The 72089-nt window shown below is 36.8% G+C and overlaps 1 protein-coding gene and 1 long non-coding RNA gene across 2 annotated transcripts; both read left to right on the top strand.

Annotated features, from left to right (window-relative positions):
• The first annotated feature begins 26792 nt into the window (after positions 1–26792).
• On the top strand, positions 26793–31770 carry LOC140166071 (uncharacterized). The gene is made up of 3 exons (XR_011860810.1): positions 26793–27336; positions 28324–28442; positions 30066–31770. It is a non-coding gene; the product is annotated as an uncharacterized lncRNA (long non-coding RNA).
• A 3078-nt stretch (positions 31771–34848) lies between these two features.
• LOC140166070 (uncharacterized) lies at positions 34849–56149 on the top strand. The gene is given in 11 exon segments (XM_072189450.1): positions 34849–34972; positions 39419–39568; positions 41356–41467; positions 42726–42890; positions 43814–43993; positions 45850–45923; positions 47019–47082; positions 47085–47215; positions 50509–50736; positions 52018–52161; positions 55387–56149. Coding segments are annotated over 11 exon segments (1458 nt in total). The 5' UTR covers positions 34849–34888; the 3' UTR covers positions 55513–56149.
• Positions 56150–72089: the final 15940 nt, after the last annotated feature.

Below are 72089 nucleotides of genomic sequence, written 5' to 3'. Positions count from 1 at the left end.
CGACCTTATAGCAAAATTCACCTTCATTTTTTTCCGTGCTTCACCCGCAAATGTCATAGTAAAATCGAAAACAAAATATGCCCGACTCTCTCTAAATTGTTATGCTTCTGCCGCAATCTTATACGTAAATATAATGCCTTCCTTACAGTGAGTTTGGGGCCCTCCAAATTTGGCCGGGCCCATGCAGGGCCCCCAAAAAGGCAAATCCGGCCCTAAGGTGCATAGGCGTAGATCCGGGGGTGTGGGGATGGGGATGCTTGCTTGCTTGCTTATTTCGGGTGGTTTTCCCGAACCACGACAGAACTCCATATCCTCCTGTCCTGCATTGCCGTTCCCAGGTCAGATGCTTCCAGTCCAGTGTCTTGCTTGAGTACATCTACATGGGGATGGGGATAAATCCCCCTTTTGCACCATATTTTAACAGTTTAGTTTCAAAATGGCAACATTTTTCGCGCGCTTCGCGCGCATTTGTGTCATAAACTTAATTTCAGGGGTGTCTATTCTTCCAGAAAATTGAAATTATTCCCTCACCCTACCGCGCTGTGTCACATCAGCCCCAGATTCTTCCCCAACTGAGATCCCAAAAAATGGACCCAAAAGGGAAAATTTTAGGCTGGTTGCTATCTATATGTATTTAATTTCTTGTTACCTCCCTTCTCTGCCTGAATATAGGTGTGTTGTCAGACCCAGAAACTTCTTGTTAGGCTAAGTTGTTCTATTCTGTCTTCCCTAAAATCATCAAATTCTTTCCTAGATGGTACAGTCTGGACACTGAACCATTGCATCTAAGGACTAATGGTTCAAAGGGAAGACAGGCTGGCAAACACCTCTGTAGAGGCTCTTTATTATTTTCAGAGCTAGCTGTGATTTATTATTTACAGTGGTTTGAGAGTTCAGCTTTATTGTTTTGATTTTCAGCTTTTTTTTTGTACCAGTACACTTACTCTGTACAAAAGTATTAGGATCTTCCCAAATTGCAGCTTTTTGCTAACTGTTTTCAGCATTTTCAGCTCTTTTATATATTATGTGGTGACTCACATGCCTTTGATTTATAAAGCCTTAGAATTAAAATTTTTCTGTAGCAGAGTTCGGAGATTGCCACTGAACTATTGCATCTAGGCCTAGGGAAGGATAATCAAGGATTTGGATCTGAAGTTGAGGTTTAAAAGGGAAGATAAACTTGGACAATAGAGCTATTAACTGCCTTCCCTTAAGAATCCCAAATGCTTCCCTAGATAGGCAGATGTCCAAAGTAAAAAGAAAATGGATTTTGTATGAAATATGCAAAGCAGAGCTCCCTTAATAATCTTTGTGTGCATTATTACCTATAGATAGTATGACCACTAGTCAAGCTATTGCCCAGGCAGGGAAGAATTACTGACCCAACTTTTCCCTGTTTTATGCTAAAGTCCATTGTTTCCCTCAAAATAATTTTTTTTGGGACGGGAATGGGTAAAGCCAAGGGACCACTACATGTGTGCTAAATTGCTAATGCTATGTAGTATGTACACATTATAATTCTTCCCTAAATGACACTTGATGAATTCACCTACCCTGTATAGCAGTCACTGCCAGCCAGTGACCATCTATTTCATTCCAAAAATAGCCATGAAACATAATAATACATGTTCCAGTTATACATTTCCTCCCAAATTAGTTAATTTTATTTTTAATCTTCCTTGAATCCTGTTGACTTTCTTCTGTTTTTCCCCTCATTTTTTTTTTTCTTTTTCTAAGTGCAAAATTCTTCCCCAAAGGGGTAAAATTATTCCCTCCCCTTTGGGGGCGATTAACGGAAGAATAAACGCCCCTGCAAGTTAATTTGTCGCCAAAAAGTCTGGAATTTAAGACTTTTTTCCAACCCCATCACCAACGTATTGGCTTCGTATTTCTTGAAGTCAGATTATGACCATTAATCTGGGATTTTGCTTTTCTTGACTATCAAGCAAAAAACAGAAAAGGAAATATTCCTTGTTCTTTAGTACCGTTTAAACACTCACAAATCTGATAAACACTCGAATTGGGTATAGAATAGTGTGAAATTGCAAAATTTTGCACGCTTCGCGTGAAATTTACCGCAATAATATAGGCCTACATCCGAACTAATGATCACTAACAAATTTTGTTCTTACTCTCCTCCCGACAAAAATTCAGGTACGTTCCTGATTTCAACTCTTTACCATTGGGGCCCCAGGATATTTTGCTGACAGGGCCCTTTTCCTTAAATCCGCCTCTGGCTTTAATATGATATATAAAATGATACAGTTTGATGGCAAATTTGAATTCACCAAAACCAATATGATTTCTGTATAACAGCAGATTAAGAGGGAATATTGTTTTTGAGTAGGTTATGAACTTCACAGATTTTTGAAGGTACAGTCTTGTGAACAAATTATCTATTTTCAATGTTAGTGACACCAGCTTTCTTGATTAACCGGTTAAAATAAACTGCGGTTATTTAACTGGTTAATTAACAGTAAGATTGGTTAATTATGGTTGAAAAATAAATCTTGGAATTCAATAAGCATCATACTGAAGAACATTGTGCAAGTATTTGGGTTATGGGGTGTGACACCCCCCCCCCCCCCCCACACACACACACAATTTTTGTCAGCAAACACCATGTGATTGTTCGGCAAATGTAGTGAAAGCTATGCGATTGCACGAGTGTTACAAAATTGTGCTGCTACGAAATAGGCCTATTGTTAATGTTATAGTAGTTACCGTATTCATTCCATTAACCGCCCATGCCCAAGCACCCACCCAGTTACTTTATAACAAGCAAATTGTGATATTAGTTTATGATCGAACTACCGGGTACAAGCAAATCTTAAACATGGTTGGAAACATACACTGATGATAATGGATGAATATTTTGCCCTTTTTTACGTATTGTAGGCCTAAACAATGTAAAAATAAGCGCACACAAAAATGACTTTGTCAAGCGCCCTGGGCGGTAAATGGAACGAATACGGTACTAATTTTAAAGAATTTGTTGAAAAATTTGACCTGGCTAAAAATGTTTTTTCAATTCACACATTATTTTTTCGGGTGACTTTTAGGTTGAGCATAGTCATTGATGATGTAACATTTTCTGAAAGTTACTTATATTAATTATGCACATTTTCCATGTTACAAATAAACACTTGCGGGCGAGGCTTGTGGTTCAAAACCGCCTTGTCTTTTGAATGTGCTAACATCAAACAAAACTGTTTTTTAATTTGCGTCTCAGATGCTTATACCTCACGGTTCTACCCTTCTAAAGATAGAATAATGAAGAGAGGAGCCCAGCCTGACAGAAGTTCACAGAACTAAGCTTGGATAAAAGATGACATCATGTTTTCCCATTAAATATTGATTTGAATCCAGCCATTTTTATATGTCGAATCCGCATTGAAATAGAACTGCAGAGCTTCAACAATGTGATAATGCACTACACTTCAGATGAGTTCAGATAAGTATTCTGTTTGAAATTTGAAAATGATTAAAATGTATTTGACTGTTGAGTTGCATAGTGTAATTAGTGTTACAAACGTTTCATATACTGTGTTATGTTGCAATTTAATTGGCATTGCAAGAGTTTTGCATGCTGTCTGGAGTAATGTAGTGTTGATTTATAGTTGTTTTGCATGATGTTACAAATGTTTTGCATGTAGTGTTGAATAATAGTTGTTTTGCATGATGTTACAAATGTTTTGTATGTAGTGTTGAATTATAGTTCTTTTGCATGATGTTACACATGCCGGGTACACATGTTTTGCATGTAGTGTTGAATTATAGTTCTTTTGCATGATACAAATGTTTTGCATGTAGTGTTGAATTATAGTTCTTTTGCATGAAGTTACAAATGTTTTGCATGAAGTGTAGAATTATATAGTTCTTTTGCATGATGTTACAAATGTTTTACGTGTTAAATTAGTTCTTTTGCATGATGTTACAAATGTTTTGCATGTAGTTTTGAATTATAGTTCTTTTGCATGATGTTACAAATGTTTTGCACGTAGTGTTGAATTATAGTTCTTTTGCATGATGTTACAAATCTTTTGCATGCAGTGTTGAATTATAGTTCTTTTGCATGATGTTACAAATCTATTGCATGTAGTGTTGAATTACAATGTATAGTTCTTTTGCATGATGTTACAAATGTTTTGCATGCAGTTTTAAATTATAGTTCTCTTGCATGATGTTACAAATATTTTGCATGTAGTCTTGAGTTGCAGTTCGCATGCATGATGTTACAAATGTTTTGTCTTGCATGATGTTACAAATGTTTTGTATGATGTGTTGAGTTACAGTTCTCTTGCATGATGTTACAAATGTTTTGCATGTAGTGTTGAGTTACAGTTCTCTTGCATGATGTTACAAATGTTTTGCATGTAGTGTTGTGTTACAGTTCTCTTGCATGATGTTACAAATGTTTAGTATGATGTGTTGAGTTACAGTTCTCTTGCATGATGTTACAAATGTTTTGCATGTAGTGTTGAGTTACAGTTCTCTTGCATGATGTTACAAATGTTTTGTATGATGTGTTGAGTTACAGTTCTTTTGCATGATGTTACAAATGTTTTGCATGTAGTGTTGAATTATATTTCTTTTGCATGATGTTACAAATGTTTTACGTGTTAAATTAGTTCTTTTGCATGATGTTGCAAATGTTTTTGCATGTAGTTTTGAATTATAGTTCTTTTGCATGATGTTACAAATGTTTTGCATGTAGTGTTGAATTATAGTTCTTTTGCATGAATCAGCATGATGTTACAAATGTTTTGCATGTGTTGAATTATAGTTCTTTTGCATGATGTTACAAATCTTTTGCATGCAGTGTTGAATTATAGTTCTTTTGCATGATGTTACAAATCTATTGCATGTAGTGTTGAATTACAATGTATAGTTCTTTTGCACGATGTTACAAATGTTTTGCATGCAGTTTTAAATTATAGTTCTCTTCCATGATGTTAAAATATTTTGCATGTCAGTGTTGAGTTACAGTTCTCTTGCATGATGTTACAAATGTTTTGTATGTGTTGAGTTACAGTTCTCTTGCATGATGTTACAAATGTTTTGCATGTAGTGTTGAGTTACAGTTCTCTTGCATGATGTTACAAATGTTTTGTATGATGTGTTGAGTTACAGTTCTTTTGCATGATGTTACAAATGTTTTGCATGTAGTGTTGAATTATATTTCTTTTGCATGATGTTACAAATGTTTTACGTGTTAAATTAGTTCTTTTGCATGATGTTGCAAATGTTTTGCATGTAGTTTTGAATTATAGTTCTTTTGCATGATGTTACAAATGTTTTGCATGTAGTGTTGAATTAGTTCTTTTGCATGAATCAGCATGATGTTACAAATGTTTTGCATGTGTTGAATCATAGTTATTTTGCATGATGTTACAAATCTTTTGCATGCAGTGTTGAATTATAGTTCTTTTGCATGATGTTACAAATCTATTGCATGTAGTGTTGAATTACAATGTATAGTTCTCTTCCATGATGTTAAAATATTTTCATGTAGTGTTGAGTTGCAGTTCGCATGCATGTTACAAATGTTTTCTCTTGCATGATGTTACAAATGTTTTGTATGATGTGTTGAGTTACAGTTCTCTTGCATGATGTTACAAATGTTTTGCATGTAGTGTTGAGTTACAGTTCTCTTGCATAATGTTACAAATGTTTTGTATGATGTGTTGAGTTACAGTTCTCTTGCATGATGTTACAAATGTTTTGCATGTAGTGTTGAGTTACAGTTCTCTTGCATGATGTTACAAATGTTTTGCATGTAGTGTTGAGTTACAGTTCTCTTGCATGATACAAATGTTTTGCATGTAGTGTTGAGTTACAGTTCTCTTGCATGATGTTACAAATGTTTTGCATGTAGTGTTGAATTACAGTTATCTTGCATGATGTTACAAATGTTTTACATGCAGTGTTGAGTTGCAGTTCTCTTGCATGATGTTAAGAATGTTTGCATGTAGTGTTGAGTTACAGTTTTCTTGCATGATGTTACAAATGTTTTGCATGCAGTGTTGAGTTACATTTCTCTGGCATGATGGTACAAATGTTTGCATGCAGTGTTGAGTTACAGTTCTCTTGCATGATGTTACAAATGTTTTGCATGCAATAACAGTACATGTTGAACTAGAGTTTGTCCCAAGTAGAATAGTGCCACAAGACAAAATAAATTATTAACTAGATTACTTGCATTAGAGCATGTTGATCCACATGGTTGTCCCAAGTGGAACAGTGCCACAGGGCAAAATATAGTAACAGTACATGTTGAACCAGTGTTTGTCCCAAGTGGAATAGTGCCACAGGACAAAATGTATTATTATATAGATTACTTTGATTAGTGCATGTTGAACCCCATAGTTGTCCCAAGTGGAACAGTGCCACAGGACAAACTGTAATAACAGTACCGTACATGTCGAACCATGCAGTGTTTGTCCCAAGTGGAATAGTCCCACAGGACAAAATGTATTATTCAAAACTAGATTACTTTGATTAGTGCATGTTGAACCCCATATTTGTCCCAAGCGGAACAGTGCCACAGGACAAAATGCAATAACAGTACATGTTGAACAAGTGTTTGTCCCAAGTGGAATAGTGCCCCAGGCCAAAATGTATTATTATCTAGATTTATACTTTGATTAGTGCATGTTGAACCCCATAGTTGTCCCAAGTGGAACAGTGCCACAGGACAAAATGTAATAACAGTACATGTTGAACTAGTGTTTGTCCCAAGCGGAACAGTGCCACAGGACAAAATGCAATAACAGTACATGTTGAACAAGTGTTTGTCCCAAGTGGAATAGTGCCCCAGGCCAAAATGTATTATTATCTAGATTTATACTTTGATTAGTGCATGTTGAACCCCATAGTTGTCCCAAGTGGAACAGTGCCACAGGACAAAATGTAATAACAGTACATGTTGAACTAGTGTTTGTCCCAAGTGGAAGAGTGCCACAGGACAAAATGTAATAACAGTACATGTTGAACTAGTGTTTGTCCCAAGTGGAAGAGTGCCACAGGACAAAATGTAATAACAGTACATGTTGAACTAGTGTTTGTCCCAAGTGGAATAGTGCCACAGGACAAAATGTATTATTATATAGATTACTTTGATTAGTGCATGTTGAACCCCATAGTTGTCCCAAGTGGAACAGTGCCACAGGACAAAATATAGTAACAGTACATGTTGAATCAGTGTTTGTCCCAAGTGGAATAGTGCCACAGGACAAAATGTATTATTATATAGATTACTTTGATTAGTGCATGTTGAACCCCATAGTTGTCCCAACTGGAACAGTGCCACAGGACAAAATGTAATAACAGTACATGTTGAACCAGTGTTTGTCCCAAGTGGAATAGTGTCCCAGGACAAAATGTATTATTATCTAGATTACTTTGATTAGTGCATGTTGAACCCTACAGTTTTCCCAAGTGGAACAGTGCCACAGGACAAACTGTAATAACAGTACATGTTGAACCATGCAGTGTTTGTCCCAAGTGGAATAGTCCCACAGGACAAAATGTATTATTCAAAACTAGATTACTTTGATTAGTGCATGTTGAACCCCATAGTTGTCCCAAGTGGAACAGTGCCACAGGACAAAATGCAATAACAGTACATGTTAAACAAGTGTTTGTCCCAAGTGGAATAGTGCCCCAGGCCAAAATGTATTATTATCTAGATTTATACTTTGATTAGTGCATGTTGAACCCCATAGTTGTCCCAAGTGGAACAGTGCCACAGGACAAAATGTAATAACAGTACATGTTGAACTAGTGTTTGTCCCAAGTGGAACAGTGCCACAGGACAAAATGTAATAACAGCACATGTTGAACTAGTGTTTGTCCCAAGTGGAATAGTGCCACAGGACAAAATGTATTATTATCTAGATTACTTTGATTAGTGCATGTTGAGCCCCATAGTTGTCCCAAGTGGAAGAGTGCCACAGGACAAAATGTATTAACAGCACATGTTAAACCAGTGTTTGTCCCAAGTGGAACAGTGCCACAGGACAAAATGTATTATTATCTAGATTACTTTGATTAGTGCATGTTGAGCCCCATAGTTGTCCCAAGTGGAACAGTAAGTACCACAGGACAAAATGTATTATTATATAGATTACTTTGATTAGTGCATGTTGAGCCCCATAGTTGTCCCAAGTGGAACAATGCCACAGGACAAAATGTAATAACAGCACATGTTGAGCCAGTGTTTGTCCCAAGTGGAATAGTGCCACAGGACAAAATGTATTATTATCTAGATTACTTTGATCAGTGCATGTTGAGCCCCATGGTTGTCCCAAGTGGAACAGTGCCACAGGACAAAATGGAATAACAGTACATGTTGAACTAGTGTTTGTCCCAAGTGGAATAGTGCCACAGGACAAATGTATTATTAACTAGGTTACTTTGATTAGTGTATGTTGAGCCCCATAGTTATCCCAAGTGGAAGTGTGCCACAGGACAAAATGTATTATTATCTAGATTACTTTGATTAGTGCATGTTGAGCCCCATAGTTGTCCCAAGTGGAAGGTGCCACAGGACAAAATGTAATAACAGCACATGTTGATCCAGTGTTTGTCCCAAGTGGAATAGTGCCACATTACAAAATGTATTATTATCTAGATTACTTTGATTAGTGCATGTTGAGCCCCATGGTTGTCCCAAGTGGAATAGTGCCACAGGACAAAATGTAATAACAGTACATGCTGAACTAGTGTTTGTCCCAAGTGGAATAGTGCCACAGGACAAAATGTATTATTATCTAGATTACTTTGATTAGTGCATGTTGAGCCCCATATTTGTTCCAAGTGGAACAGTGCCACAGGACAAAATGTAATAACAGCACATGTTGATCCAGTGTTTGTCCCAAGTGGAATAGTGCCACAGGACAAAATGTATTATTATCTAGATTACTTTGATTAGTGCATGTTGAGCCCCATGGATGTCCCAAGTGGAACAGTGCGACAGGACAAAATGGAAAAATAGTACATGTTGCACCAGTGTTGGTCCCAAGTGGAAGTGTGCCACAGGACAAAATGTAATAACAGTACATGTTGAACTACTGTTTGTCCCAAGTGGAATACTGCCACAGGACAAAATGTATTATTAACTAGATTATTTTGATTAGTGTATGTTGAGCCCCATAGTTGTCCCAAGTGGAACAGTGCCACAGGACAAAATGGAATAATGGTACATGTTGCACCAGTGTTGGTCCCAAGTGGAACAGTGCCACAGGACAAAATGTAATAACAGTACATGTTGAACTAGTTTTTGTCCCAAGTGGAATAGTGCCACAGGACAAAATGTATTATTATCTGATTACTTTGAATAGTGCATGTTGAGCCCCATGGTTGTCCCAAGTGAAACAGTGCCACAGGACAAAATGGAATAATAGTACATGTTGCACCAGTGTTGGTCCCAAGTGGAACAGTGCCACAAGACAAAATGTAACAACAGTACATGTTGAACCATGCAGTGTTTGTCCCAAGTGGAATAGTCCCACATGACAAAGTGTATTATTAACTAGATTACTTTGATTAGTGTATGTTGAACCCCTTGGTTGTCCCAAGTGGAACAGTGCCACAGGACAAAATGTATTATTAACTAGAATATTTTGATGAAGACAAATACATGGTGAGCTTAAATATTTGTTCCAACTGAAACAGTGTTATAGGGTTATTGTATTAGCTAAAATATATTGATTAGGAAAAATAGTACAATGAACCAATGTTTGTCCCAAGTAGAACAGTGCCACAGGGCAGAATGTATCGACATGAATACTAATTAAAAGAATAGTGCATTCTGCATCTTGCCATGAAATTTGTCCCAAGTGGGACAGGGCCATGGCAAAATGTATTTAAAAGTCCTAATTGATTAGGATTACTATGTACAATGTTGAACCGTTGTTTGTCTTAAGTGGAATTTGGAACAGTGCCATGGCGAAAATGTATTAGTTATGGTACTATTGTTAGAAATATTGTATAGATAGTACATGTTGAAGCGATATTTGTCTCAAGTGGAAAAGTGCCACAGGACAAATGTATATCAGAATGTGAATAGGAATTTACAGATGGTTGTCCTGATCGACAGCCTCACCCCCCCCCTCACTTTTTTTTTTTATCAAAGTGGAGATTTTGGCATCAGAAGAGAGCTCATATTTTTTTCATAATCCCAGTGAAATTTTAGCCCAAATTATGTTCTGTTTTGATGTTATGAATGAAAAAGTGATAGCCTCATCCTCAGTGAGTGCAGTTTATACCGATCTATGGGTGAAACATGTTTTACTTCTAATTTAAAACGGCTAGTGCAAATTGCATCAAAACTTGGGAATTTTATTATTTCCGTACCGGCCTCAATGTCAGGTACAATACGAAAAAATCTGGCAACCTGCCATTAAGGGATCCAAAATGAGCGTTTATTGCGTTTCGACAGTATTTTTTTGTGGGACATGAGAGCACCTCAGACCTATCGAATTGCATTCTGAATACGAAGCATGTCTTTCTGATATCAAATAATTTTCATTTTTTGAAAATCACAATATAATACAAATTTTATGACAAATTATAAAAATTTGATATTTTTCAAATTTTTGATATATAACAGTCCTCAAAAAGTAAATTATATAAATCTAATGATATATTCTTAAAGTGTATGTAGCTGGGAGGAAAAGCCGACGGTCAATTGAAAATTTTGACATTTCATATTGAAGATATAGATTTTTTTCCCAAAAAGACCTAATTTTTTTTGGTGTTTTGGGAAAAAAATCCATATCTTCAATACGAAAAGGTCAAAATTTTCAATTGATAAATCGCATTTCATCCACCTACATACTACGTTAAGTATAAATCATCAGATTTATAAAGTTTACCAGTACTGTTAAATATCAAAAATATCAATTTTTAATGATTTGCCATAAAATGTGTATTAAATTGCGAATTTCAAAAACCAAAATTATTTGATATCAGAATGACATTCTTCGTATTCAGAATGCAACCGATATGTCTGATGTGCTCTAATGTCTAAAATAAATACTGTCCAAACGTTCATACCCCAGCCCTTAAGTTGTATAATTTCATGATCTCAATTTGATCTGTTAATCTACTGATGTTTATAGACTTATGAATTGGATTTTGCTTTTAATCTATTCTTGCAGCAATGCAGTTGATACTATCAGTGACTGCTGGAACTATGCATATCATGATGAATTTGTCAAATCTGATGCCAACAGGCATTCAGCCTCATATAAAGGTAAGAATTAGAAGCACATGGTACATTTGGTAGTTATAGTAATACTAGTTAACATGATATAACATTATAAAAGCAATTAGGGAATGTTCACAAACACTTGTTTGGGGCCTGATGCAAAAAAAAATTATCGCAAAATTTGTGCAGGCCCCCCCCTTTCAAACCTCCCTTTTTGACATGAAAATTATGGGTCAGCCCCATAGAAAAGCATATAAACTCATTTTTCCTGGGAAAATTTGTGGTCATTTTTCAGGCCCCCACCCTAGGAGGGTCAAAACTGTAAAGGTCCCCCCTTTTTGCATCAGGCCTCCCTAACAAGTGTTTGTGAACAGTCCCTTACTGGGTTCCTATGTGTACCATCCAAATAGCACTAGGAGTAGGATGTAAACGTATACATTGTTTTTTGGTTTAATGGCTTAAAGGAGTATTTTGTGATCCTAGCATCCTCTTTATATGACATTTTCAGCAGATATCAACCAAAAAAGCTAAAACCCAAAATTTCAGTTGATTCCGATTTTGCATTTGTGCGTTTCTGTATGATTATGTGTATTACACTGCTCCATAGACAATGTGTTGTAATTTCATTCTGGTATACCAGAACAAACTTCAACTTTCAGGATATCTAATTTGCTAACGAATTAATCTACAAGAAATTTTTGATTTTATTTTTTTTATGTAGTTCAATTACCATCAGGCATTTTATGCAGCTCATGATGTCAACTACCTATGGTAAAAGTGCTTTGACACCCCCACCTCCAACTTGTACCAAACACCCCAAATTAGTTTTGACCATCACTTGGCTTAATGGATTCATATACATATGAAATTGTATCCATAAAAACTGCAGCACTGCCGTCGACTTTGAATTTGAATTTTGTGATATACCAATAGATACCAAATGTATGCAAGAGAAGGCATGTGCAGCTACAAAAATGTGTTATTTTAATAACATTCCTGTTAGATTTCTTATTATGGCACCACGTCCAAGCATGAATTTACTTCTTTTTTTTTTTTTTTGCCTGTATGCATGGAATGTGTTGCATTTTAGATGCAATATACCCTCCCGAGATGAGTTTGTTCAAATCACAGTGCATGATTTTGAATAATAGACTGTGGATCGGTAATCATGGTAAAATAGCATATTGCTCCCATATAACTAAAAATGTTTTTTTCTACTTCTTGAGGGTTGGAGTGATTCCCATGGATTGGAACTAAAGCAGCCACCAGAGAACAAAATTTGAAAGGAACTGGAAGCCACTACCTGATAAGAACAAATAGACTCACACAGTTTTAAAGAAAGCATTTTTGAAGAAAAAAGTCATCTCAAAACCCCATTGAATTAAAGATGGACAGTTTAAATGGAATTTTGGTACTTTTGGTGTTTATTTATGTCTTGTTAATGTTTCTAGCCAAAAAAAAAAAGTTTGTTTCCTGTAACACGTCCATTAGGTTTTATTTTGCACATTAGAATTTTTTTTTTTTTCCTTACAAAGAAAAAAAATTCTGAAAAAAAATCGCAAAGAATAATATAAAACACTACTGGAGTAAACATTTACATGTCACACAACAAACGAGCATAGTGAAAATATGCTGGAGAAAATATCACATTTTTTTAAGCCTTTTTAAATCTACAGGTTGAAAAGGGATCATAAATATTCTTGAATATGAAAAAATATGATATTTTGTGTGTCGGAGAGACCCACAGTAAATTCCCATTCCAATTTGAAGACTGGATTATAAAAATAATTTCAAAACGCATTTCGCATGTGACTTTTTTGACCTGCTACAGGAAACAAACGTCTTTTTTTGCCTTACCCAAATATAAGATTTTTTTCTTCAAGAAGAATCTTGTGACATCACATGTTTACAGGAGTTTTTCGATACCCATCTTGATAAACTTTTGTTGAAGTTGTGATATTATAGGTAGCTTGTGGCACCTGTAATCAATATTATTTTGTAAATTAAATCTAATACTGGAACCAAATTGAAGGTTTGATGTCACATCAGATGCCTGATGATGTCAGATGGTTTCGAATGCAATGTAGTGAGTTGCAAAGTTTTAGTTCCAGTATTAGATTGACCTGTAATCAAGTTTGATAACAATTTGGGTATTATTTGCTTTAAAACCAAAAGTAATTTTAAATAAAAATTCCTTTAAAAAAGGAATGGGCGCCCAACTGTTTGGATACTTTTTTTTTCTCTTTAAAACAATAATGTAATATTAGCATAGAAAGAAGTCCATTAATTTTGTATTATAAACAAAGAATATACGCACAACATTTTATCCCGAACATATCAGAAAACAATAATAAAATCAAATCCAAGCAAATTGTGGTTTTATTTCTAAGCTGGGCATACTTTTAAGCAAAACAGTTGCGAAGTAAATCTAGCAAGACCGAAATTAGACGCTCTTTGCAAAGTCAAGCCAAACAAGAGAAATGTGTCTGATTGGGGAAGGTGTTCTGACAATCCAAATATAACTTAGTCCACCTCAAATGACCTGTAACAATTTGTGATTGACATTACTTAATTCACCTAGGATGACTTTGATCTGACATTCAACTTTTTCGTTCTTACACCAATCATATCCATAACAATTTAACTCTTACAACTTCCTGTCAACTCTCTAATTTAAAACTCTAAATTTCTCTGTTTGCCTTTTCTGTCTACAGTTTGTTACAATTATTATGATAAGCAAACATTGCTGGGTAGATAACAGGATTTAGTTATTTACTTAATCCAATCATGGAGGTAGTATAGCTACAACCTTGGCGAAAAATGTTGCCACACCTGAGCGTTAATTGGTTAACATCCTTCCCCGCTCCCCTATTGCAATGTTGATTTGGACAAAATCGTCATCATTTCTACATTACAGTCTCCCAACATTGGAAAATGGGGGGTGGGGAAGGGGCAAGTGTAATCTGAATGTGCATTTGCAACTATTATACAAAATAGTACGGAACTACTAGTATCCCATATTTAGCTTCAATTGCGTGCTTTTAACACCAGAATGTGTGCTGGTGTGGCAACGAATTTCCGCCAGAGTTGTAGTAGGCTTACTACCTCCATGATCCAATCATGGCAATAACGTCAATTTTGGTCTTCAGTGTTTTAAAATACAACAATGTAGAACATATATAATTAATATGCCGTGTTGTTTGCATACAGTTTTCCGCCCAATTGTGCCACCATATTGCAACTTTGGCAATAACCGCTATATAGATTCTATGGTAATTAGCAAACAAAAGCCATCAGTAGAGTCCTCGTTAATTGATCTAATCACTATGGACCACAATAGTCTCATCCCAATGGCATAGTCCAATAACCTCAATTACATAATCATAGTGCAAAATTTGACCTCAAGTTGCAGAGTATGAGTTTGTGTACCCAAATTTTCAAAGGATGAAAGTAGGCCTACAAATGTATTAGGGCTTAAGAACTGTTCCCATGATAGATGAGCATGTTGTGGATCCTAGTGTATGGTCAAATGTCACCGTCTATCGAGTTTCTAAGGCACACGGTAAACTGGTTGAACCCATACAAAGGTCAGGATTTATTTGGTGTTTTTATAAATCCTAATTTTGTATTTTAAACAAAGAATATACGCTCACCATTTTATCCTGTGCATATCAGAAAACAATAATAAAATAAAATCCAAGCAAATTGTGGTTTTATTTCTGAGCTGGGCATAATTTTAGCAAAACAATTGCGAAGTCAATCTAGCAAGAGTGAAATTAGAAGCTTTTCACAAAGAATCACAAAGTCATGCCTATATTTTGGCGCCAAAAAAATTAACTGTGCTTCATGTCTTTTTACCATTATCTTTTGAGCCCAAAACCGCGGGGGTCACTCCCATTGTGGCCTGTACACCATCCGCGATAATGAAAACGCGTAAAAAGGGTAGTTTTTCGTGGGTAGGCACGATATGTGCGTAACGTGTTTAGGGTGTCAAAAAACATGAAATATTGGAAAAAAGGGTAGCAAAATTGCAATTGCTAATACGCGGAAATGAAATTTAGGGTATGAAATCTGATGCAAGGAAGAAAACCTGTGTTTAGGGTGTGAAAGCACTTGTTTAGGGTATCGTTTTAGCCAAGGGTTAAATCCTTGTTTAGGGTGCTTTTCAAAAGTTGATTATCGCGGATGGTGTACAGGCCCCAATGGGAGTGACCCCCCGCCCAAAACAAGGAAACGCATTCTATTTTTATTTAAATCCTGTGTAGTATATTTACAAAATACTGAACATGTGATGCAGGTCAGTCTGTTCCCTGGAATACAAAAGCTTGTGTAGTTTATTCTGCAGAGAATAAGATATGAGGGTCTGTCAGTATTTAATGAGTAAGTCAGGTAGAACTTGCTTGTGAGTTAGTTAATTTGGGTGTGCCTAAAATGTTTTGCTTTATGATGGCTGTATCGGCTCCGGTGTCATGCACAGAATTACTTGAAAATGATACACTGTATTGATGAGTAAACCTTGATTGCTTAAGGTTTTCCCAAAAAAATAGCAGTTTTGTTTGTCATCTCAAAATCCCAATGAATTACATGTACTACAGGGAAGTGTTTTTGGCACTTTGCCAATTTCTCAAAATAGCCAAACCTTTGAAAACAAAGATTTTATTAGAACTAGCAGTTGTATATAAAAGTTCAAGTTTCATTTTGCTGCCAATATATCACAGAATAATGCAAACCAAGTAAGAATATATTTAAAAGAACTGATGGTACTTTTTCATGTTATCTGTATTTTTTGTAGAAACAATTAATTACTAAAATTCTAGGATTTTATTAGCCAATAGGGAAGGTGCTATGGTTACCAAACTTTCAGGGGTTTTAAAGATGAATATCTATTCCCTCGCCAGCTTTTTCCAATTCAGTGTTTCTATGTTAAGCTACAGTGTTTCTAACATTCCCTAAAATACAAGCTGGAAAAAAGTAAACCTTTCATCCAAAAATCATGGTGAGAGAATTTAGGTATTAAGCTTAATTTTGGTAACCATAGCACCTTCCCTGTTGCCCTGTCATTTTTGACGTCTCAACATGTTAGGCATCAATTTTAAGCAAGAAAATTTTAAGTCATGCAACTTAACTATAAAGGAGAGAACAATTTTATATACTGGACTAAACGTTTATTTCACTTAAAAAACAGAAAATATAGCTACAGTGGAAACTCTTAATACGAAATTTGTGGGACCACAAAATTTAGTTTGTCTTATCAGGATTTTGTCTTATCCATCACATATTACATAGGAATTCAGTGCCAGGGACCTGAAAATCAAGCTTGTCTTATCAGGTTTTTTGCATTATTAGAGCTTGTATTAATGAGTTTCCACTGTATTTTACGAACTGTTTTTAAGAGAAAACTTCTGCCATTATGGACGGTTCACAAACACTTGTAAGGAGGGCCTGATGCAAACAAATGTTAAAAAAAATTTTACGGGCCCCCCTTTACAGACCTCGAAAATTTTGACATGAAAATTATCGGTCAACCTCATAGAAACTCAATTTTTCCAGAAAAATTGTGGTCATTTTTTCAGGCCCCCCCCTTAGGAGGCTCAAACTTTTCAGCCCCCTCCCTTTTGTTTTGCATCAGGCCCCACTAACAAGTGTTTGTGAACGGTCCCTTATTATTTGATCTGAAATCGAACTGGAGGTAACGACCAGCATGCATGGTATGATCATGGAAGTAAGAGCGCCTTTTATCTAAAGACTGCACAAAAAAGTAATGCAGCTGTTATAAACACACCTACCGGTATAGCTTCAGAACTATAATTATTGTTTTCACAATATCTTGACATAGAAAGAAGGACAATTTATGCGCATTTTGATACCTCAATAACCTCATTTGTCCAACGTCGTTCAATACAACACAGTAGTGCTTTTAAAGAAAAATACCCAAATTTAAAAGTTTACAGCGATCAATGGTTATTACGCAAGCATTGTGGCACATAAAACGCTCCATTATCTTCGCACAGACTTAAACTCATTACAAATAGCTGCAACTTTTAAATTCAGATATTTTTCTTTAAAAAAACTGCTGTGTTGTTGATATTGGAGGAATGGGGTATCAAAATGTGCATAAATAAATCATCCTTTATATCAGTGTTGAAACATTGTAAAAACAGGTAAGCTATAGGCATTTTATAACAGCCTGTGTTACTTTTTGTGCAGTCTTTATAAGGCCTAAAAATTGTTTGATTGGGGTAACATAAAAATTAGGGTCGTCGGTATTTTATTTTTTTACACACATCTTCTAATGCTGTAAATTGCTTTTTTTTTTTTTCCTTTTATTGTCCAACGTCGTTTTTTGTGTTTTTTTAAAAATATTTTGGACATCCGAAAAATTTGGCCAAAATATTAGATCTTCGTTATTTGGCCAAATTTCGACCTAAAAACAACTTATGTATAGTTTAAAGCCTTAATGTACGATTTCCTTACAATTTTAAATTTTTTATTCTATATTCAAAATGCTGAAATAATACTAGTAATAATTGTCGGGAAGGGTTTCCGTCTATTTTGAGCTGAAATAACACAGTAAAGTGAAAGAAACCCTAGTGGTTATTTTGGCCGTTTAACATGCAGTTCTATAGGACGACATAAATTTATAATTTCTTGAATTATGACTTTTTCTTCATTTTTTCTTCAACTTCAAGGTGTAGAAGGGAACCCTAATGTCATAAAAAAAGAGTTAAGGGATCTAAAATGAGCGTTTATTGAGTTTCGACAGTATTTTTTGTGGGACATGTGAGCACCTCAGACCTATCGAATTGCATTCTGAATACGAAGCATGTCTTTCTGATATCAAATAATTTTCATTTTTTGAAAATCACAATATAATACATATTTTATGACAAATTATAAAAATTGATATTTTTCAAATTTTTGATATATAACAGTCCTCGAAGTAAATTATATAAATGTAATGATATATTCTTAAAGTGTATGTAGCAGGGAGGAAAAGCCGACGGTCAATTGAAATTTTTGACCTTTCATATTAAAGATATGGATTTTTTTCCCAAAAAGACCTAATTTTTTTGGTGTTTTGGGGAAAAAAAGTCCATATCTTCAATACGCAAGGTCAAAATTTTCAATTGATCGTCGGCTTTTCATCCCACCCATGCGCGTATTTTGGGGGGGCTTTGGGGGCGCCAGCCCCCGGGGTCAAAGTAGGGGGCGGCGGAAGAAGAAGGGGCGGCAAAACGAATTAGCAAAAATGTTGCTTTTAGGGCGCTAGCGCTTGAAATCTTTTTTTTTTTTTTTTTTTTTTTTTTTTTTTGCTCTTCACTTTTTCAAACGACCGTGAAAAAAATTGGGTCAACCTTTTCGGGATGTTAAGGAAGGGGCGGCAAAATTGTTTCTTCTTCAGCCCCCCGGGGTTGGGGCGGCCACGGTACGCAACTGCCACCTACATACACTTTGAGTATAAATCAGCAGATTTATAAAGTTTACGTCAAGTACTGTTAAATATCAATTTTAATGATTTGCCATAAAATGTGTATTAAATTGCGAATTTCAAAAATCAAAATTATTTGATATCAGAATGACATTCTTCGTATTCAGAATGCAATTCGATATGTCTGATGTGCTCTAATGTCCCAAAATAACTACTGTCCAAACGTTCATACCCCAGCCCTTAATTAGAAATATAATTGGTTTTGTTTGGAAGCAGTGGTTTAAAAACACTGAAAAGTACCCAAAGTTACCCCATTTTACGGGTACCAGTTTTACGATGTGCTCGTATTAAATGTCAGCAATTCCATAAAGAATTAGTCACATTTACAAGGAACATTTACATGATCTTTTTGCATGAATGCTTGAAAGGGACAACATTTATATACATAGGTTTTAAAGAATGTGATTTTCCAAAAATATCGGGTCTATGTATATTAAGCTACAATTTCATGTAAATCTGGTCAACCAGACATTGATGTTGCAACTCAACATGTTGTGATGCACGTGACCTTCCAGTACGGTACATTAAGATCACTTTCTTCACACGTGAAGAAAGAGAAGTTACCAGTACACAAGATACCAGTAACTCCTGATAAAAACGTCTTGCGAAAGATTTGCCCGGACCATCCACTCCTGTTGAAGGTTGTTCAGCCCTCACCCACATACCTTTCACACCTTGCTCAAATCATTAATGCTTTAAATGTATTTTGAATCCCATGGCTTTTAAGATGTTCCCAAACCATATTTAAGTATTCCTCTCAAGGATTCAGAAAAAGTTAGGTTTTACCTATCTGCGACAACAGATTCGAGTTCAGCATACCCAAATTAAGAAATATATGCTGCAGGGTTGCCAAATTTTACGCAAACTTGCCGATAGGAACAGGATTTTCCCAAAATAGAACGTCTTATTAGGCGAGAGATTTTGGATAATATTCATTACAATTTTACCAGTGGTAAAAGTTGGAATCAGTTGGAAGTTTTAGTCCTAAAATTAAGGTTAAACTAATTAATTATGCAAATTAGTGATTTTTCCTTGGCGACATGTGGGAACCGATGTTCCTACCTTAAGCAGGCATGAGAATTGAATTTTTGGCAATATCTTTTAATTTCAGCCCGTTTTTGGCCTTTTTAGCCTAATTTCACATACTTATTCAGGTTTTTTTCATGCATGATCATTCTCATGCCTGCTTAAGTTAGGAAACCGGGGAGGGGGCACAACGAAAAATTTTGGTGGGTATGCTCCCCCGGAATTTTGAGGTGGTGGGTCTTTGGGAGCTGACAGCGTACCGATAAAAAGGGGTCTCTTGGAGCTGCAAACAGTCCAAATCAAGGGGCTTTCTGGTTGAATCTTTCGGAGCTCTATTTTGGTCAAATATAGGAGTCTTTCGGAGCTGCAAAATCCAAAAGGGGGTCTTTCCAGGAAGCATACCCTTATGGTCACTTGTGTTGAGTGCCCCCCCCCGGGGTTAGGAAAAATCTTGAATCTGTTTTGGGACCATAAAAACCTGGAGGATGCAAAGGTGGTGGTCAGTGCTAGCTCCCAGTCTAAAATGGTGTGTCATCCATAAAATAAGCACATACCTTTGATGGCATAAACAGGAAAATGTGCTTTTTATACTCTAATATTTTGGACTAGAAAACTTGCTGGAAAGCACACATAGATAACATTATTTTCTTTCAAAACAAGAGAAATCAACAATCTTAGCCTACGATTAGGGTCTAATCACGGTAGATCAACTTTGCTAAGAAATTAATGTGTTTTTTTTTAAAGCTTAAATGTTCAAGTCAAAAATGCCCATCGGGATTCAATTTCGGTGTTGATAATTTTTAAAAGGAAAAAGCAGATGAAAGTATCAAATACTAATTGCAAGTTGATTTCCAAATTGTGTAACAATTAGACCTTTAGTATTTCAGTATTCAGTATTTAATTTTTTTTATTAGTTTGCTACAAAGTTTCCCGCTAAGTGTAGTACGTGAAGTGCTAATGGACCGTTCACAAACACTTATGGGGGTTGATGCAAAATGGAGGCACTGGGAAGGGGGTGCCTTTTGATAGAACATGATCTTACACTACTTTCTATGAGTTGACATGCGTACATACATTTTTCAAGGGGGTGGAGCTGAAAATAATTTTAGGTCCGCAAATGGGTCCCTGAAAAAATGTGAATTTTCCTGTTTACATCAGGCCCCCTCTAACATGTCTTTGTGAACGGTCCCTAATGAAAAAAAGTAAATAAATTGATGTTTTGGCGGGGATAAAGATTTATTTATTAGCTATTAATTACTGTATAAATTATTTGCTGTTTCATGCGAAAGAGGTAATAAAATGATTGTTATTTGAATATTGTTGTTTGTAGCACATTTTGTTCGAGTAAGTCTCTTGCATTAACTTAGCCTCAACTGTTGGGCTCATTTGAAGAAGAACGTGATGTTGATATTTTCCAAAAGATAATAATTTGAATGTTTTCCCCTTAGTTGCATTGGGCTAATCAAAAAACCAACAATATTAAATTACGATTAGGCAAGGGTTTCACTTTTAATTTATGCCCTGAAAATCCTTGACTCGTGCAAAATACCAAACGATGTTGAACTACATAAATTATGCCCCGTAAACAAGTTATCCAACAACACAATATTCCTTAAATTTCAATTTATAGCTCTACAATTGCGAATGCCCCTAATCTGTCAATCACAGCTCATTAAAGATCCTTTAATTCAGAGGTAAATAACCGTCAAGTTACAAATCCCCTTTAAACAACTTGATTAATATTCCTTTAATTTAGATTTTATAACTTCACAAATTTGCGAATGCCCCTTTAAACAAGTCATTCAGCAAGTTTGCAATCCAATCAGCTACTGAACAATCAGCGTTTTCAGCATTCAGTAATCAGCTACTGAACGATCAGCAATCAGTGACTGAACAATCAGCAATCAGTGACTGAACAATCAGTAATCAGCTCCTGATCAATCAGTAATCAGGTAACCATTCAGTAATCAGTAACTGGTCAATCAGCAATCAGCAGTCAGTGATCAGCAATCAGTAATCAGTGACCAGTCTTTTATACCTGCCGTACTGGTAGCGCTGTGTTGTAGCTATACGAGATGAACTATAGTTAGCGTCATATATAAAAAAAAAAGTATAAAAGCTATGATTTTAGTACTTTCTCTATGTTTCAATTATTCTTTTCAAAATATCTGAATTTTCAACCCGGTACAAGCTTTAATAACGGGGGAACATACATTTTGATGAGAAAGAAATATACTATCTATATCCAAACTCCCGTGTTATTCCATTGCACATATTGCTTCACCGGGCCACCCTGGCTTGGTCACATTTGCAAGAGGCGTGCCACGAAACCGTAATAGGTACAAATTTAGTACTTTCTCTCAAGCAAGTGTGGTTTATTCTCTACATGTCAATCTTTAAATCATTAGCATAGTCCTTATAATAACGGTGGAGCGCCTTGATGAGTAAATGACTGCAAATCAGTGAAAAATACCCCCAAACTCAGTCAGTGGAGCTCCGACCGTACATGTCAATAGCGTCATTATCAATTGGATTAGTCGACCGTAGCGGACAATTCGATCGCTCATTGGATTAATATTATCACGTCGTAATAAATTTGCGTTGGACAATCGATTACTATAATGGTTTAGTACTGCATATCTCGGTTTAATCTTAACTAAGCGGGTTTATGGCTGGAAAGGTCACGGTTAATTTGCCGTGGACATAAGTGCACTATGTACGAGTTATGTTCCAACTGAATGTAGGCCTACGTCTGGATAAGAATGAGCAACATTATAGTATTATTAGCCTGACACCTCTTGCATATTGAGATAGGTATAGATTATGTTTATTTGGTATTTGAGCTGTGGGAGATGCTTGAGACCAACACAACCTTGATGTGGCGGCCAACTTTGAGGAATTATTCTTATTTATTACCAAATATTTAAATGTCTTTGCTAAAATAAGGGGAAATTGAGAGATAATATATTTCATTTTCCATAAAAAAAGAACGCTTTTTACCAGCCTCATAGCAGAAAATCATGATGAAATCATGCAATTTAGACAATTAGGGCCTATTTAGTACGGTGTCCCACTTACCCCAGCCACTTGGGGTAGGTGGGACAGTGGTTCTTGAAATAAATTTTTGATACAAAGAATAACAAAATTACAAAGTTAAATTGCATAAAATGCCACCAACAAGCTCAAAAATTAATTTAATACTGAAAACGCCTACGGTATTGAATTACTTGATTATTGATTTTGTGGCTGAAAATCGCAAATCGTGGGTTTTCTTGGGGTTGTGTCACCAAAAACCAAGAAAAAAAATCTGTATCATGTATTCAGATGAAATTAATAAACATAATGATAGTATTATAGTATTACTATTTTTTTGGTATAATTATGTTAATAATGCCAAAATGCTCCAATATAAATATGTATTGCTGTAAAATATTTTAATGTAATAATATCATAAATATATGTGTCAAATTTACCCCTACCCCTTACGGTATGTGTTCCACTTACCCCTGAAGTGTTGGGGTGTAAGTGGGACAGTTGAGTCATTACATTATTAGCCCCGCCATTCTGTACTGAATTGTGGTATTGTCACGGAGGTATAAGTGCGTTAGTGTTATAGACCTGACGGGGAAGTCCTCTTTTGGTCTATACGCTAGCGCGCTCGCCTCTTAATCCCAGGGTCGTGGGTTCGAGTCCCGGCAGGACCGGAAGTGGCTCGAGGAGGCGCAGGGTATTTCTGTGAGGGGCTCGATCGTGACAGTATCGCCGCAAAACTAACACCAGACACTGTCCTAGAATTATACTTGAATAATGTTTTGAATTATAAAAACATAAGTCCAATCTTTATTCACTTACATGAGTTATAAACGGTTCTAAAAAAGTAAGCCCCCAAAACATTTTAGTATAATCCAAAAACGGCTTGATCAATTCTCTTGTTTTAAAGTTTGGAACATAGGCTGATTAGTTATGCATCAAGTGTTGCATTTTTCTACATAGGCTTTTTATGCTTGAATTTGTGTTTGACAATTTTTCCCTTTAAGTGAGTAATTTAATCAAAAAGAAGCATAATTGAATTGAATTAAGTTTAAGCCTTTCCTGATTTAGGTATCACACATTCAAAAACAGTTTTTATGGTTCAGTGAATAAATTAAACTGAATGCTGCAGCTTATTAATGTCATTCAATAATGAATAGGCCTTCCTTCATGTGAGATGGCTTCCAAGCATCGTTCTTCTCTGCTGTTGGTCAAGCTGGTTCCTCGCATGCTGCAGGATTTGCTGCAAAGTCCTTTAACCCTAACCCCCTTGGGGCTTTGTGGCGACGGGAAGGGAAAGAAGGAAAGAATAAAGAGAGAAAAGAAAGAAAGAAGTTGTCTGCTCTGGGTGGGATTCGAACCCGAGACCCTCGCATGCCAAGCACTCGGTCGGCGACACTTTGCCACGGGTCTTGGGCCCGGGTCTTGGGCTTCGCTTGCCAGCGAAACCGTGCCTATATATATCACTTAGGGCGATTGCGTCATCACACCACGTGGGATGCACGCACGAACAGCGCATATATCAAGTAGTCTTTTGTAGTATACAGGCGGGTTAGGGTTAAGGAAGCCTATACTGAGTTTCGATAGTGGTAACCTAACCCTAACCCCTAAGGGCTTTTTTGGCGACGGGAAGGGAAAGAAGGAAAGAATAAAAGAGAAAAGAAAGAAAGAAGTTGTTTGCTCTGGGTGGGATTCGAACCGGGTCTTGGGCTTCGCTGGCCAGCGAAACCGTGCCTATATCACTTAGGGCGATTGCGTCATCACACCACGTGGGATGCACGCACGAACAGCGCATATATCAAGTATTCTTATTCAATGATTGCGTCTTGTAAAGAACTCACGTAATTTGATTGGTTTTCTGGTGTATAATATCTCACATTCTTAGTCAGTGGGAGTGGTGGTCTATACGTAGACACATAATCTGATTGGACAATCGCATGATTTTGGGTGTCGTCTATCAGGCGGTAGACGACCCCACGTCATCATGAGTGTTGATAACGCGTAATACGCTCATAGAGGTGCGCGTATGTATCGCGTTGTATGCGTAGATACAGTGCGGAATACTCGCACGCGCTAGCAGTACTCGCAACAAAAGATGTGAAGTTGTAAACAAGTTTTGTTCATTTTAGAAAAAGGGGAGTTTTTATGACGGTAACTTAATTTTTGCTTTAAAAAATAGTTTACAGTTATGAAAATAATATTTAACTGACTAAGAATGAGAATAAACGATAGGAATTTTTATTTTGCCTATCCTCTACCTAGGGCCTATGATAGACGACAGGCAGGTCCAATATTTTTATTGTAGTGGATACCGGCTGCGCCGGCATCCACTACTCAAAATATTGGACCTGCCTGTCGTCTATCACACGGTAGAGTATAGGCAAAATAAAAATTCCTATCGTTTATTCTCTAAATAGTTGATAGTGATATTAGTCAGGGCGCGCGCCTCCACGCAACGGCGGCAGGCTTGTTGCTCCTCAATGATCGCGCGATAATGCGTTCGCGTAATACACGTGCGAGAACTAAGAACGCGATTCGGCGGCTTAGATGTTCGTGATGGTTTCGTTCATTTAAAACAACGGGGATGTCCTCACAAAAGTAACTTCTTTTTTTTCTGAAACAAGGCAGTTTTTCTCGCAAAAATTACATAAAAACTGAATAAGAATGAGAATAAATGATAGGATTTTGTCTTTTGCCTATCCAATATCGTGTCATAATGGATGGGCTGGCCAATATTTTTATCGTAGTTGCGCCGGCATCCACTACTCAAAATATTGGCCAGCCCATCCATTATGACACGATATTGTATTTTGTAGTATACAGGCGGGTTAGGGTTAAGGTGATGTGGTCCCTCACTTGTCCGCTTGTAACAAGTTGAGTCTTGATAAATGTTTTTTTAACCATTCAAGGAATGACCAATGAAACAAGTGTATAGGGCCAGCATAAAAGATCTAACCATGAATCTGTTGGTCCATTGGTTAACCTGAAATTAATCAATGAACACAAGATTTATAATTGAAGTTACAGTTGTTCTTTCCCAATAAATTGAATTAGAATGAAAAACTTGTTAAATTTACGCATTTTGATGCATACAAAAAGGCAATTTAGAAAAGTGCAACTTTTGTTGATGAATAAAATGGCTATTATATGATTACTCACTGGACCATAAAACATGTTTTAAAAGTGTAAAAATTAATTCATGAAAACAAAAACAATATAGAAACATTCATTTTTGATTAATTTTATTCAAGTGAAAGAGATCTGAAACCAAAAGTCATGCATAAAAAGCCTATGTAGAAAGGTGCAGCTTTTTTTTTGGCCGAAAATTTTAAAAATGGCTGTATTTCTCAGTGAAGATGATAACAGATAACAAGAAAACACCGTTCACTTGATGCATAACTAAATCAGCCTATGTTACAAACTTTAAAACAGGAGAATTGATCAAGCCGTTTTTGGATTATACCAAAAATTCTTAGGGGGGGGGGGCTTATTTTTTGGAACCGTTTATATCCAATAATATCCTTAAGCATGTTAAGTGTCCCACTTACCCCAACTTACCCTATTGGTAAGATTTTCTCCAGGCTCACGGAAAGACCTCCATTTTTTTTTTGGGGGGGGGCTTCTCACTGAAAGACCTCCCCCCCTCCAATTGTTCGGTTCTAGGCTTTCACCGACAGACCATAGTTTTGAACTGTTGTCCGCACATCTCCGTCACTTCCAAAGTCGAGTGCTACCCCCCCGGAGCTATCCCTTCTTCTTTTCTTTTAATATAGTATATTATTAGTACCGGTACTCGAGAATCCTTGTTAATAGTACCCCTTGCCTTGGCTGGGCCACCCCGGGGTGGGCCACTCCGAAACTGCTGAAAGACACATGACGAATATTTTAAAGACAGTTCTTGTTTATTTCCATATACCGGAAGCATCGTTATGTATACCGCACATCCCTATTGTTTACAAAATAAATCTATGAATTTTTCTCGGTAGGCCCGAAGTTTTTTCGTTGGTATTTATCCACACCACCTCAATGCCTTCGGCAAAATATTTCCCTAAGTTCAGGTGTGCCATTTGCGCATGCGCGAAAGTAGTTTGATTGACAGATTTCACCTCTGACCTCGATCAGCTGTTTTTGCGACAGTCATAACACTGACAGAAGTATCCAGTTGCGAAAATCGAATTATTTGCCTCATTTTAGCGACGTGCTTGGACTAGTTTGCAATAGTAATATTAGTATTCAATTCACTGAATATTTAGAGAAGCAAATGACATGATGGATAAGGACAGTTTAAGGCCACGGACATCGAATATACCACGAAAACTAGCTCGTTCACGTAGCGTTTTCGTTGTCCCACTGGCCTACTACACGTAGATTGCCTGGCGATCGGAGTAGCACCTCGGACTACACGAAAACATGACGAGATTTGTCCCATTCACCACTGCATCACACAGATCTGTTGTTCATGCACTGTCATGACTGTACATTCATGATCATTGCAATACAGTGTATGTCGTGTATGTGTATACCGTTCTCCTGGCTGAGTATGTTGGGTGTGTTGTTTGTACCTCGACTCTGCAAGGTGAGTTTCTTTTTATAACTCGTTAATTTTTTTAATGCACAAGTAAAACTAAACGACACAACATTAATTTTAACTGGCAGTGAGGATTCGCTATAGTATAGACGAATCCAACGAGCCAAGTCATGGTCAGGATTTGGTCGGCCATTAGGCCAAGTAAAATAAAAACATGTTTCACGTCCGGGTTTTCGAAAAAAAGGAGGAAGAGGGTCTTTTATTTTCTATTTTTATCACAAAATTGGTGTAAATAGCCATACTTAGAGCTCAGTGTTTTAGCGTATACAATAATGCCTGGAAAAAGGAGGAGAGTTACACCCCTCAAATGATCACAAAACCTTCATAAAATGTTTCTCATATCTAAACAAGGCTATAGAAAGCATCCTAACTTCCTAGACATATATTTTGAAAAGTTATAACCGAATTTCAAAAAATAAAAATATATTTGAAGAAACCTCAAAAAAGGAAGCGGGAGGGGACGTGAAACATGTTTATTTTTTTATTTTGCCTTATTAGGGTCCCTGCATGCACCAAAAAGGTGTTGTAACTTGTGAGTGCCCAATTGGGTGGATTAAACCCGCTTAAAATTTGATGTGAGATTCTTTTGTGTTGTAAACTGTCATCATTCTTTTGTGTGCGTGTAACACGGGTGGTAGAATGCAGTTTAAAATATCCTTCAAGGGCGCATCATTTCACATTTTAGGTGAGATAGTTTGGTCCCCGTCAGCGGCTATGGCCGCCATTGAGGTGCAGGAATGCGTGAAATTTGATTTAGTCTATAGGAAAATATGATTTTGACTTCATCTTCAGTCTCAATCCCAACCCACAGCAAGTGAGCAAACATAAAGTCTTGATTTTTGCAGAGTATGTAGGCCTACTATATGTTTACAAAGCAATCGTGTAAAAACAGAATTTTGAAAAATATTCAGGGCTTTCCCTTAGCAAATGTTACAATGGCTTTAATTACAATGTCATACTGTATTGTCTTTCCAGAAACTGGCACACGAAAGGTCCATTCTGCAAGGCATATCTTCCAAAAATCTGAACTATAAACACACGCTGAAGCAAAGCACCTGCAACCGAACAGCACAGCTTTCCTTATTGAGGAGGATGTAAGTAATTTCATTTACAAAGTTGTAGCCAAGGGGTGCAGCACACCACACAAAATGCCAATACATTATTCCTATGTGTTCCTATATTTAATTCTCAGGCACGACAGGTATATATGAAATGAAAGTGCAAAAAAAAAAAAAAATAAAAGAGAAAATCAGAAGGGCAAAAGAAAAGAAATTAACCTGATCATGACCGAAAATAGTGTAAAATACTGAAATTTTTTGCGTACTACGTCCCAATAAAGCCTTTTTAGAAGCTCAAAGACATACAATGCAGAGTTTTTTTGTGTATCTCCTAAGTTTTATTTTGCCCTCCTTTCTAAAAAAGATGGCTATGCCCATGAAACTATGCACGACTAGTAGACTTAGTAAATTACAGATTAGTGCTTTAAATCTGTCTCCGCTCTCACAGTTCATAAAAAAAAATTAAAATTGCAAAATGATTGCAAGTGACTACTTTTGACTTTATGACCTTTGACCTCACACCTATTGAAATAGCATATCATGACTCTGCTACAATAATTTATCATTTTGGAAGGAAAATCTAAAAATTTAAAAAGATAGTACATTAACCCTAACACTGACCCATGCTTTTTGGTATCGGAAGTCAGAGAAGATCCGAATTTTTCAAGAAGAAGAAGAATTTTTGACTTGGCACCCCCGGGATTCGAGCCTTTGACCCCTTGCATGGCAAGCGAAGGATCGCGGACCGGTAGCTGCTCGGGTTATTGCTGCCCGGCCAGCAATTCCGTGAGCATATCACACTTCGGTTGATTGCGTCGCCATCGCAGACCCTGGGATGCATGCATGTTATGAATTTTTCATCGTGGTATTTTGTGGTTTTACTGGTGTTAGGGGTAGAGGACACTCTAATCTGGAAAAATACATCTTTTTAACCCTAACACTGACCCATGCTTTTTGGTATCGGAAGTCAGAGAAGATCCGAATTTTTCAAGAAGAAGAAGAATTTTTGACTTGGCACCCCCGGGATTCGAACCTTTGACCCCTCGCATGCCAAGCGAACGATCGCGGACCAGTAGCTGCTCGGGTTATTGCTGCCCGGCCAGCAATTCCGTGAGCATATCACACTTCGGTTGATTGCGTCATCGCAGACCCTGGGATGCATGCATGTTATGAATTTTTCATTGTGGTATTTTGTGGTTTTACTGGTGTTAGGGTTAAGGCTTTAAGGAGTACTACACCCTGGCCAATTTTGTGCTTATTTTTGCATTTTTCGCAAAAATTATAGCACATTGGTGACAAGTAAGATATGTATAGGGCAAGGACTCCCAACTACTGTACTGAAAATTCAGCAACTCAAAGCAAGTAGTTATTGATTTTTGATCAAATATTGGTTTTCCTCATTTTTGACTGTAACTCCACAACTGTTGTCTGTGCTGATATAAAATTTCCAGTGCAGTAGTTGTAGTCCTTGCCCCTATAATATACATATCTTACTTGTCCCCAATGCCCTATAATTTTTGAGAAAAATGCACAAATAGGCACAAAATTGGGCAGGTGTAGTACCCCTTAAGGCACACAAACAGCCTAGATACCATAATCCTGATAATAATGTGTAATAATTAATCATTGGCTATTATTTTATTTTATTCCAATTTCCAGGTGCAGCAGTACTACTGAGGATACTGGTTTCGTGAAAGACAAAGAGGATGATGGTTTGGAAGTCAACAGCTGGCATCTGTTATCTGTCGCATCACTCGCTAGCCGTACTATAGGGCTTTTTAAACACACTATATCCGAGAACTGCTAAAACCCACTAACCGCTCCACCCAAAAGGGGCATTAGCAGTCTGGGTTTAGCAGTTCTCTGGATATAGCCAGGTTTTACAATATAGCATGGTTTTGGACCACCACAGTCAAAAGGCCGTAGTAGGGCTATCACTCGCATGCATTGAAAACTTTCCCAACATTATGTCAACAATTAAATTTTTTGAAGAAAATCTTTTCTGGAGGGTGAACATTTGATGAGAACTTAAATACTTGCATAGTAATTTATGTGGTGCATAAACTAACTAGTAAATGTTTGCTCCAATTATTAAAATAATAAGGACCTCAACAAATGACTCTGACATCATGTGATGTAATCGTAATGCATAGTTCCTTACAGGCTGTAAAAGTTGCATGGAATTATTGGAAATGTTCTAGGCACTTTTCTTTGGTTTGCCTCAAATTCAGCAGTGACGTCAATGTCTTTTCATGGCTGCGCCACACGAACCACCCTTTTTTTTACACAATTAACTATACGCACACGATTCAATACGGCGCCCACTAAAATATGCACCTACGTCACTACTGAACTTGAGGGGAACCAATGTATAGCCAAGGTTCCCTAGTCCAAAAATACGGATCGCTAGTCCGAAAAAATAGGAAATGGTTCACAAGTCCAAAAATAAATAAGGTTTACAAGACCTTAGCAATGGAAAATCTGCAGCCATTAGGACTAGCGACCATTTTTTTCTTGGACTAGTGACATTTATGACTAGCGCGCCTTAGGATTAGCGGATGCAGGATAGAGTAATTGTAGACCAAATTGTTTAGTAGCTGCTACTGGTTTACCTTCATCCCCGTAAATATGATGAGTATCCAGTCCACTAATCAAGGGTTTAGGACCAGAAGGCCTAACTGCAATAGCTGCCCCATAGACATTTTGATAATTTATCTAAAATATGACACTTGGCAGCTATTGCAGATAAGGCCTCGTTAATGTCTGTTATTTATTAAATAAATAAAAGAAGACCCTACATGTAAACCCTTAACATAAAACTAAAATAAAAGAAGGTCCTACATGTAAACCCTTGACTTATAAATGCTTTTAAAGGAGTGTAAGTGTTCATAGTTTATTATTGGCAGACACTGTTTCTTTCATGAAAGCTGTGACTGTGCATCAATGCATTCACACCCAAAGCCTTCAGGAAAGACTAGCCGATGTCAGTCAATGCTACAATGTAGTCTTTTGTGAAGGCACCATATTAACACACAAGCTGGACTCGAATTTCAGTCAGGGCCATTGCCTGCAGTTTTTCAGTTTTGGCCTTTGTGCCCCTGATCTTTGTTAACTTCAAGGTGTTCTTCATTCCTCTTGACAAGTGGTGCCAAATGGCCTTGACAAAGGCCCCCCCAAATGAAGGTCTGAACAAAAGCCTTCTCAAAAGACTAGTGGCTGCCAATAGACTGTAAATAAATGGTCTTTTTTCACTCATTATCTCATACTTCATTACTAAATGTATTTTTACACCTATTTCTCTGGTACATAATTATTAGAAAGACAAGAGTTCATGAAATAAACAAAAATGCATGGTGAATATGTAGCTTTGATCATTGTTTTAATTTATTTTGAGATCTGTAAGGAAGTGAAAAAATAAAAGCACTATTTTTTTCATTAACCTACTTAATAGATAATAAATGATGGGGATTTTTTTTCTACATGTATCCTCTATTGTGTGATGGAAGATATCCAATAAAAAGTCTGCACAAAAAGTAACACAGCTGAAATATGCCTATAAGTTCAGAACTAGTAATCGTTTCCACAATATTTCTACATAGAAAGAAGGATGATTTATTTACGCTCATTTTGATACCCCATTTGTGAAATGTCGTTCAATACTGATAACACAGTACATAGTGCTTTTAAAGAAAAACCACAAATTTAAAAGTTGCCATTTACAGCAATCAATGGTTTCAATCAATGACTTCATATCAATACAAATAACCGCAACTTTCAATTAGGGTATTTTTCTTTAAAAACACTGCTGTGTTGTTATTATTGAACGAGATTTGACTAATGGGGTATCAAAATGCGCGTAAATAAATCATCCTTCTTTCTATGTTGAAATATTGTGAACACAATTATTAGTTCAAACGCTACAGGCATGTTTATAACAGCTGCGTTACTTTTTGTGCAGTCTTTATTTTTATAATACAATTCAGCATATTCCCTCTAAGTGATTGTGATCTGGGACAAATCCAAAATTGGATCTAATCTATTAGAAATATTCAATCTAGAATTCAATCTTATTTGATTTTTAATCTAAAAAACATTTGGATGGATTTTTAAAATCTAATTTGAATACATCTAATTTGATTTTAATCTAAGGGGTTAAAATCAATCTAAGCAATTTTAATCCCATATATTAAAATTGAATTAGATTGAATTCTAATCTATTGGATTGAATATTTCTAATAGATCTTAATAAATTTTCACACATTCTGTTACACCTAATTTATGAGTCCCGACTTTCAACACAAGTATTGTTCTTCAATTAGTGAGATTGAAGTGCGTTTCTGAATCCGGTCATTATTTCAGTGCTTTTTAATATTTCATTTGTTCCATGACTTCCATCTGCCTCCGCTGCAAAATGTGACATGAAATGGCTCACAGTGGCATTGGTTAATGGTGTCTGGCAGTTGGTTGTTACTTGTACAGTGTAGCTCTGACCTTTTAGTAGGCCTGAAAAAGAAAAAAGAGGATTTTAGAAAATTTGTCAGGGTAAAGCTGGGACAGTGGCACAATCCCCGCATGGGGCTGTTACAGCGGCTTGGTTTGAAATCCTTGCCCACCCACTTCCCCCAAATGAGCACATGCATCTGTATTCCCCAGCCCCCCCCCCCCTTGGCGGTGGTGGCAGATTTACCCCCAGCTAGCTGTTCCCTTGATTGCAATGAAAGTGTAGTTTTGCCACTGGTGACCCCCACTCTACCATCAGTCGCACACCACAGGGTTCATTTATGTGCCATATTAGGGGCTGTGCAATAATTATCGGGGGTAATACAATGTCCGAACGACCCACCAAAAATAGCTTGCCCCCCCTCTCAGCCTGCAAAATAATCGCTTTCCCCCCTCTTAAAAAAAAAAAAAAATCTTTGCCCCCAACACATGCCAATTTTTTTGGGATCCCAATTTGCAAACCTTAAAAGGTCTAGATATGTTGCGAGCACAGCGAGCATGAAAATTTGCATATTTCAGCGTTTCCATACTGTTTTCCTAAGCCTTTTTAGAGCATTTTATTTAAAAGGCACCCCATGGGTGTGTGCCAAAATTGGCTTGCCCCCCCCTCGGATCGCTTGCTTGCCCCCCCCAATTTTACCCTCCTTCCAGGGCTCATAATTATTGCACAGCTGAGCCCCTTATAGGTATAAGGGGGCTATCATTTTCTTCAGAAGGGGGTCATGAATATACTGGGGGTCATAGAATTTTAAGACCAAAAATAGGGGTTATAATTTTGTAGCAATCAAAATAGGGGGTTATAGAATTATTAAGGGCTGGCGACTGGTGTAACTTTTCTTACACTTTTTTTGAACAAAATGTGCACACAATCTTTATACAATGCAAGATTTTTGCGCTCTCCGTGCGCCTTCATTACGCTTATGGTCAAAAAATTTTAACAGCGTTTTGTACTCCGCTCTAAAATTTTGACAGAAGGGGGTCCTAAAATTTTTGACCCACGATAGGGGGTCGTAAAAATTTTAGCCCGATGATCGCGCGATGGAGGGGGGTCATAAAAATTGACTTCAGTCACCGACATATTCATGACCCCCTGTCGAAGAAAATTACATCCCCTGAAAGGTGAATTCAGTCAAATTTTGCCATCAAACACTGCATCATTTTATATCAAATTAAACTCCTTGATTATAAAGAAAGCCAAAACTGAAAATCGTTTTGTCATAGCACTTTCCGTAGCAAAATTACATCTTGTCACAGATTGACTTTCATGATATCATCAAAAACATTCAGCCAACATTAGAAGCTTCAATAGGCAAAACAAATCAGGATCTAGGCTCATGATGGAATTTCCGGCTCATGACAGAGCAGCTTTTCTACGGTGCGGGAACTGCTATCAAAATCCCTCTAAAATTCCATGTGCGATTCTCTCATTACAAAAATAAATCATATATTTGGGTCAAGTGAAGTATTGACAACATATTCATATAGGTTTCCTTGACCGATCTTTTCTTTACGAGGAAAATTTACAAAATATTGTTGTATTTTAGCCTAGTCGTAAGAGATTCCCATTGAGTTTACATGTACGAACCTGTTATTCCCACCTAGACCATGCCAAAAACATGCCCACATTTCAACTCGATTATCTACCAAACTGGTCATAGATCTCCTACAATTTTTTGATATGACATAAATGAAAGTGTTACTTACCTAAATGTATCCATTTCAGTCGAGATCTATGACTGGAATTCCTGTAATTCGTTGCCAAATATTGGTATTTTCCTCATTTTGCACCACACAAACCAATGGAAAAAGTTACTTCCGGGTTGCCGAGAAGGCAGGGAAAGTAGGCGGGGCTTGTGAGAAAAACTTCTAGAATCGTTTGAGTCGGGACGGTAGAAACACCGAGTGCATTAAAATATACGAACCCAATGTGGTGGTGTGGTATTTATCTGAGCCGAAATATTGTGACCATTAAAACCAAAAAAATGACTGATACTTTGAAAGGACGAGTTTTGGTTTATTCTATCGTGGGCTGTCCACACTGTTTGAAGGCCAAATCAACACTTAAAGTAAGTGCAAACGTTAAGCTTATAATTTTTACATTTTTAAGCTTACCCATACCAACTCCATGTACACTCCTCAAAAGAATTAAAGGACCAGTTGAATATAATCAGCATTTTTGAAAACATTGGATATGATGATAATATTATTGATAATTGTGCTTGATCTTTCATTACATAACTTGTTCCCTAAGTTGTAAACAAAATTCACTCATACATATCCGCTATATCACACCTAGCTAGGTATGCTTAGGTGAATTCAAATTTGCCATCAAACTGCATCATTTTATATATCAAATTAAAGCCCTTGAGTAAACAAAGCCAAAACTGAAAACCCTTTTTTCATAGCACTTCCGTAGCAAAGTTACATCTTGTCAAAGATTGACTTTCATCAAACAATGTCAAAAAGATTCAGCTAGCAAAATTCCCCAAAACAGCATTTCGGGGGTGTTTCTAGATCTTTTGTCTCATTATGATAGCAGGTTTTTTTAATGGAACTGCTATCAAAATCCCTCTAAAATTCCATGAGCGAGTGTCTTATCACCATAAAAAATCATATATTTGGGTCAAGTGAAGTATAGAAAACATATTTATGTAGGTTCCCTTCTTCGGCCAGTTGTTTTAAATTTCTATGTAAAAATGCATTCACATTTTCGGCGAATTTGGCTGACTAGCAGATGTGTTTGCCTGGCATACCTATCACACCCACATCTTGAGGGGAGGGGAAAAAATTGAGGCTAAAATTTCGAATTTGTAGCCATTTTTTCAAACATCACCACGGTCAAGGTCAAGTCACATATTCAGATGGGTTTGAGTATGTGATGTGGCACGTTTGGGTCTATACGTCACATTAGTGGGTATAAGATGCCCTCAACGTACCCTCGGGCCGGGGAAGGTCATTAATGTAACCACACAAAAGGTGATCTCAAGGCCCCTCACATATTTGAGGGTAGGGGTCATAATTGAGATCCCTTAATTTAGTGCAACGTAATGCATACGGTAAATGAATATACCGTACTCTATATTTAATATGTTCTGTCGTTCTGTACCATCTAATGATCACGATTAAGACCCCTACCATCACAGCATCAAAGAAATGAGGAGGGGGCCGGGTGGTCATCTTTTGTACGGTTACATATGAATTTCCCCACCCCCGGTGATACATTGAGGGCATTCTTTAATATATATATACCCACTAATGTAACATATAGACCCACACACGTGTCACATACACAAACCCACCCCAATATGTGACTTGATGTTGACCGTGGTGATGTTTGAAAAATGGCTTCCAAATTTTGACCTGCATTTTCCTCCCTTCCCTCACGATGTGGGTGATGGCGGATATTTGTAATGAGTGAATTTTGTCTGCAGCTTAGGGAACAAGTGATGTAATGAAAGATCTTAGCACAATTATCAATAATATTATCATCATATCCAATGTTTTAAAAAATGCTGATTATATTCAACTGATCCTTTAATTCTTTTGAGGAGTGTAACATGTTGATCATACTATGTAGGACTGTAGGTATGAAAGGTGAATTCAAATTTTCCATCAAACCACATCATTTTATATCAAATTAAAGCCATTGAGTAAAGAAAGCCAAAACTGAAAACCGTTTTGTCATAGCACTTTCCATATAGTGACATCTTGTCAAAGATTGACTTTCATCATCCAAAACATTCAGCCAACATTTGATGAATCAATTGCAAAACAAAACAGCATAGTCTCATGATCCCTCTAAAATTCCATGTGCGATTATCTCATCACAAAAATAAATTACTAACCACCCGGGTATAAGCCCACCTTCGGCTATAAGCCCACCCCCTATTTTTCAAAACATTCTGGGAACAAGGGTGCACTCTGGTATAAGCCCACTGGTACTAAATTTTGGCCAAGTTCTTAAATCAAATCAATTCTTTGCTCTCATATTTAAGAACAAATATCAGTTGATAATTAACATTCCACACTTATAATTTTAAGATTGACATAGATGATAGAAATGACTGGTACATTGGGCATATACAAATGGGGGATGATTGTTCTTATTTTAAAATTCAAGCACTAGCCCTTCCCCGGTTATAAACCCACCCCCATTTTTGAAGTGAAATCTGCCATCTAGGTGGGTGGGCTTATACCCGAGTGGTTACGGTATATATTTGGGTCAAGTGAAGTATAGACAACATATGAGAGGCAAACCTTAAAACACATTTGCTAGTCAGCCAAATTGGCCTAAACCGGGGCCCAAACATAATACACATTTACATGTCTATGATACATTTACATGTCTATGTCTATACTTCACTTGACCCAAATATCTGATTTTTTTTGTGATGAGACAATCGTACATGGAATTTTAGAGGGACTGTGTTAGAAAAGCTGCACTATCATGAGACTATGCTGTTTTGGGTTTTTTTATTGATGCATTAAAATGTTGGCTGAATATTTTTGATGAAAGTCAACTTTGACAAGATGTAATTTTGCTACGGAAAGTGCTATATATGACAAAACGGTTTTCAGTTTTGGCTTTCTTTACTCAAGGGCTTTAATTTGATATAAAATGATGCAGTTTGATGGCAAATTTGAATTCACCATTTATACAACATATTTATGCAGGTTTCCTTCACAAATCTTATCTTGTAATTTTCTATGTAAAATTTGTACCAGTATTGTACTTGGACCAATTTGGCTGACTGTGTTAACTAAGGTTTGCCTGTGATACCTATACTACGGTTAGTCCGAATAATCAGACCCAGAACAAAATATTAATTTCTGACATGATCTTGTACTGGGTCTGAACTGTTTCCATATGAAATCTTGATGGCAAATTGGACAATAGAAGCACATGGTTCTACGTGACAGCTTTTTAATCCCTATTCAGGTTACGTGAATCACGCTATTGTGGACCGTCCTTCTGATACTTCAGTGTTTGGACACGCGGAACGGTTTTTGTCTACCTCTCTGTTTGTAAACAAACCAGGAGGTCGAAATAAATCCTCCTCGCCCGTATAACGAAAGTCAGCGTAATAGTACGGCACTATACTACGGTATGTAATTTAACAAGATCGATTGATCAAATTTAGGGAGCAGTGTGTATACATGTCCATTGGAAATGTTAATTATTTCTGTATCTGTGGGCTCCAGCAAACGGTAGATCCGCATCCTGCTGGAGTTTGGATGAGTCGCGGACTTAGATGACGAAGTTGACAGCTGTCTTGAATTGCTCAAGTTTCTAACACCGATGGTTATTGTGCAATTTAGCCAGTGACCTGAGTTAGTGCTTGAAAACATAGGTCTGTATGCACAAAACTAGGCCTGGTCTGGCTATGTATGGAGATTTATAGTCCTATGGAGAAGGAACAAACTTTTTGGTATTTACATACCCGGTACCTTATTCTATAATATTGTAGATCCTATGAAGGACAAATACATGTAGCTTAATATTACATGTAGGTGGCTGCAGTTTAACTTTTTGACTTTGCTAGAAGTAAATGGAGGGAAAGAAAAGTGTAAATGAATCCCTCCTTTATTGTAACCTCCATGGTAGAGAACTAGCCCGAGGTACTCCTCACACCTCCGTCACTAGATTTCCACTGTCCTTCACCGTATGAAGGTCAAATTTTATTAACAAAATATCACTTCTTACCGTTCCTCACGTGAAGATAAGACTTTTAACAACACATATTTGGTGCATGTGGGTCAGTCCATCTCAACTCACCCAATGGGTTGGCTGATGGTCACCCTCTCAGATTTTGTTTAAAATCACTTACATGTATATCATAGCCATATGTGCCAAATGAACACATTTCAAACGGTAGGTCTCTACTCCTTGTCGTTTCCAAGAACCTGCCTATTGAAAATTGGGTCGGACCCCCCTTTTTGTGTTGCGACATTACTTTTTTGTTCCGAGTTTAGACACCCATATCTTCCTCTAGGAGTAAGCTACAGAGCAACAAATTGGAATCTAGGGTGTCTTTGACCCAAATAAGCAGCTTCTGGACTCATTTGCTGATATAGACATCTAAAAATGCATGTTCGGTGACCCCCCCCCCTCCTCTTTATACTAGATGTCAGACATCATCTATTTTGCCTTTATTAGGCAATATAGGTTCAGGTGTGACCCCTATAGCAGGGTAGACCACTCATTGGCTTAATAAAAATTATACACATGTCGGCACCGTAAGAGCCTCCACCCCTGACATTGCATCACTCAAATTACAATATCTCGAAAAGTACAATTAGTACGATAAGTCAAAGTTTGCTCAAATTTAAATTGCCATCACATTGAGGTATAAATCAGCTCAATACCTTTCTCCGTTCCATTATTACAGGGAAAAATGTACCAAAAAATGCAAAATATGTAACGCCGCCACCCTTTCCTATACCTCAATTTTATGTTTTTTTCCCATTTTTGACATTTAAATGATTTAAAATTAAAATATATATCATTTCAGGACTTGGGACTATCATACACAGATGTTAGCGTTGATGCGTATGATGATTCCGTGAGACAATCAGTCAAAGACAGGACAGGGAAACAGACAGTGCCTCAGATATTCTTCAATGCTGTACATATTGGTGGAAATGATGACCTACAACAGTTGGTAAGGGCTTGCTCATCTGATAAAGATTCAAATGAGATTTTTGTCAAGTTTTCTTAATTTCAGTCATATTCCATCTGATAGCACTTCAAGAAATAGGGTTGCAGTTGGCTGTTTTTCAGAGGAGGCTCAAGGGCATTCCGCCAATGCACTATGATTGGGAAATTTGATCAATATAACCTAATTTTAAAAGCAAAGTCCCCATTACCACACACACAAAATGGTGATTTTAAAATTGCCGCCAACAAGATAATAGTCAAGTCTTATCAAATTAAATTTGATTTTCTTATAGAAAACATTCATATTGTACCATTTCATTAATTTTATTCATAAGTGTCAATGTTTTGAATGTTAAATAACCCCACTGGGTTATGGGAATATATTTAAACATCCTCTGGCTGTTTGTTAATGGTTAGGATAGTTTCATCTTAAATAACGTACAGGGAGAGTAGAGTTCGTTGGTTCATTTTGTTTGTGTTTTGTTTTTTTGTTTTGGAGTTTATGACACAGTTATACTAGTAGTTAATTTCAAAATTCATTTTAAGAAATACTGTCACTTAGGGTTAGGTCAATTTTTTTGCATAGCTGTTTGTGCTATGCAAAACACATGTTTGTATAGCAGTTTCCAAATTTTGCATCATGAGTTATTTTGCTATAAAAAAAAAAAAGTGTAGCATTTGGCGATGCAATATTTGTGTTTGCGTAGCGAATCTACAACTTCTGTCATTGTCATCAAATCTCGGCTATCACTGCCGCCAAATAAGTATTCGCGCATCACACACATTTCCCAAACCTTGTTGCTAATAAAATATCAAATATATCCAAGAAAATACAGGTTGTATGTGTTCATCATTTATTTATCAATATCATCAATAAATTCATGTTTGTGCTGGATTCTATGCTTAAAAGCCATCAGAATTCACGATTGTTTTCAAGAAGTCAAAATATAAGTGTAATATCGCCATTGACATTTCTCTCATTAATTATTCTTGAGCTCATTATCACGACGTAACGCTATGGGGAGAGAAAGTGGGTATTTTGAAACCGATGCTCAGTAAACATATAAATAAATATAAACAATTTTTTATGTGCAGTTGACATATACAGCTTCAGGGGGTATTGAAACTACTTGAAAACATCTCTAACGGTCAGAGGTCAGGTTTTTTGCTGATAGCTGTTGATTTGACAGACGTAATTTTGCTATTGCAAGAGCTTGACAGATTCGGGAACCACCAAAATTACCTGGGGCTTAGCTTGAGGGATATCCCCACGTGCTTTGTGTCAAAATGCCAAAAAAATGCGATGTGGAATTTGGCTCGAAAATCGCGATGCGTTGGGGAACTTTTAAGGTAAATATGACATGGAATCTAGCTCAAATTTATGTATAGCACTTTTAGCTATGCATTTTGGAAAAGTGCATAGCAGTTGATGGAAATTGCATCGCATTTTGCGATGCGATACCGTCGAATTCGACTGCTGATTAGCACTCCTTTTTTATAAAATTGATGATTGTGTCAGAACCTCTTTACACAAAATGTTGCAGGGGGAGTGGAGGTATTCACAAGCTGGTCACCCCACATTAGATGCACATACTTCAGGGGTCATTACAGAAGTGTCCACGTAGCGATCCCTGGCAGAAAATTTTGTTTATATGTACAATTCTGCAACCCAGTTAAACTGCACTTTGGTTTATGTTGTACAATGTATACCCAAGAAGAAGTTAAGTCTACGACACCCATGATAACTACCAGTGCTGACATCATGTCATTCTTTTATTATAATTCTTACAGATAGCAGACAAAGACAAGTGGCAAGAAGCTGTTGACAATGTCAGGAATAATGAGCCTCCTTCAGATGCTCCTCAGTTACCAGATCCAAGCTTAGCCAAACCCAGCAACTCAGGTAGTCTGAATAATCAGTCCTTGAACAAAATATTCATTTACTGACATGATCATGTTCTGGGTCTGAACTGTTCCCATTCAAAATCTTGATGGCAAACTGGCAAAAAGAAGCACATGGTCCCACTTCACAGCTTTTTAATCCCCTATTCATGCTCTGTGAATCGCTCTACTGTGGGCCATCATTCTGATACCTGATACAAGGGTGCCAAAATTGTCATCCTCGCTGAATAGGAAAGTAACAGGGGTTGTACACTGACTACATCTCAAGTAGCTACTCGTAGCTCATGTCAAGTCTATGAGTGAGGGTGGTTTGAAGGGCTTCAAATGCATGTTAAGGAAGAATATAATTTATATTTCAAGATAGTGAGCCATTACGATATTGCGCTATTCCATTTGAAAGTCATATATCCCCTATGGAAGACATGATCTTAATCTTCCACACAGGGGGTGTAGATTTCAAATGGAGTTACCTGAATGCCATGGATGACTCCATTTGAAATCTGCACCCTTCTTTGGGAGATTAAGGTCATGTCTTCCATAGAGACTTGATTTCAACTAGAATAGCTCATTACCATCTGCGTTTGACCTTATTTAACATTCACTGTACTTTGAAGTAAGTCCTAATAACAGGTGGTTGTTAACATTATGTAGTGGCAGTGTCTTAGTAGCTAGCCACCCGTCTGTCCGTCATTTTAGAAAGGGAGTTTGCTCCTGGGACGGGCAAAATTAATGCCTTTGACAGATGCTACATTATAATTGTAGGTGTTAAGAAAAGCTATTGACCTTTTTAATAAACCAGATGTGCAAAACAAGGCCATAGCAACACATATTTGAACTCTTTGACCCCTCCCCGGCTGTAGAAGTCTGGTAAAAGTTTTAAAAGGTTTAAGGTCAAATTAGGACAGGCAAACCTCAATTTTTAGCTAAGACCATGTGTAGTGGAATGTTGTATGAGAATTTAACATACATGTACAAAGCAGCTAGGACTTACAGTTGTGTTATTGTAAAACAGGGGTCAACCCATGGCAACTTGAATTCCCAATTGTTTTACTGTGAATTTATATAGACTTTGACTCAATTCAATGCAGAGTTAGTGCATGTTTAACCAATCCAACACTTTAAGGGTTGAAAACCAAAAAGCCATAAATCACAATATGTTTCATTGTGAGTTAAGACTTTCTGGTTCTCAACCCTCAACTTCATCTCTTTGAGTACTGGAATATATAATTTCTGGATTTGGATTACTTTTGATTTTTCAGGTGATATTGAGTTCACATGTGAACTTGACGAATGTGCATCATTGGTGCGTGATCTGAAAGCAAGTGGCCTTATCAAGGATCATCGTAAAGGATTGCTTACAAGTCATAAGAATTCCTTCATTGGAAAAGAGTTTGTAGATTGGATTGTCAAAACGAAACAAGTTGGTAAGAATTGATTTATAAGTGATGAGTAGATCTTTGATGAGTATTTCATTTTGAGCTTTGCTGTATATTTGCAGGAGAGCAAGGCGCAGTGATTAGCGTACTCGCTTCTGGTACATGCGATCCTGGGTTCAATTCTTGTTGGTGGCAAGTTGCTGGGGTATTGACTTCAAAAAAATAGGCAACACTTGACAGTGGTATACGCTGGCGACGTTATGTAATAATCAGATTAACTACCATAGCAATAGGTGAAAACAATTTTTGAATATACCGCGCTGCACTGGTACGCTCATGCGGTACCTCTGCATTGAACCATGTCATGCTGTAACTCGCACCTGTAAGATTAGTATCTTTGAAAAGACCGGTATTGTATTCAATCTACGATTGCAGACATCCACAGGTGATGAGTTCAATCTGCTTGTAGTGCAGCGCGATATATTCAAAATTGTTTTCACCTATTGCTATGGTAGTTAATCCGATTTATTACGTAACTTCGCCAGCGTATACCACGTTTTAGGCTAATTTGGAACTCTTAATTTCAATATGTTTTAAATGAGAAAAATAGGGTCTTTTATTTGATATCAATATATTATTACATGATCATGGTGATTATTATCAATAAAAACACTGTACACTACTAGTATCACACTGTATACGGTAAATGTCAGTAATTCCATAAGGAATTAGTCACATTTACAAGAAACATTTTGCGTGTCCTTATTGCACTGATGAATGCTTGAAAGGGACCGCTAAACAACATTTTATGTTATACGTAAGTTTGAAAGAATTTGATTTTCAAAATATATCAGGTCACCTTCCTTTCAGTACTATGTGTTTCTCAACATGCATTTAAAAAAAAGGCAAATGTTGCATATGAAAGTAATGTTTACTGTGTTAAACAGTTCATTCCCTATCTTTTCTTCCAGATCGCCAAAGAGCTGTTGAGATGGGTCAGTCCATACTTCAGAAAGGATTTGGACATCAACTGTCAGGCAAATCAGATGATGTTGTATTTAAAGATGATAGTGAAGTATACCGCCTTATTGAGGATGACCCGTCAGCTGCATTGAATGCTGGGATAGTATCAGAATGTGAACCTAGGCCAGGTATGTAATTGTTTTAGGGTTTCAATCATGTTTCGCCATTGTTCATCCCGTTTAATGATGATGCGTGTGTGCGTCTCTATGGGGAACTTTTCGAGGGCAGTTTTAGCTGCTTGGCCCGAACTAAGTAAACCATGCAGACGCACTGGACACAAGTTGTTACCGGTGATGAAAAATGGTGGAAAATGATTGAATGAACAATGAACAATGAAAACAAGCTAATGATCGTGTAATTCACATGAATATATCATGAGGAATGTTAGTTTAGTCATTGCCATTTACAAGAAGATCGATGATGATTTCTCTGTTCATATCAGCAATAAAACTACAGAATAAAATGGCAATAATTGGCCTATTCTGCAAAATAATATAATGAATTAAACAAGTAAGCGTGTTCACAGATAGATAGATACTGTTGATGCGAGTAAGCAAAAGGAGCCTGATGTCAAATTGTTACATTTCCTATATGTGACCTGCTTCCACAATATGAGAATAAAGTTGTAAGTTGGTAGTTTTGAGGCATCCTGGCTGCTGAGTTGATGTTCTTTGTTTGCCGCACACCTGTACAAACCAGCAGTATGTCCTTTTATGAGTGGACCATTGTGTCCCCATTCACAAAGAATATACAGACATACTATTAGCTTGAACAGGTGTGTGTGAAACAAAGAATACCAACACAGCATCCAAGACATCTGGAAGCTACCAACTTGCGATTTTACGCTCATTTTGTGACAGCAAGTCACATAATTAAATTATTGTAAATTTGTAGCTTGGTTTCAGTGAAAACCTCATCTTTCTATCACCTTTTGGTAGAAAGTTATTCAAAGTTTTGTCATCCACAAAACTAAGGGATTGCATAATTTCTGACACATTTCTCCCCACATCTGCAGAGTAGAATTTCCAACTTTTGCTTGATCACATCACTTATAATAACCCTGTGACTGCATTCATGCATTGTACAAGAAATACATGTAACAACTGTATTGCTTCATGCAAAACACAGGTTACTATATATTTCATGGTGAAGTATGCTCAGGCATAAACTCACTAGCCCTAGCACACTTTACAGGAATTTGTGTGTCTGGTCTCAAGTTGAGAAGCTTTGAGAGTAATGCCATTTAGGATTTTGCAGTGGCAGATTCAAATCGCACACACTAAACTAATCCCACAGGGTGGAAACACATGCTTAGAAGGGAGATTTGTCCGTAAACATACTGATTCAAATCTGCCACTACAGAATCCAACATAATTATGCATGGTGTTACTCTACATTCAGACACACACTGGGCTTTTATATTGCGCCATTTCCTCACATCACACAAAATACAGCAACAATATAAAATTAACAAAGCAACTAATAATCAACAAGAGTGAAAAGACTACTATTAAAAGAGATGTGTTTTGGTGTTTTGAGACCCTAATTCTTAAAACTGTGTAATGAGCTAGAAGTGCAGTTACTGATGGGTAATTTATTCCATAAACTTGAGACAAGACACTATACCACTGTGGTCCAAGACACACTATATAAACAATTTAGCAATAATCAGGCACTTGCACCTTATTCAAATCACAATGCACAATATCGTAGCAAGGATCATCTCCCCCCTGTTCTCGTATTAATACCCAAGACAATAAGCAGTTAGATTCTTTTCCAGGGGAAAGTCACAAGAACAAACAAGACCATCTCGGGCTGGAACATGCTTCACCATACACTTATGCACTGGAGTCAAGCGTCTAATTGAGCTTACTTGACTGCATATGTACATGTAGCCTGTATATCACACATCTATTGCATGTATTAAATCCTTGGTAAATTTTACTGATTATTGATAAACATTTTCTCTTTTTTTTTTTTGCAGCGTCAGCATTAAGTGAAGATTTACGTAAACTTATCTTGTCAATCTACAATGATCACCTGTCAAAAGATGGAAAGGTTGGTTAATAGGAGTTGATCATAAATGATTTAAATGCACCATTCAATAGCAATAACTTGCCATTCTTAGGTCACATTTTGATGACATTTTAAGTTCTTTATCATAATGTAAAACTCTAAAAGTTGACTATACAAAATTGTCCTTATTTTGCTTGAGCAAGTCCTACAAATGATCAGACAATAAATGGGATTTGAATCTTCAACAACTTAGGAAATTTGTTTCTTTTTTACAAAATATGGATTGGGATTGTAAATGGGCATGGTACTCTATAGCCAAAGTAATAAAACAAAAACCAGCAGTAATAATTAAAATGGCAGCCAACCATGTGATGATGCTGGAGGTATGGGATACAAATATTTCAGAAGGGAAATTGAATTAACTGTTCAAATCATGTCCAATATATTCTTCTCTGGAATCCTTTTTGTGTTGATGACTGTTCCCATTGGGTGTATATTCAACATGGAAAACAGTGGATTGATTGAAGGGAATTATATAAATATTTTTCACCAGGTTCGCTGTCGCAAATAATAAAGGAGACAAGCAGAAAACGTGATCCCGCCTGGGAATCATACCCAGGACCTCAGGTTTACAAGACCTGTGCCTTTACCATTTTGCCACGGGAGCCTCATGATTAGGCTGGTTGAAATTCTACCCTATAAGCGGTCACTTAAACGTATCTCCTCCCTGCAAATACATTCTATATTCAAGTTTGTATATTAGACATTGACTGAATGAATATAGAGGAAAACCTATATCAATCTGTAATGCAAGAAGTAGGGCTTAAGGCAGTGGTAGCCAGGGGGAATTTGCCTTCCTGGCTACCCAAACCCCCTTCCCATTTCCATGCCATTGCATATAGTGATATTAGTGCACAGAGATACTTTTGAGTCCGACTGGTACGGTCAGACTTCAGAAATCTTGTCTGGGATACTGGGTCTAATCCTTCAGTCTAATACAGTTGCATTCATATTGAAAGAGGAACCCTTCCTATAGCCACATCAACTGGTCCAATCAATGCCAAAGAGGACATTGATAAAACTGTGTAAGTGTGAGCCCTCATATTGATGCCCATGCATTATTTTCAATTGTCACAGGCAGTAGACTACAAAGCAATTGGTACAGATCCCAAATTTGAGAAATATGTGAAAGCAACAGGGGAGCTATCCGTGTGGATATCCAGTCGGCAACCAGGGAAGAGAAACTGGCATTCTTCATCAATGTTTACAATGCACTAGTTATACATGCCACAGTGAAGAGAGGACCACCTGTTAATATATGGCAAAGATATAAGGTAAGATCAGTTCTGTACTTTATTTACATGACTGTTTCCTTATTTTGCACATAATTTCAGCATCTGGTTTAATGAAACCAGTCATAGAAGCATATTGGAGCACTCAACAGTGTTAGTGAATCTGCATTAATGTGCTATATGCAGTCCATATCAATGTTTAGCTTGTGTGGCATGCTTTGGGACTGTCTGAATGCAGGGCTCGCAGAAAGGTTTGCCCGGCTGCCTGGGTTAAACAAATCTAATGCCAAACAACCAGAAACACAGACTAACATGCCCATGCAGTGGGCAACTGGATTTAAAATGACAAAATGATTACAATTATGCACCTATGATTTTCGCCAAGAATTAGAATTTTTTCAATAGCAGAATTACATTAAAACAGACCATGCAAAAGTACTATTTGCCCACAGTATTTGTTATCACCAAGTCAGCAGCGACAGGCAGTATAAGGTACGCCTCAAAAAAGTACCTCACATAGTATCATGCATGCTACATCTTGCATGTCTGGCGACAAGTAACATTATTAACTATTGTAAATTTGTAAGGTTTATGCGTATAAAATTGGACAAGAGCAGGGAGGGTAAGATATTAAGTCGGGCATGGGATTTCTACATTTGTATGTGGACATGCCTGGTGGCCAAGTGGAAATCTAAACTTTAGCGAGGTCTGTCTGAATAGTGCAATTGAAATTTCATGCAGTAGTAAACTATATGGTTATTGCAACATTTTAGAATGGCTATGTGTATAGTGTGAAAACTGCAAGTCATAAGCCTAAAGGAAGTGCGTCTGACAGTGTTGTAGTCGAGTCCTCGTCATCCGAGTCCGAGTCCGAGTCCTTGGTGTCCGAGTCCAAGTCCGAGTCCGAGTCCTTGCCAATTTCTGATGTCCGAGTCCGAGTCCGAGTCCTCAATGTTTGAGTCCGAGTCCGAGTCCTTATGTATCAAATTCAAGCCCCGGGGTTTTGACCAATACTTTATCAATGTAGGCCTATACTTAACATGCTCAACCAGAATTTTAGTTCTATATTATTTTCTTGTAAGTACATAATTTGCTAGTCCCACCTTGCATGCCTAGTATTGTTTTGGGGCTGTGCAATAATTATGCGGAGCCCGCGGGGAGGTGTGAAACTGTAAGAGATATGCTTATCCCCTCTCGGCCTGCCAAAAATCGCTTGCACCCCCCCTCCCGGCCTGCCCAAAATATTTGCACCCCCTTTACACATGCCATTTTTTTGGGATTCCAATTAACAAACCTTAAATGGTTTAGATATATGTTGCGAGCGCAGCGAGCAGGCAAATTTGCATAATATGTAATTAAGCGTTTCCGTACTGTTTTCTAAGCATTTTTAGAGCGTTTTATTTGAAAGGTGCCCCATATGTGCCAAAATTGCTTGTTCTCCCCTCTCGGCTTGCCAAAAATTGCTTCCACCCTCCCTTTCGATTGGCCAAAAAAGTTCTTGCCCATAATTTTACCTTCCCCAATGCTCATAATTTTGCTAAGCCCCTTAGGTAGCAAAGGGCCTACCTTGGAAACAGAGTATAATCACAGACTCCCCCACCCCAACTTATTAGGCTTGTGTTTTAAAGAGGCAAAAGTTGCAATATGACAATCAAAATATGACGTCACTACCAAACTTCAGGTGCCAAACGAAACGGTGTTGGATCTGGCTGTAGGCCTATGCAGTATTATTCCGGGAGTGTCACTCATATGTAAAGGTGGTACGGGTAGGCTATGTGCGGCGGTCAAGGGTCCCTTTTTCATGCTCTCTGGCAGTTCCTTGAGACCCACATTTGCATCATGCTCCAGTTCATTGAGCCTAACACTCTGAAAATTGTAGCTCTTTAGCTCAAATTTGGAAACATTTTGAATTTGTTAGCTTTAAAGCCTATAATATGGCCCAATTTTAGTTCACAGACCTCCACAAAAATGTCCCTATTTTGCCCCCAAATCAGTTCTTAGTTCCCAAAGTTCGGCGCTGCACACCCCTACCAAAATTTAACTTGTGTGCCCCAGGGTATTATTATTCATGTACATTCTACTGTCTAACCAAGCAGTCATGTCAAAACAAACGATTATGATTAAAATCCATTTAACCAATTAAAGATATAACTGAAACAAATCTTGCTTTTTGGTTGTACTTTTATTTACAAACTGAATGTATTTGCATGCAAAATTACTTAAATTAACCATGTGATGTGATTATTGATCAAGCATATATATATAAGAAGAAGTTTACAATGAACGAAAATAAAAGACCATAAAAGACCCTATTTTGCCGGACTCGAGGAGGACTCGGAGCCGAGTCCCCTAGTCCTTGGGGTCCGAGTCCGAGTCCGAGTCCAAGTCCTTAGCTTCCGAGTCCAAGTCCTTGAAAAAAGGACTCGAGTCCGGACTCGAGTCCGAGTCCTGAGTCCTCCAACACTGGCGTCTGAAGCTTTGAATTCCAACATGCAGTAAAAGTTAGCTTGGATTTTCACTGCTTTTAAGGCCTCGTATCCATAGGCTGTTCCCTTGTGGCGTGTGCCCTTGTTCCGTGTTTACTTTTCCCATGTGACCTGCCACACAGACAACGAACCTTTGTTTTACTTAGTGGCCACTACGGTTCGTTGTCTGTGTGGCAGGTCACATGGGAAAAAGTAAACACGGAACAAGGGCACACGCCACGAGGGAACAGCCTATGGATACTGAGGCCTAACCTGGTAAATACCAGGACATGTATGTGATTTTGGTACAACTTCCCGTTCATGTGACTCCACTTGGGAAAAATGTCAACCAGCTGCAGCTATCAGTGCTGAAGAAGGGATGCTCATACAAGCCAAAATATTGCACCAGGAAGTGATTCTGTTTGCTTTTGGGAAATAGTTAAATTAAGGTGTACTACACCCCTTGATAAATTTGTGACCATTTTTGCATTTTTCTCAAAAGATAATAACACACTGGTAACGAAAGTTATGTATATTATAGTGGAAAGGAATCTATAGTTACTACACTGGAATTTCAGTGACTCAAGACAAGCGGTATGTTATTTATGATAAGAAAAGAGGTACCGCTAGAATGTACCTCATTTCTTAACATATATAATGAACCACTTGTCTTGAATCACTGAAATTTCAGTGAAGTAAGTGGATTCCTTGTAAATATATGTAACTTTTGTTACAGTGTGTAGTTTTGAGAATAATGCAAAATTAGTCACAAAATTTATCAAGGGGTGTAGTACCACCTTTATTAACCCATTAATCTTTGCATATTTACAAACAATCACATAATAATCAGAATTTTTCTTTTCTTTTCAGTTCTTCAATTATACAAGTTATGTAATTGGAGGTCATCTCTATTCATTACAAGATATCGAGAATGGAGTCCTGCGTTCCAACAGACGTGGTGTCGGGGCCCTTAGCCGACAATTTGGTAGCGGGGATCCTCGGCTAAATATTATGCTGGAGAAACATGAACCGCTCATCCACTTTGCATTGGTGTGTGGAGCTAAGAGCTGTCCTCCAATCAAAACCTATTCTGCAGAGGTAAGTGTGTATGGAATGCATAGGGTAACTGATTTAGTTTTGTTTTGGTTTATAGTGACGTACCGTAAAAACTCTATAGTTAGCATATGTGCTTACTACAAGCGCCTTTGAAAACATGAAATTGTACTATAGTCCGGCGCTTTACTAACTGAGCTAATGAGATTGAGAAGCAAATTTGCAGGTTTACTTGTTTGTATAAATAACTATATGTGTATCGATGATTTGCTTAAAACACTTTACACTTTTGTGGATGGGTCATCTTCATATTTGCATGTTTTAAAAGTGCTCGATAGTAAGCACATATATGCTAACTATCAAGTTTTTATGGTATCTCAGATTACCACAACCTATTCGTATTGTGACACAAAAATGAGGCTGATGTTATTGTATTGACACATCATCAACTCTTCCAATATCTTTGTACAGGAGCCAACCGTTGTTAATCTGTGATGAATGCACACTTTTACAGTAGCGTATCCGTGAAAGCAAACGTGCATACACGTTATGTGAACGCTTACATGTTGAATTCAGTATTTTGGAGGTAGCGGTTAAACATTTCCATTTTATTCTGTAGTTTATTGTTGATATCAATAGAAAAATCACCCATCTTCTATAAGGTTGAGTGACTAACTGTCGACATTCCTCATGAAATAACCAATGTGAATTAGACGATCTTTAGCTTGTTTTCATTGTTGAAAGGGATTCAATCATGTTTCACAGTTGTTTCATCACTGTTTAACAAGTCGTGTCCGGTAGCGTTTGTGTGGTTTTGCTGCGCTCACAAAGTAAACCACATAGACAATGCAGACGATCGTTGTTAAAGGGTGATGAACAACGGTGAAATGTGAATGAATAATAGAGGTAGTCATTGTGACGTCAACGCCGCCATCCTGTGGGTATGGAGTGCCTTGTTGCTAAGATCACCGCGTTGACGCTTGACTGAAGAGGTGCGTCACAAGCTGCGACTTCCGCGTAAATGGGAGCGTAATGTCCAACGCATGACATGCAGAACGGCAGTACGCACAAGATGGCGGATCCTGCAGAAAAGGCTGACGGCCTCTATTTCTTTTGGTGCTGCCCTCAATTGGTGCATCACATAAAACACCTCGCAAATCATTTAGGGATGATTTACAATCATCTCTTATTAGTCACTATGCAAAAAAGTGGGAAAAGCCTGTTAAAATAGGACTTAGTCTTTTTTGAAATAGCACTTAGTCTTCTTCGAAGTTCACACACATGGAATTACTAGATGTATACTGTATCTTTATTCCCTTGATGCAGGGTATATATGACCAATTAAAAGTAGCAGCCGAAGCCTTTCTAGAGAGTTCTGATGGTTGTCAAGTTATACTAGACAAAAGACAAGTCAAACTCAGCAGTATTTTGAAGTGGTATCGAGAAGATTTTGGCAGCAATAACAAAGAGGTAAGAGTGAGAATACTTATGGAATCGGATAGCAACGTTTGCACAGTATATTTTGTTGGGGCCTGAGAGCACATCAGACACACCAAATTGTATTCAGAGTACAAGGAATCTCCTGATATCAAATAATGTTTAGGTCTTTTAGGGAAAAATGTATATCTTCAATACGAAGGTCAAAATTTTCAAATGATGGATGGCTTTTCCTATCAGCTACATGCAATTTAAATACATATCATTAGATTTATTAAGTTTACTGGAGGACTGTTAAATGTCAAAAATATCAAGTTTTAATAATAAGCCATAAAATTTGTGTTATATTGCAAATTTAAAAAAAAAATCAACCAATTATTTGATATCAAAAGGACATTCCTTGTATTCAGACTGCAATTTTTTGTGTCTGATGTGCTGCCCCACAAAAAATACTGTGCAAACGTTGCTATCCGATCTCTTAATATGTGTTGTTTGTATTTTGTTAAAAGAGCTAAGACCCATGAGCAGTGACGGCAGAAGCATTAAAAACTTAGGGGGGTTGAGGGACGAGCATATTTAGTTCGGATTTATTGGGACTCATTTTGCCAAAAACTTCCTTTTCAGACCATTGTAGCCCCAATGAGGTCTGTTTTGCAATTTCACCCTATTTGGGCCCAAAAACACTGTGTTTTCGTGCTAAAAGGCAAATATACAGGGCAATTACTGCTTTATTTTTCCTTCTGTTATGATTTTATAGGGGATGTGTACCCCCCTACTTCCGCCTATACCATTGAGAATTGACTCTGCCATTTTTGTATGTCGCTCATAGTGGGCTGTCATAGGCAAAATAGTGTACCTCTGGAATAGTTAGCCAGGTGGTGGCCGCATTGCATTCTCTAAATTCAGTAAATTTTCATCGTCAACCGTGTAATTGAATGGGATTATTTTGAAATTTTAAAACGCTTGAAATATCAAAAACAAATGGGCCTATGTTAATAAGTAATATAAATACAAGCTAAAACCGTTGGGGTTCGATAATGAACCCCACAAAACTAACCAAGTATATTGAAAATGCCATACACCCGGGCGGTTTCACAAGTTGCCGGCTCGATCATGTCATCCACCACCTGAGTTAGCCATGCACCCGGTAAACTTGGTTTTAAGGCTCGTGCTTGCTCTGCTACGAATGTGTTGTGCCAATAACACATGCTACATGCACATGCCAACATTCAAACTTAAAAGGCGAAAATTTCGGCTTTACCAAAAATGCTGGTGATAATATTTTGGTATCCAAGTGTGACAGACCAGTATGGTAGATTAATGATAATGTTATGCATGGACAATTCAGAATTTATTCTCCTTGGGTGTAATCTGTTTGATTATGTTGCAAAGTACCAGACACAAAAGTGCCGGCTCGATCATGTCATCCACCACCTGAGTTAGCCATGCACCCGTAAACTCGGTTTTAAGGCTCGTGCTTGCTCTGCTACGTAATGTGTTGTGCCAATAACACATGCTACATGCACATGCCAACATTCAAACTTGAAAGGCGCAAATTTCGGGCTTTACCAAAAATGCTGGTGATAATATTTTGGTATCCAAGTGTGACAGACCAGTATGGTAGATTAATGATAATGTTATGCATGGACAATTCAGAATTTATTCTCCTTGGGTGTAATCTGTTTGATTATGTTGCAAAGTACCAGACACAAAAGTGCAGACTGATGATGCCAGCCATCTAGAGTTTATTTGATGATTAGCTGTAACATGTTAGCGTGTGAGGCATTGTGCTAGTTATCTGACAAAAATGGCTGAATTTACATGAAGGTCCATGGAATGTATCCCCTCAAAGATATAGTGCATATGTATTATGTGCCTGCAAATTTGTCAAATTCCTTCATTTGACAAATTCCCTCTTCCAAAGACAATGAGTCCCCCTATTATGCCCCCTATTAGGCCCCAATGTAGTCCTACGCGTACATATGCGCATTCTTTTATGTAGTTTGGCACACCATGAATATTATTAGTTATCCCCCATAATGCCATATTCCATTCAGCCTTCGGCTTCATGAAATATGGCACCAGACCGTAGATATTTTCCAGTATTTTGTGAGGGCAAACTGGTGGTAACGATTTTATCCTTTAGTGAACTTAACATGAATTTTATTATCTTCCGACTTATTCGTAATTATAAACTTTGCTGAAGGATTTTAGTTTGATAATCTTAATGTAGGCCAGTCACAGTTTCTTCCTTGCTTTTTAACAGTGCAGCCATGCTGCTCATGAAGTATGCACACGAGTCGTAGGATATTGCGCGAGTCATGGTACGCAGACGCGCGCGTGTTATGACTGGTACGGAAAATATTACCTGCCTGTGCAATGTATATTAATGAGGGGCACGCAGGTAATACAGATTTTATCCAAGTGGTGTTTGACCAATGAAATTGCAGAATTCTTATCAACTAAAGGATAAAATATAGTATTCTTCGAGGGTTGACAATCAGAAAGCCTTAACTCACAAAGGAATCCTTTGTGAGTTACGGCTTTCTGATTATCAACCCTCGTCTTGAGATGTCTACAATTACAAAGCAGCCTTTTAATCAACGAACCCAGCCATGAGGAACATACTCGAGCCCACCCTCAGTGGCAGTTTAGTTGGTTTAAGCGTTTCCTTTCTCTTGGCCCAAAGGCTGACAATAAAATTGTTCTCTTGATTTTTGGAAGTGGCCTTCTTTTATTCTTTGTCTTCAAATCTGTTTCTCATGTCGCTTCCCATATAGACGAGCATGTTTATAGGCTTTTTAGCTTGGCATGAGTATTTTGTTTGAGCCTGGTCGCATCAGGAACCAAGTGTGTCTTTTCCTTGTGACATGTAGTGACCATTTAAACAAACAAACAAAAAACAAACATGGATGTATAAGCCTTTTTGAAGTATATGGCGGGCACAAAAAGAGAGGGCGTACCTTGGTTTGAGCAAACTTTTGTCAGCTGAGAAAGCATACAAAGGTTTACTCACACCAAAGTACGCCCTCTCCTTTTGTGCCCACCATACTTCCAAAAGGCTTATGTAGAATACATCCATGGTGTGCCAAACCATCCACAGTGTATGTGTGTCTTCCATGTCACGCTTGCATGACAACAAATGCCTCTTGCTCTTTCTCTAATTCTGTGGTACACATACAGTCTCATACACATCATATTGCAAGTATACTGATAGTAAAGCTAGTAATGTTGTACGTTTTGTTTTCTTCTGACCAGGTTGTACAGTGGGTGTATGATCACTTGGGTGATGGAGAGAAGAAGACAAACATGAAGAAACTGCTGGATGAAAACAACTTCAGAGTAGAGTTTATGAACTATGATTGGGGGCTTAATTCGAAATAAGCTTTACAAAGTATATCAGTACTATTTATTGGATATTTATTGTTTATCACTGTTGTTTGATGGCATTTAGAACTGTGTTTATTTTTAAACAAAGTTTAACACTGATGGCGCTATTTATCTTAAATGTTAAAACCTTTACAAAGGGTAAACACCCAGGGGTAGACATTTGTACATAATGATTTGAAACATCAAAAAATTGAGTAACAAATAGCAAGAAATTTTCTTAAATATTTTTGTAATGAAATGAAAGGAATAACTCATATTATTGTGCTAAATTAAACTTCAGATAATGTTAATAGCACCCTGAATACAACACAAATATACAATCAATAGAATAAAAATTACCACAAAAAGGCAAAAAAAGATGAAAAATTTGATGAAGAAAGGAAAATCTATGTTTAAAATAGCTAAAGCATATTAGTATGATAGCTGATGGTATTGTCCAGGTCTAGAATTGAAAATTATAATGTTTTGTTAGAAATGATCACATCGTCATGAATTCGGCTTACACATGCATTATTTTAAAATTAGAGAACAAGGAATCTGTGCTTTACCTATCGAGGGCAGCGCAGCATATCAATTACTTAACACTTATCATTGTAGACCATACTGCGATGCACTGTCAGCTAACACTATCTACCAAAAAACGTTTCAAAACGTAAAAAGGGGCCACAGTTTAAAAAATCTTTCCTGTGTGGCTTTTCACCCTTTTTTAAACTTGGTCCCATTTATGAAAGTTTCTAAAGACCCATACGAAGTCATCTTTAGGCTACTTGTTTCTTTTCTTAGGTGTCAGTTGTCATTTTGTAGAGTAAATGAATTAATGTTCGTCCGTAAAGACGTTATAATGTATTTTGATTTAAGCAAAAGTAGCAAATACTCACTTTGTTAAATTCTTCATCGTCTTGTGCAATTCTGCGCCTATGTACTGAATGTAGGGCCTATATATAGCAGGTTGACAGACAGTCAATTTGCTAAGTATATATAATACTCTACTACTCTTTATGAACACGCAAGATAATAAAATATAAACCTTCAAATGTTTTTGATAATACATAGCCTTCGTCATATTGTACCGCTTTCGGACAGTCTTAAACCTAATTGTTACATGTAGAAATTAGGACTCGTTCTTCATATTACTACTTTACTGAATGGGACCAAGTTTAAAAAGGGTGAAAAGCCACACAGGAAAGATTTTTAAACTGTGGCCCCTTTTTACGTGTTGAAACGTTTTTGGGTAGATATTAATTCTTTTTTTGAGGTAAAAAAAGATTGCGCAGCAAGTGGGTTCTTTGTAGCCATGCGAGGCGAACTAGTTGGATATCCATATTTCGCGGTTAATGGTTCTTTTTAGCAGCCTCTGGGCAAACTATTTCGCGATGAGTGATTTTTTGAAGCTTCGAGGGCAAACTAGTTGGATATCCATATTTCGCGGTTTGTGGTTCTTTTAAGCCCTGCGGGCAAACTAGTTCGATATCCTCATTTCAGCGGTTAGTTGTTTTAACGACCGTAACCACCCCAATCATCTGCATGGGGTAAAAGAATTATTACAAAAATTAATAGCTGAACCCAATAGTTCAGGGACTGGAAACGACATATTGATGACTATATATAGAGTGTATTCAATAAACCCAAGCGGAACGAGATCTGGAAAGTAACCGCTATCCGAACCATAAACACATGCATTATCAGACAACGAGTGTTCAATTTCCTCATAGTTTCCCACGTTGTACACACACGCCAGTCGAATTTGGCGGTGTTGGTTTGTTAGCCCTCCAAGTTATAACATCGTTCACTTTGTGTTGAACATTGTATGTGGGCCTCACTGTAATAACATAAAGATCAGTCTGATCAGTGTGATATCATTTCACTTCACATGATTAAGCTAAACAGCCTAATTCGGCCCTGATTTGGTAAAATGATCTAACTTGAAATCAAAATCGCTGTTTCGAGAAAAAGAGCTTTAAAGTTTGAACACTTGACGTTTTTCTTTTTAAATTAAATAAATTATTAAACTTAGAAAATTTATAAATCTCGTTATTTGGTGCAGAAAAAAGTTAAGAGTCCCACGTAACATCGCATGGTAAAAAGTGAAAAGTAATTGAACAAAATGGTGTTGTTCAACGATGTTTTAATATAAAATTATACACTGACGTTTCGTATAAAAAATACTTTATCAAAGTGAGCAAAACAACCATGACAGTCCCATCACGCGCCACTACAACGATATTCCCCATATTCCGTCTGATCTTAGAGTCACTGGCCTTCTCCAAACCTCAGGTTCAGATCACTAGCGTTGGTTGAAGGAACAACATACTATATACCATTACGGCACCCTTGTTGGCCCTGATAGCATCGGACTCAATGTCCAATTTTCTGCATTCAAACTTTAATTTCTTTTTGGTCACGCCCTGCCCATTTGGTAGATCTTCATTCTCTCCATTATAGCAGTTTTTTGTATTAATTTCCTGTGTTTTCTAATTTTCTTTTTTCCTTCTTTCTTTCTTTCTCTCTTTCTTTCTTTCTTTCTCTCTTTCTTTCCTCCTTTCTTTCGTTTTTTTCTTTCATAGGCCTACTTTCATTATTCCTTTCCTTTTTAGTTCTTTTTCTTTTCTTTATTTCTTTCTTCTCTTTTCCTTCCTTTCTTTTTTCCTTTCTTTCATTCTTTCTTCCTTTATTTCTCTCCTTCTTTCTTTCTTTCTTTCTTTCTTCCTCTCTTTCTTTCTTTCTTTTCTTTCTTTCTTTTTCTTTCTTTCTTTCTTATTTTTTTGTTTCTTTCATAGGCCTACTTTCATTCTTTCCTTTCCTTTTCTTTTTGCTTTCTTTGTTTCTTTCTTCTCATTTCTTTTTCCTTCCTTTCTTTCTTTCCTCATTTCTTTCTTTTTTTCTTACTACATCTTCTCTGCTATAGACCTATGGACGTAGATTGCCGAGAAGGCATTGATGAAATGTTCCAAAGGTTAGTGAACGAGAATGAAAAGAACAGATTAACTTTATCATGTTTGTCTCCCTATGCATGAGTGCGTATATTTATGGCCTTTACAATATTTCCTTATGTTCTTGTTAGGTATGGGGTATTATTAAAATAAAAAAATAGTTATATTAAATGAAATCCTGGCACAAATAAATCGTCTTCATTCAATTGTGCTCTCTATATAAAGCAAGTAGAAATAGGTTGTACACTTTCAACATGGGAACACGTTTTGACGTATCTATAATTAGTAAAAGATGTAGCTCAGCGGCCAGCCAACAAAAAGTAATTGTCTATAGTAGGCCCTATACGAGAAACAAGATTTTCTCTCTGAATTGGCCGTATTTTTACATGTAAGAAGATCAATCGCATTATCGTGTTCACTCAAAAATTTAGAAAATAAATGGGCACTTCTGGGTTGGGTATAGATTCTATAGAATTTAAGTATGATATATTTTCGATGGAATATATATTTTCACTTGAAAAGTTAGTAGTTTTCCGAATTGCAATTTCTGAATATTATATAAAAGGTGAGAATAAGACTATAAGTGTAAGAGTATGGGATAATTTTGATTGTTAATACATGCGAAGCGCCGGCGGTAGACATCAGCAATATCAGGGATTGCCGCGATTCTTGCAGTAGCTTTTATGAATAGAATACAATAGTGGATACAATAGCGGATACAATAGCGGAACAATAGAGCTCTCTTACGGGCAAATAAACCGTGTCGCGTTTTGCTAAATTTCACTTCTTCTTTTTCATGAACTAACTATGAATTTACCAAAAGCCAAGTCCGGATTCGGCTGTCTGCCAAATTCATGATGGCATCAAACAACCATGTGTATACATATCTTAACGTGAGGAATCAAGAACTATGTTACTATTTTATTTTCGGCAAGTGACTCAAACATCAGTGCACATTTCATTGGCTGCAGCTTAAAAATAATGTTTCTAGTTTTTTTTACCATATACCTACTTTGCAGCTGCTTAAATGCACATGATGTTAAACATACTCAAAGTAAACATATCAAAAAAAGTTTTTTATGCATAAAAAAATTGTAAAAATGAAAACGAAAACTTGCATCCATGTAAGGAACACACACATTTATAGCACTGTCAATACATTCCATTAATTTTATACAGTGGTGTCATAAGGTACTTGACATTCAAGTACAGATTTTTTTTAAGAAAAAGAAATTTGTTCTCCCAGCATTTCCCTCTAAATGGTACACTACCTCTGTACTTTGTTCAGCCTATAAGTGGCGAAGGCTCATAACATCATGGATTGATGGTGTGTGCACATACATGTAGTTGGGCACAGTACCTAGATGCTTGTTGGGCTTGTATAATGTGTGATTGGTATCCCAGCAAACACAAAACGTTTTTTCACGGCAGTGAAATGATGCCACTTGCACCCACATCTCATATGCACAGTTTATCCCTTACATACCCTGTGTCTTGAATATTTTTTAGCTATATAGCCCACCAACCTTGTAGTTAAAGAGACTAGGAAATAATTCCTAATATCTCATACCTAAATTTGTATGCCTTTATCTAATCTTGCCCCACTAACAACTTACTATTTAGCCCTTGGCCGGGGAAGAGTCTGTTAAATGTAGGAATTTTTTAGCCTTTTTTATAAACATGTTTGTAATTGGCTTATAGCCATCACATGGTGACAATACACATAACTGATTGGTTACCATGTCATGACCAGGCCTGATCACAAAATAAACATCATCTGTATAGAAAACTATGCAGTAGGCGATTTACTTCAGAAAATTACTACATTGCACAAAACTAAGTCCATTATCTATAGTTAATTGAATGTTTATTGACTCTGATAACCCATGTGTATAAACCTGTATAGTATTGGTGTTCAGTTCATAAAAACAGGACCGCCATGACCCTGACAAAAGCTAGCAAGAGCAAATGGCTGTGTAATCAGTGTAAACTTACTTTTGTGATGAAGGCATCTTGCAATTTTCTTTGTATACTTATAGCCAAATTTGTTTCCTGTAAGGTAGCTTAATCAAAATTCCTTTAAAAAAGGAATGAGGCGCCCAATGTGAGCTTGGTCGTGATGTGGTGAATTTCATGGTGTTTAGATTTGGTATTATTATCTCTTGCAAAACCGGTGACACCTCATTAGAAATCAGACCTGTCGATAGGTTGTAAGAGGGATAGCCTTTTCCAGGCACAAATTGCGTCATATAAAGAAAGTTTTGCTACTTTGCACCACAATAAACACCTAAATGCAAAATGAGCTCCTGTAGGTGGCTCCCGAGGGGCTAAAAAACTAAATGCAAAATGAGGTTTTTAAAAATATTGTTTTCCAGAGTCAAGACGCAGGTATCATTATTAAGCCTCATATCACTTATTTATTGTCGAATAAGTGCAGAGTAGGTTAGATATGAATATTAAATGTTAGACCATACACCTGATCCGTGAACTTGTCTTTTTTAAAGACAAATTCTTGTTGACATTATTTGCAAGATGTTAGGAAAGGTTGCCAGAAAGTGTTTAAATGTCGGGTTATATAAGGTATATAGATAGTGTATACAACATTTTCATTTCATTCTATTTTTTTTTTATAATATATTCTAATATAGTGTAGTTTTAATGTCAAATATTTTGTCAACACTTAAAATGTTGACAAAATATTTGGCAAACAATGTTTGTAACAAATATTTTATTATAACATTTTGACATGTTATTGTAGCTTGTTTTCATACAAAACGTTTTTAAACGTTTTCATGACCTTTATATAACCCAACATTTAATGTTATTAAAACGTTGTTACCACCCACTTACAATAATCACACAGTGTATAATGGGCCTGCATAATGAAGATAAGGCTACATGTATATTTAAAAAAAAAAACTTTGCCTTAAAGCTCTTCAGCTTCTGAAAACCTAATGCAGAATACATTTTTTTTTGATTTTTTTTAAATAATGGAATTATGACTGGTAGGTGCATTTATGCATTTTGATACTGTGATATCCATATACATTGCATGAATGTACAATGTTCTTTAATTACCAAAAACGAATATGGTGAGCTGCTGAGCTATTGCACCATTTAAGTGGTACTCTTGTTTAAATATACCTGCTTAAATTATTTAAGAACTTTATCTGTTAGACACTTGTATAGCATTTCAGGAAAAATATCTAGGTTTTAGGTGGAGGTGTGCAAGTATGTATGTATTGTTAACAAACATAAATAACAACAAATCTTGCTATTTCACAAAGTATAACACAATAATATGTGCAATTTAGGTTATACATAATTATACAACTCGATATAGTAAGTAAAGACAAAACCTTAAGGGGTACTACACCCTGGCCAATTTGGTGCCTATTTTTGCATTTTTCTAAAAAATTATAATGCATTTGATACAAGTAAGATATGTATATTATAGGGGCAAGGACTGCAACTACTGCACTGAAAATTCAGCAACTCAAGGCAAGTAGTTATTGATTTATTGATCAAATACTGGTTTTCCCCACAACTGTGCTGAAATAAAATTTCCAGTGCAGTTGTTGTAGTCCTTGCCCCTATAATATACATATATTACTTGTCACCAATGCGCTATAATTTTTGAGAAAAATGCAAAAATAGGCACAAAATTGACCAGGGGTGTAGTACCACCTGAAGTCAAGCTCAGATAATTGTGTAGCTAAATGTGTGTAATGTTTACAGTAAGGCCTTATGATAATATCCCCATTTTGTAAACTTTTGTGTTGTATACATGTATATGATGAAAATGTGTATAGAATTTCTATTTAATAAATTTATAAAACGGATATACAATATCATTCAAGTAGAATCGCATAAATACTTCTTGATATTTTTGGTTTTCACATCTAACCAACCAATCTCTCTGAGCCCTATTAGGGAAAACTTTGAGTGTTTGCAGATGATGTCAATACATCGATAACGACTTTACGAAATTGCCGAAATCTCCAGTAATAGATAATAGTATTTCGAAAGCTATTGCTGTAGAATATCGTATCTTGGAAGAAATGACTTGCATAAGATGGTTCAATTCCAGCAAACTGATGAAGAGCCTTTATGACAAGGGTTGGAGTCCACGAAACAACGTACAGTAAAGTTATGATTAACATTGTCGTTGTCACTTTCCATTGCAGTCGACATTTGGGGTGTCTTGTTATAGTGTCACGTCCATCTACACAAGGATGTTCTGTTAAAGTGTCACGTCTATCTACCCAAGCTGTTATATTGTCACGTCCATCTACACAAGTATTCTCATTTGCTGCGACTGCAATGCTAATAGATGTATTTCTTCTTGTCAGGTAGCTGTTCCTGACTGACATTTGTTGTTGTACATGCTGTAAGTGTTGCAGTGTCTGCACTTGTCTTGCGTGTCGATGTGCTATTCTGAAAATGCGCGCGTTGAGGATTATGATCAAAATCAAAGGAAATGGCAGTAAAAGACACCACAAAATGATGTCAAAAATGGCATCGGCACGCGTAAATGCTTCGGGATCGAAGTCGTGAAGGAAACTACATGTACCATGCAGAAACGTGTAAGAAGATTGCCAATTAGCGCAAAATCCAACTAGGATGGCAATTCCAGTTGATATGACCCATATTAACACAACCAAAATTCTTGCTCTCATAACAGTCATCAGTCTATGATATGCAAGTGGTTTTGTTATTGATATATATCTATCAATAGAAACGCATAGGAAAGAAAATTGTTCCGTGAAATATAAAATCACTTTCATCGTCGGATGTAACACACAGGCTACTTCGCCAAACGGCCAATAACCCATTGCTGTAGGAGCTATAGATGGAATGACCACAAGAATACCAACGCAGGCATCTGATACTGCAAGAGAGCGAAGAAACACGCGAGTTTCAAGATTCACTATACCAGTTTTTCGAAGAGCAAAGAGGCATGTTATATTTGAGACAACTACCAAAGTTGCGATGACACTTAAAACTGAGGCTCGACCAATGGCCACGTTGTGTAGTAATTCCGTGGTACTGTTGCCCGTCATACTTCATTACAGAGGCCTAAATCATGTCAGTATGCACTTAGAAAACGTTAACTTTCTTTTATCCTGCTAAAAAAGCGAATCCAAGTTTTCTGCATTCTTGCTTTCTTTTCACTTCTGCTTTCTTTCTTATTGGAAGTTGAAATAGTCCGTTCATTTCATCGCTCAATACTCATCACTTGTAATTTGGCATGTGTCTAAGTTGGTGCGGGATAGTAGAAATGAATAATTTTATTATTACTGACTCGATATCCCACCAAGATGAAGAACGGTTTGAAATAGATCGATCATGCACACGGTCTATTGTCCATGGTCATCTCATAGCGACCTATTGTATTTATAGCAGGAACTTCATGCTTGAAAGCAATGAAAGGGCGTTACTGTCAAGTTGAACAAGCATAGGCTTAAATCAATAACTTCAAGAACTGTAATTTACTTTTAGCATGCTTTATTTAGTACACGTGATATTCTTGAAAGATCACAGAGAAGTTATATAAATCAATAACTTCAAGAACTGTAATTTACTTTTAGCATGCTTTAGTACACGTGATATTCTTGAAAGATCACAAACAAGTTATAATTGGTAGCAAAATTGGGCGACTTTTGAAGATTTTCTCCCCGACTTTAGACAATTTCCTGTCAACCTGATATATTTTATATGAGTGTCTTTTAATATTGTTGTAACTTAATTGTATCTACCAAAAAAACGTTGACAACGTAAAGAAATCAGCAAGTTTAAAAAAACCCACCTAGGCTCACTTTTTGAAACTTGGTCCCATTTGTAAAAGGTACTGATTTAAACTTTATCATATTTACATCAATTTAAAACATTTCCAGAAGTGTTATGTATCTTTAATGTGCAGATGCGATATTAATTTGTAAACTTTCTGGAACGACCTGAACGGTTATTATGTTGTTCTTGCATGATAAGCCAATATCTTTTTGTGTTTTGTTTTATAATATCATGATTAATGATTGAATTAAACGAATAACAAGTAGGCTTGTTTGTAATCTTGTTGGAAACGCTGTATTCTGTTGAAATAAAATAAAAACACTGATTTGCTGTTGGTGTTCAAATGGGACCAAGTTTCAAAAAGTGAGCCGAGGTGGGTTTTTTTATACTTGTTGATTTCTTTACGTTGTCAACGTTTTTTTGGTAGATTTCTTTTCTTTTTATGAATGTAGCCAAGCAGCTCCAAGCTTGTAAAGTCAGGTTATGAAGTGCACCATAAAACGAATAAAACGAAAAATGGATGTTTGAAGTTGCCATTCTTGATTCATGACAATAAATAATTAAACAAAACTTTATCAGTCGTTTATTTTTAAAACTTGCTCGTCACGCGTGACTGTAATGTTCAGAGGCGTACACAATGATCAATAAACATTTTAATATACTTTAATTATTTAAGGCTACGTAAATATGTAAATAAAATGTAAATATGAACAACACACACCCAATGTTGAAAATGCCAGAGAGACACACATAGAGTAAATCCAATTTAGGCGCATATATTTAAGCCTATACTACGGAAGCGTCTAAATGCCCCAGATAATCGTGTTTTAATGTTGGTGGTTCTTTGTAGATTTGCGGGGCAATCTACTTGGCTATCCGAATTTCGCGGTTTGTGGTTCTTTGTAGCCCTTCGGGGCAACCTAGTTGAATATTCCTATTAAGCGGCGGTTGTCGGCGATCTTTCGTGGTTTGTGGTTTTCATCAAGCCCTGCACTCTATCGGGAGCTAATTTATAGTTTAAGCTTGTTGAATATCCATATTTCGTGGTTTGTGGATCTTTGTAGCCCTGTGGGGCAATCTAGTTGCATATCCAAATTTCGCTGTTTGTGGTTCTTTATAGCCCCGCGGGGCAATCTAGTTGGTATCAATATTAAGCGGCAGTTGTTGTTGATCTTTCGCGGTTTGTGGTTCTTTATAATCGAATAATCGATAGGCCTGCGGGCAATCTAATTGATATCCCAATTTCGGGGTTTGTGGTTTTGTAGCCCAGCGGGGCAATATAGTTGAATATCGTGGTTTGTGGTTTTAATTTCCTCATCAAGCCCTGCCCTCTATCGGGAGCTAGTTTATAGTCTAAGCTTGTTGGATATCCGTATTTCGTGGTTTGTGATTCTTTATAATCGATAGGCCTGCGGGCAATCTAGTCTTTCGCGGTTTGTGGTTCTTTGTAATCTTTCGTGTTTTGTGGTTTTAATTTCCCTCATTAAGTCCTGCTCTCTATCGGGAGCTAATTTGTAGTTTAAGCTTGTGGGATATCCATATTTCGTGGTTTGTGGTTCTTTGAAGCCCTGTGGGGCAATAGTTCCATATCCAAATTTCGCGGTTTGTGGTTCTTTATAGCCCTGCGGGGCAATCTACTTGGATATCAATATTGAGCGGCAGTTGTTGGCGATCTTTCGCGGTTTGTGGTCTTAATTTGTTGGATATCCATATAATCGATATGCCTGCGGGCAATCTGGTTGGATATCCAAATTTCGCGGTTTGTAGTTCTTTGTAGCCCTGCGAGGCAATCTAGTTGGATACCCCTATTAAGCGGCGGTTGTCGGCGATCTTTCGCGGTTGTGATTTTAATTCCCCTAATTAAGTCCTGCCCTTTAGCCCTGTGGGGAAATCTAGTTGGATATCAATATTCAGCGGCAGTTGTTGGCGATCTTTCGCGGTTTGTGATTTTCATTTATAATATTTATATCAAATATAATTTCAGTCTGAGCTGTGAACAGAGCCACTGATAAATAAATAATAAATAATAAATAAATTTCGGTGTTTTAAATGACGAAGATGCCATGATAGCCAGGCATGGTGATGGCATCTGGATGGTGAAAGTAGGCCCAAGGCCTAGGCCTAAATGTGAATAAAAAATCAAACATGTTTGTTTGATGAAAAAAATAATAATATCACAATAGCAATGGATGTTCGAAATGGTGTTATTCTTGATTTACGACAATAAATTGATTAATAAAACATTAAAAAAAAAGTGGTGGGAAGTTTCGAACTTGAGCAAAAATTCATAAATGGATTAGAAGTCCATGGCCTTAACCACTTCGCCACAAGGACGTCCCGTTATTACGATGTGTGAAAGTGGAGTATTTATTAATATGAATATATGCTGTGGTCCGGAAAGAATAAAAGAATTTTGAAAAACTTGATTTTTTGGCGAATGGGGTCCAGAATTTGTATGTAGGGTAGGCCTATCCAGGAAAATGCCTGGGTATATTTGAAAGTGAATCTGAAAATTGGTGCGACAGTGACAGCCATGTATGGCTGTAGCAGTGTCGAAAGATTGTGGATATCAGTATGATTAGCTAGTCCGAATAATCAGACCCAGAACAAAATATTAATTTCTGACATGATCTTGTACTGGGTCTGAACTGTTTCCATATGAAATCTTGATGGCAAATTGGACAACAGAAGCACATGGTTCTACGTGACAGCTTTTTAATCCCTATTCAGGTTACGTGAATCACGCTATTGTGGACCGTCCTTCTGATACTTCAGTGTTTGGACACGCAGAACGGTTTTTTGTCTACCTCTCTGTTTGTAAACAAACCAGGAGGTCGAAATCGTCCTCCTCGCCGAATACGAAAGTCAGCGTAATAGTACGGCACTAATGATTAGCTATGATTTGCCACTAATTTTGGCTATGAAATACCGCGTGAAATAAAGCAAGAATGTTTGTTTATTATCAAACAATCGGATTGACTGTAAGATTCGTGTAACTTTTTGAAATAAAGAGTTATTAAAATATGACACTTTGGACAGTAAATACGATTTAGCATGGTTTTAGATATATTTTGTACCCAGCGAAAAATATCATAGAACAATAGCGTTTTGTTCCGTGTAAATATAGTCTCGCGGTGCATCTGTTTATTCTTCTTTATCAGTGGTTTTTTTTTTAACTTGCTGGTCAAGCTACCGCGTGACTCTAATTGCTGGTCAAGCTACCGCGTGACTCTAATATTGCAGGGCCCCGGTTAGAACAGCTTTAAGCTGATTCGCGCATACCCTGGGTAAAGATAATAAATAATAATAATAAAATTTGGAAAATCAAATTCTTAAAGAACATGTCAATGTTTTTTTGTAAATGTGACTAATTCATAATGGAATTACCGACATTTATACAGCGTGATATTGGTAGTCTACAGGTGTTTTTTTTATTAATGATAATCATCATGATCATTTAATATATTGATTTCAAGTGAAAGGCCATATTTTAATTTCTAATAAACATTGAAATTAGAAATTCAGTGTATTTCCGAAGATATCATCTAAAAACTGCCTAATCTCAAATATTGTATACCATATTTGAGACTAATTCGACAGTTTTTTGATGATTTCTTTCGGAAATATACCGATTTGGAATGCCAAATTTCAATATGTTTATGAGAAAAATATGAGCTTTCATCTGATACCAAAATCAGCATTTTGATGAGGTAAAGTGGGGGGATGAGATTGTCAATCAGGTTAACCACCTTAAAGAAACAAATTGGGCGACTTTTCGATTAGTTGACCCGCGATTTGGGCGCATGTTTTAGCAGATAAATCGCGTGATATTTTTGAAAGATTACAGAAAAGTTATAGCACAATTGGGCGACTTTTGAAGATTTTCTCCCCGATTTTTGACAATTTCCTGTCAGACTAGTGGTTAAAAAACAAATTGGGCGACTTTTCGATTATTTGACCTGCGACGGGGCACGGCTCATGGTTTGTCCTGAGACGAAATACCCATCATAAATACGCTATTTACATAACAATACCGTAACAGATCTGGAGCAGTGCTTGATGAGAGAGTAATTGGGCATTGCTTCGCATCGCATCCTTTTGGGTATGTTCGTCTCAGGTCAGAGTGTTGGCAGCCCTAATTTGGATCAACATCCAAGATCTAAATTTATGCCGGATGGTCAAAGGTTTGTTTAGTGACGAAGGAGCACAGATCGAAACTACAATTATTGTACGTCTAGACTCTTAGATATTGAAAGAATGGGCAATAGTAGATTCTCAGTGTATGTTGAAGTTTTAGATTCAGATTCAGATTATTTTATTTTCACATAATCACACATACAAAAATATTTATGAACAAAATGATACAATGATTGCACATAATATTTATAGTAGTAATGACAATGGTGATAGTATGGATAAATGGTAGTAAATAAATACCAACAATAATAATGCTTGAATATCAATAATATTGCGTAAATTAATATATATACAATAATGATTTCTAAGAAAGAATAAGTTATCATGATTCATGACAATGTGAGTATCACAATCAATAAATAAAATTGTCAATAAATAATAAAACCGGCTTTAACAATTGGATAATTCAGGTAAAAACAACTAAATATCATTTTGAGATGGGTAAAGTGAAGGGGGGATACATATGAAGGAGAGGCTAATAAACTCCAAGGAGCTTTTAGACTAGCCCCTCCTTATTGTTGGTAAGAACATTTATTTTGGCATATTGGTCTGATAATAATATGGATTTATTTTTCAGGGATAGGACCTTATAATAGTACCAGAAACATCGGATGGTGATAAAAAGATAACCAAAAAAACATTTCATATATATTTTTAAAAATATAATTTAATTTCCAGGTATATGAGAATGCAGTTAAACAACAAAAACAAGACAATTCTGAAAAAATGCTAAAATTGCGTAAAACATGTCAAAAATGCTTTAAAAAAAACGGGATAAAAAAGATGTAAAAACGCACATTTTGGCAACACGCGACGAGGAAGTACTTGAATATTGCATAATTGATATTGATCTTTTTTAGACTTGTACATGGTAACCCATCCTACTTGGGGCGTGGGTATTTATAAGTAGGCCTACTGTCTACAGTGTTAGTGGCACTGGTTTATAGGCTAGTCACATAAAAACATTACCCTCCGCTTATTGCAACAGAATCTATTTCGCATGCTTCCATCTTCCAAAAGCTCACACAAAAACATATCAAAAGTCCCAAAAATTACAACCTACAATGTAATTTGCATAAATCCAAAATGGCCGCTTATGCAGCCGGGTGAAATTTCAAATTTGGTCAAATCAAAAACCATACCAATGTATTGCTCTCGTCATCTCCGATGCATATTTCTTGAGTTATAGGGGAAAAGGTTAAATGTCAAAATTTGGACTTCGCAGGGGACAAAAAGTGAAAAATTCTCTGATTTGATCAAAATGGTCTCATATTGTTCCTCTTGCAAAAGCATTTACATTGTAATAAAAATAATAGTTTGCCATATCTCAAAGAATGCCTCTGAACTGTGTTGACTGCATTATGCTGCTATTACCTTTATACAGAAATGCCACTTTTAAGGTTTTAGCCTGAATTCAGGTTTTTTATGAGTCCAAATTCCCGCGTTTTTATTTATTTTCAGCCCGTTTGCACGACAGCACGTATTCATTGAGCATTAGTATATACATTTAAATTTAAAGTTGCTACTATTAGTTTACCAAGTTTATGCCCAATCTGGCATGTTTGACATTATGACCTTTGACCTCGAATGATATCACTCATGGTCACCAAGTTTAAGCCGTATCGGACAGAGTTTAAAATTTGACTTTTGGTCATGTTTTTTGAGGTGTGTCACATCTTGTAATTTGTCAAAAAATCAGCTCCTTTGTAGCAAAAGTATATATTTTTAGAAAGCATATTTTGTCAGGATTGTAAATCTGTAAAGTTTGAATGGATATACAGGGTGTGCCAAAATATACAGGGTGATTCCAATGAAAAATATCATCTAAAAAATAACATTTCTTTACCGCTCCATTTGTACATATATAGTTTATTAATTTGGAAAGTGAACTTCATACTTGGAATATACGTATAATTAGTCCTTTCATTAAATATATAGTTTGCACTATATTTGTTTAGCCCATTGTAAAAGTGTACACTACAAAATATGTAAAATGATTGGCCTAGACATTTGAAATGGTGAATGTGAGATTTCTTAAAAGTTGCAACAATTTTGGTCAAACTCCAGCTTTTAACATGCAAATATATTGCAATAGACCTGCAATAGTTATGCTCTGATTAAGCGTTCGTGATTTTGTAATACATGTAGGTTCTACACTGCAAATAAAAATGTTTAGGTTTCTGTAACACTTTTAAAACACATGAATGTGTTTATTAACCACTGAAGATATTTATTGTCCACATTATCTAGAAATTTCTGGTATTTTCAGAAACCTCTACTCATACATATTATATAAATACAAAATAAAACCTAACACTTTAATTCCCTTTTTCTTAATTGCACTTAAACACACCAGTGTTATAAACGGTTATAAACACAAACGATATAAACGCTTCCTTAAACATCATGTTTAAATTTTAAACACTTTGAGATATAAACACTATAACAATCATGATTTAAACATTGTGGATATTAATAACGCGTTTATATAGTTAGTGTTTATAAACATTTATAACATGTTGGTGTGTTTAAGTATAAACTTTAGAGTGCGATTATTTGACAATAGAATGAAAGTGTTAGACTTTATTTTGTATGTGCATATACATGTACATTGTAGGAGTAGAGGTTTCTGAAAATACCAGTAACTTCTAGATAATGTGGATGTTTTCAGGTTTTAATAAACACGTTCGTGTGTTTAAAAAGTGTTACAGAATCTTAAACTGCGACTGCAATGCTAATAGATGTATTTCTTCTTGTCAGGTAGCTGTTCCTGACTGACATTTGTCGTTGTACATGTTGTAAGTGTTGCAGTGTCTGCACTTGTCTTGCGTGGCGATGTGCTATTCTGAAAATGCGCGCGTTAAGGATTATGATCAAAATCAAAGGAAATGGCAGTAAAAGACACCACAAAATGATGTCAAAAATGGCATCGGCATGCGTAAATGCTTCGGGATCGAAGTCGTGATGTATAACGAAATTGCACGTACCATGCAGAAACATGTAAGAAGATTGCCAATTCGCGCAAAATCCAACTAGGATGGCAATTCCAGTTGATATGACCCATATTAACACAACCAAAACTCTAGCTCTCATAACAGTCATCAGTCTATGATATGCAAGTGGTTTTGTTATTGATATATATCTATCAATAGAAACGCATAGGAAAGAAAATTGTTCCGTGAAATATAAAATCACTTTCATCGTCGGATGTAACACACAGGCTACTTCGCCAAACGGCCAATAACCCATTGCTGTAGGAGCTATAGATGGAATGACCACAAGAATACCAACGCAGGCATCTGATACTGCAAGAGAGCGAAGAAACACACGCGTTTCCAGATTCACTATACCAGTTTTTAGAAGAACAAAGAGGCATGTTATGTTAGAGACAACTACCAAAGTTGCGATGACACTCAGAACTAAAGCTCGACCAATGGCCACGTTGTGTAGTAATTCCGTGGTACTGTTGCCCGTCATACTCAGTTCAATACAGAGGCCTAAATCATGTTCTACGTATATGGCTGTACTAGACTTGATTAAAGATACTAACAAGGCTATTGATGAAAATATGTATACTGCAAGTGTCTTCATGGACCTTTCAAAGGCCTTTGATACTATTGATCATGACATCTTATTACAAAAATTGTACCA

The sequence above is a fragment of the Amphiura filiformis genome, chromosome 12 (genome assembly GCF_039555335.1).
Source record: "Amphiura filiformis chromosome 12, Afil_fr2py, whole genome shotgun sequence".
In the NCBI taxonomy this organism is placed as follows: Eukaryota; Metazoa; Echinodermata; class Ophiuroidea; order Amphilepidida; family Amphiuridae; genus Amphiura; species Amphiura filiformis.
The sequence above is the reverse complement of the archived record's forward strand: the minus strand, read 5'-3'. Positions and strand labels throughout refer to the sequence as shown.